The sequence below is a fragment of the Humulus lupulus genome, chromosome 1 (genome assembly GCF_963169125.1).
Source record: "Humulus lupulus chromosome 1, drHumLupu1.1, whole genome shotgun sequence".
In the NCBI taxonomy this organism is placed as follows: Eukaryota; Viridiplantae; Streptophyta; class Magnoliopsida; order Rosales; family Cannabaceae; genus Humulus; species Humulus lupulus.
This window is the reverse complement of record NC_084793.1, coordinates 196,390,618-196,462,706: the sequence shown is the minus strand read 5'-3', so window position 1 is coordinate 196,462,706 and position 72,089 is coordinate 196,390,618. Positions and strand designations below refer to the sequence as shown.

Here is a 72,089-nt window from a genome sequence, read left to right as displayed (position 1 = left end):
GAGCTCGTCACACTTCCCTTGTTTGAGAATTCATGACTGTGCTTATTTAAGGCCTTAGCGTCGCGCTTCTCCGGTGAGTTAGAAGCAACTGCTGCCGGTCTTGTGCCCTTTCCCATTTTTCAAAGGGCTTGGAAGCTTCGCCCGTAGTATGCATACTTTAATACCTCAGAAAGGAAACGAATCGGGCTTCAAAACGTAAGGGTCTAATTAGGTGAGTCAACCTCTCAATAAGAAATTCAGCAGCCATTTGCAAGCAGCTTTTTCTACCACCTGCCTAACCTAATTGAATGTAGTTGCCAGTGCTTGAGTCTTAGGAAAGGAAATTTGTGCTCAACTAAGTTTTAGAGGGGATCTAGTTGTTTTTTCTATTGATTTAGTCCCGCAATAGCAAGGATGGCAGCAGAGTTATAGTAAAAGAAGTTGCGGGACCCAGAGAGGGAGTGACTGAATGACCAGTGTATCGCAGACCAAGGGACTCATGGGTATGAGTCCCGAGGGACATTGCTAAGACTTGCACGCTTTACCTTATTATGATCGTTTAGAGGGCGATCGCAAAGTCACTGAATGAAGTCCTCCATTTCTTTCAGATGTGCTGACCCGCAGCGAGGCAGAGATGACTAAGTGACATATGGAATATGGCGATGATAACAGCATGTTGTAGAAGGAGATAACAGGTGGAGCCAACGACCCACTAAGACTAACTGAGCAAGTACAAGAAATAGGCCCCGCTAAGCTTTATTTAAGATAGAATGGGGGGGAATCGAAATATCCAAGAAAGACACAAGTGGTTGCCTTGGGGACAATATTTCACTTAACTGGGTAAGAATATGAACAAAACACGTGTATCCAAACACTCGCGCCTATTGGATGGTGCTGCCCAGGGAATTTGGCGATGAAAACAGCATGTCGTAGAAGGAGATAACAAATGGAGCCAACGAACAACTAAGACTAACTGAGCAAGTACGAGAAATTGGCCCCGCTGAGCTTTATTTAAGATAGAATGGGGGGAATCGAAATATCCAAGAAAGACACAAGTGGTTGCCTTGGGGACAATTTTTCACTTAACTGCGCAGGAATATGAACAAAACACGTGTATCCAAACACTCGCGCCTATTGGATGGTGCTGCCCAGGGAATATGGCGACGACAACAACATGTCGTAGAAGGAGATAACAGGTGGAGCCAACGATCCACTAAGACTAACGTATCTACAACTACATCCCTGAGCTGCAGTCAAACGGAGGTGTGAATGCAAGATGCCAGTGGAATGATCGGACGGATAGAGGCTAGGAGCTTCCCAAGCTCTATGTTGTTTGGGAACTCTGCAAGGGTCTTACCACCTTCTTGATTACCTCTGAAATTAATTTTAAAAATGACACTCTAACATCCTAATAACATCATGCTTCTTATAAGAAAAATAAATAAAAACCCAAAATCAATTATTATTTTACATTTCAAGTTATATATAATCATTTCACCTAAAATTATTTCTACTCCAAATTACCTGAATAATATATATTTAACAAAAATTCATATAAAAAATGTCATCTGCATGCATTTTATTCATTTTGTGCATGTTCTCAAAACCTTCAATGTGGTTCAACAATCATCTTGATGTACTCATTTGTATTACTCAACGTTCACAATACGTGTTATTATGTACTTTTAAAATATTACAAATCTCCTGCCCATAAATGTACGTGCGTTTAGACAATAATGACATCTCCATTGACACTACGGACCCACCACTTGCTGACTTAAATCTGAATACTGTCACATTTTTACTTTTAAACTTTAAATTTTTAATAAAATATAAAATAAAAAACTCAACCAGTCAACAAAACCTTCACCAGCCAGTTGCAACACAATTAAAAAATCAATAAGGTATGTAGGACGCACTCATTCTGTACAACAAATTGCATTTCATTTTTTTCAAGAACCGCACAAAATTGGTCACCCATAATTGTCTATTTGTATTATAAGATATCCACCTCATATCCTAATTATATTGTCTTTGGATCCACAACAAAATTATCTTAATATGTTCTCTTGTCAAAATGCAACAAAGCATATCTACTCTCCCTTCATACTTACTAGACATCAAATTAGATAAGTTCAATACTTAATAAAAAAAAGTTTACAATGTAAAGTTTCCCACTTGTATCAAAGTATTAATTATACGTTTACCCTACAATGTTATATAAATATATATATATATATATATATAAATGATTACACTTTTTACATTCAAATACTTCTTTTCTTTATTATATTTTTTTAAGGCATTCAAACTCATGGTACGCATGCTGAATGAATGCTTCGATACTGCTCCTTTCTGCTTACATCTTTTCTCCACCGGCTTTACAAAAGAAAACAAACATTTTTTTTCTTTTTTACTTTTCGAGTGTTGTGTTATCAGATTTAGTCATATATGAATATGTTACCAGCTGCACTTCAAATCTATGATATATACTGCTGTTTGAAATACGTAAGTGGAGACAATCCACTTTTGACCTACTTAAAAACAGGCACGAATTTTGGTAAGTTAATGCAACATAGCACTGACATTAAGAGGGAAAATTAAATTATTATCCCATTTTACTCCGTTTGTTGAGCTAGAAAGTGCTCTATTTTGACACAATTTGAGTATTTGCTCTTGCAACTTTTTCTTGTTAAAAAATAGAGAAAAATAAAATAAAATAGGGTATTGGGTTCCTTAACTTAAAAAAAATAATTTTTGTTTTTAAAAACTAAAACTATTTTTTAAAAATAAGTTTGGATGTTTAGCATTGTTTTTAGAAAATAATTTTTAAAAATAAAGTTACAAAAAATAAAAAAAACTTTTTTTTTCTCACATAATTTTTTTAATTACTATTATCTAACATTATTTATTGTCACATCATTTTCTCACTAATTAGTTTCTTTCACATCACTTTTTCTATCATCACTTTCTATTACTTTATTTTCTCTCTCATCACTTTCTATCTTCTTATATTTTATCTCTTCACTTTCTCTCTCGCTATTTTCTCTCTTGTCACTTTCTATTTTTTCATTTTCTCTTTCATCATTTTCTATCTCATTAATTTTCTTGCATCATTTATTATGTCATTATTTTCTCTTTCATCACTTACTATATCATCACTTTCTCTCTCATCACTTAATATATCATCATTTTTTCTCTCTTGTCATTTCCTCTCTCTCTCTACTCACTTTTCTATCTTCACTTTCTTTCTCATCACATTCTCACTCATTTTTTCTTGCATCAATCAATTTCTATTTCTTTAAATTTTTTCTCATTACTTTCTCACTCTTTATTTTTCATCATTTTTTCTTTCAAATTATTTTAACTTATTTATATTTTTTATAAATATATTTGTTAATTTTTTATTTAAAATTTTAAAAAAATAAAACTAAAAAATTATTTTTAAAAAACATTAATCCAACGCCTATTTTTTTTTTTTAAAACTAAAATTGTTTGCTATTCTTATTTCTTATAACAATATCATGAAAACAGACAAAACAATGCAAAACTGACCCAAAGTCACACTACTGTTTCTTTGACTTCTATTACTTTCATGGGGCCCGGCCTTATAGAAAAAGCAAAATCCCAGTTGTATATAACTATCCAATAAGACACAGACGAATATTCATGAGACTACTATGTCCCATCAATGTTTATTTCAAGACTGTAGTCAATGAAAATTAGATGCCTTTGCTGTGATACTTTTCTCCAGAAAATGCCATGTGCCTTCTTGGTAAACCAACTTCTTTTCAGCCAACTAGAGGTCATGCTAGTCCACGTGCTTTGCCTCCATGACCAAAATCTAAATTCATAGATTCTTTTTTCATTCTCTGAAAAATGATATTTATCGTCTCTCACTATGGCTGATGAGGATGGCACATTTTAATCCATAAAGTTTATACAGTGAATGTTTGGATTATATACTTTTGTGTGATTATTATTGTTATGTTTAGACTACTAAGTCAACACGACAATCTATACTCAAGTTTTAAGATTCAAAGATTTGTTTATTAATAACAACTAATTTTGGATGTAAGCCATCTTCATGTTTTTGTAATCCAAAGCAATTCAATTGTAAAGGATTTGATTAAATTTAAAAAATTAGAAATTAATTAGATTGAATCAACTAAAAAAATTGGATATCCAATTGACCACAGACCCAATCCAATTTTTATGTAAATATATAAAAAAATTATATATTATATAATATATAAAATATAAATATTTATTTATTGGTTGTATTGATTGAGATATTGTGGTTTTGGCCTCTAGACGCGACCCTGATCTTTGGGCAGTGTCGAGGCAGAGAACCGTTCTTCAAAATGGTTTCTTTTATTTTTTCACTTTGTCGTGCCCAGCCAAGACAGTTTCTTTTAGCTTGGTTCGACTTTGAAGCAGTGTTAGGAAGCATTGATGTAAAAAATTATATGAATATTTATTAAAAAAAAAAAGTAGTTGCTTCTTGTACCCAACTGGGTCTGCCAGTTAAGGTTCCTTGTCACAGGGAGTCTCATTAATCGTTATGTTGAAAGTTAGATATGCTGCCTGTATAATCTCACTTCTTTTATTTTCGAGTAAAACATAGTTTTTGAGAGTTTTTTATTAATTAAAGTAATTTGAGAGCCTTTAAAAGAGAAAAAATGACAAGTCAATTGAGAATTTTATCTTATTCATAACTTTCATAATTGGGAATTGTTGTGAAACAACAAACTATAGAACTAGATAAAACAGTAGAACAAAAACACAATAATTTACTTGGTTCAGCTCAATTAAGAGCCTACATCCAAGGGTCTGAACAACCACAATCACAACTAAAAAATTGATGTGGTACAACAGTTTTAAACTGTGTTAAGAACGCTCATACAACAGTTCTGATATTTTTGTCTCATGCTGCGTAGTGCATGTACTAGTAGGAGCAATAGTTCAAATAAAATTGTCGTCTCATGTACCACAAGGGACAACAGTTGTTGTGCAAATGTTATCTCCTGCAGTACATGATACAACAGTTTATGGACAACTATGGTAACATGACATAACAGTTTTTAAGCAAACGGGTCCAATCAGAATGCATACTCCTACACGGTTTGCATTGTTAACAATGTGAAGTTTTTGGTCTATAGTCGTGATGAAATACGTACCACTCAAAATAGTGGAGTTTCGGTGCCAGGAACCGATGGTTTCACTTTCTATGGCCAACTTGAGGAGATTGTAGAGCTATGTTATTCCCATGGTTACTTGGTAGTATTGTTTCGATGCAAATGGTTCAACACTGATGCAAGCAAGGGTCGAAATGTGACTGAGAATAATATAACTAGTATCAGGATTAATTCTGAATGGTACAAGAACAATCAGTTTATTCTTACCACTCAAGCAAAACAAGTTTTCTACTTGGAAGATCCTTCAAGAAACAAAAATTGAAAAGTAGTAGAAGAAGCCAATCATCGAAAGTTTTGGAATCATCCAAGTATCGCTGATTGATATTGCCCAATAAACTCCTAAGCGGTCGCAGTAGTAATCGGGCTATGATGTATCCACAGAGAGGCAAACACAACTAAAGATTTGATTAGTAAATAAATGATAAAAATAAAGTAGAATTGAATAAATAAATTTTGCGAAAGTAAAATGATAGTTTAGAGAAAATGATCAGATAAAGTGCATGGCAAGGTAAAGATGCAGTGCTGTATAACATATTCTAATATTGATATTAATTCAAAATACAGTTGCAATTCTACACCATTAATTACAACTGGAATATGTATATGATAAAAGCACAAATTAAATAATCTAAATTAAATTGAATCTAACTCCTAATTTCATAGCATAGCATATCATATTATATATCAAAGATCGACAAAATACCACTGGTAGAATGCAGTAAAAGACATACAATTTAACAAATATACTAAAATAAATTAACAGTCTAAGTTACATAAGAAAAGCATGATTGAACTTATGTAAAAGATGCTAAATAATTTTAGAAAAGAAATTAGAAGATGAGAAACAAAATAATTAATGAGATATGAAAATGAAGCATAAAAAGAATCAATATCAATATTGAGAATGAAAAGTACAACAACTACACTCTAACCTCACCAATATTTCTAAAATAATTCACTCATTTTTGTCACCTAAAACAAGCAAAATTAAACTAGAAATAAGAAAAGAAACAAAATACAAAGTGTCTTTTTCCACTCTCTAGTCTGATGATTTTTTCCTACATTTGGTTCTCTATTTATAGTGGGAATAGGACCCAAAATGTGTAAAATCGTGCACAAAAGAAATGAGAAAATGGCTCAAAAAGATGATGAAAATGGGAAGTGGCTGCTGGTGGAGTGGGGGACAAGGAGCCATGTGGCGCATTGTGGTTGGCTGGAAGGAAAGCTCGCATCAGACGTAGCAGGCGGAATGGCAGTGTTGTTGGGCACGTGGGGACAACTGGCTGGCAAGTGGGACCGTGGGGCAGGCGGCTTGTCAGACGGCGTCAGGCGCGACAGGCGACTTGGCTGTTGGCATGGCTCGACTCGGCTGAGTGGCTCAGAAGGACACAGCTGGGCTGCTGAAAGTTTGGGCTTGGGCTCGGCCTGGGCTTATTTGGGTCATTCCATCTTCAAAAATGTCATTTTCTTCAATTTTAATTCTTTTTTTCTTCTTTCTTTTTCTTTGTGTGAAAATACATTTTATTTCCTGAAAATTAAACACAAATTAAATTAAAATTAATATTTTCAAATATAAAATATATGATAATAAATCCATGAAAATATTAATTAAAACTTAATTCATTTTAAACTTTAAAACTAATAAAATGTTATTTTTGAGCTCTAATCACAACCCTCAACCAGCTTATTGCTAGTCTCTAGTAATTCAAGCGAAATAATAAATGTCAACATGATATATTTTAGGTCAAAAATTATAAAAGAACTTAAGTATTAACACAAAATGTTAGTAACAAGTCAACAAGAGTTATCGAAAATTACTTTGAATAAATCTAGAGTTGTGAGTGTTTGCACCAAACTTGAACCTTCTTACCGCAAACCATAGCACATAAAGCCTTCGAAATTATGCCAATTAAAAGTCTCAACTCCATTAACCTCTCATGTAATTGAAAATATATAAAGTTTAAGGGTTTCGCTCATGGGGTTGGAAAAGAAGTAAGCACTCGTCAAATGGGTATAGGAAATAAACTATTTGGACAACCACCATAAAGACTACCACAAAACCAGTTTTTTTGGATTTTTAGGTTAAATAGACAATCTTTACATTTATTCTATGAGCCATAAAATAAAACATGAAATTAATAAACACATTTTTTTTTTCTCTTGGACACAAGAGACAACATATTGAAAATGATAGAACTATTTCTCTTGTGTCTTCCTTTTTTTTCTATATATATATATATATATATATTTTTTTTCTTTTTTCATCTTTTTTTTTTCATGAAGAACATAATAAAAAACTATCTAATAAGATTTGTCTATAGAAAATATTATCCATAAAACATCATCAATTCATACCACAATACATTGTCCAAATAATTATAACCATTTCTAAGAATCAATAAAAATTTAAAAGTTATTTTCTCAAGTCTCACCTCTTACACAAAAGAATGAATTACTTAAACATGGAAAATTTCTAAGCAAATATGTGCTAACAACCATCGTACCACAATATATGGCATGTGTATTAGGTAACTCTAGAGAAACTCTTAGTAATACAGATAACAAACATTGACTCAAAAGTAACATTTTGCAAGAATAAATAAGTCATTTTCAAAAATTTGACCATGAAAATATTAGTATGACAAAAATCAACATGAACGTGCATGAATATGCTCACCACCCCCAACCAAAATCATACAATGTCCTCATTGTTTAAAAATATATACATGAAAGGCGTGAAATGAGAACATGTAAAGAGTGAGCTAATGCAAAATGATATGATATTGATTCTTAGAAAAAGAAAAATAAATGGCAAGACAAACTATCTTAATAAAATAAAAAAGAAAAATAAAACATACCAGAAATAAAGAAAGCAAGGAAAGATAGAACTTGATTAGTCTTGGCAAACCGGAGAAAAGTCTCCTCAAGTTGGTTCACCAACTCAATATTCTTGACTATCCAGTGTCAAAAATCAATTTTCTTTTATCCTGTGTCTCAAAAATGGAAGCATTAGTAACATTATCAGGATAAAGAAAATGTTCATTTTCAGTATCGTGGAGGAAATAGTGTGATTGATTCTTTGAGAAAAGTTTGTGAATTTCCTTCACAATAAGGTTTATCACATCAGTATGATAACACTTGTTTTCATTCGGAGTAGTTGGAAGAATTTCAGCATGAGAAATATTTTCACTCCGAATAGTAATGGCATCATCCTCATCAAATTTGTAGGAAATAGGATTAGAGATTGGTGTCATTGTTTCCTCATCTGATTGGAATTGACTGAAATAAGGTGAATTAACTTTGTCGGTCAATTCTGAAAATTAAGTCCGAATTTCTCTAAGTTCCTCCATCATGTGTTTAGTAATGTTGTTTATGTGTTCAGTAAAGTTTATTTGTTCCTCCATAATTTTGTATAATATTTCCTCTAAGGAATCCATATTAGTCCAGACATTATGTGGAGGTTCATGGTAAGAGTTAGAAAACTTTTGCTCAACATTCCTACTAGATGGTGCCAATTCCCAACCAATCGGTGCACGGCAGTTGTACTTAGACTTCCAAATTGAAGCAACGGGGTTTTTCCAGCTAAGATTACTGTTCTTGTAGTAAGAATAGTATTGAAAAGCTTCCTCCCTTTCTCTAACAGTTGAGTAATCTTGAGCGAAATGGTCGACTCTTTCACAGTCAAAATATGGTTCATCATACTCTACCCTTATGACCTTGTTACTTTCTCGACCATACTTACCTTTCAAGTTTTTGAATTCTCTAGTCAAGAATTATACTTCAGATTTAAGGTACTCTCTTTCGCTAAGTTGGTGGGCACCTCTAAAATTTCCAGTACCCTCAGTAGCACTAGAATTTGGATTTTTTTGAAGTGAAGAGAGATATATTGGATAATAGTACTCAAAACGTTGATGATCTTCTTCATTCATTTGTTAAATTTTTATTACTTTTTTTGTAAGTATTATAAGCGCAAGTGTGTAATAATGTAACAAGTATACACCAAAAATGTTCACAGGCCAATTGGGAAGGCTGCCAAGGTACCACTTTAGGCCCAAGAGCTTTTCTAGAACTCCCCGAGGTTCTTAGAAAATGTTAGAGGGTAACGCTAACATAGACCTTATTTAAGAACCAAGTTTTCTAAGACAGAACAAGTTTGGTGTTTTACTGATTTCCAAAATTACACAAATGTTCTCAATACTTTGTTTTGATACAAAATTATGATACAAAATTTTATGTTTTTTTTTCAAAAAAAAATCTAAATCTAGAAAATAAAATTCTAAACCTAAAGGTAAAATAAATAAATAAAAAAAATTAATAAATGAATAAATAAATAAAAATAACTAAAAATAACAATTACTAAAAAAATTAAAAGCGAAATTAAAACAAATTACACCATTTTTTTAATAAAAAATTAATTTAATATGCAAACCTTTAATTGTAGAATTACCTCCCCGGCAACGACGCCAAAAATTGATATCGCCCAATAAACTCCTAAGCGATCGCAGTAGTAATCGGGCTATGACGTATCCACAGAGAGGCAAACACAACTAAAGATTTGATTAGTAAATAAATGATAAAAATAAATTAGAATTGAATAAATAGATTTTGTGAAAGTAAAATGATAGTTTAGAGAAAATGATCAGATAAAGTGCATGGCAAGGTAGAGATGCAGTGATGTATAACATATTCTAATATTGATATTAATTCAAAATACAGTTGCAATTCTACACCATTAATTGCAACTGGAAGATGTATATGATAAAAGCACAAATTAAATAATCTAGATTAAATTGAATCTAACTCCTAATTTCATAGCATAGCATATTATATTATATATCAAAGATCGACAAAATACCACTGGTAGAATGCAGTAAAAGACATACAATTTAACAAATATACTAAAATAAATTAACAATCTAAGTTACATAAGAAAAGCATGACTGAACTTATGTAAAAGATGCTAAATAATTTAAGAAAAGAAATTAGAAGATGAGAAACAAAATAATTAATGAGATATGAAAATGAGGCATAAAAAGAATCAATATCAATATTGAGAATGAAAAGTACAACAACTACACTCTAACCTCACCAATATCTCTAAAATAATTCACTCATTTTTGTCACCTAAAACAAGCAAAATTAAACTAGAAATAAGAAAAGAAACAAAATACAAAGTGTCTTTTTCCACTCTCCAATCTGATGATTTTTTCCTACATTTGGTTCTCTATTTATAGTGGGAATAGGACCCAAAATGTGTAAAATCGTGCACAAAAGAAATGAGAAAATGACTCAAAAAGATGATGAAAATGGGAAGTGGCTGCTAGTGGAGTGGGGGACAAGGAGCCATGTGGCGCATTGTGGTTGGCTGGAAGGAAAGCTCACGTCAGACGTAGCAGGCAGAATGGCAGTGTTGTTGGGCGCGTGGGGACAGCTAGCTGGCAAGTGGGACCGTGGGGCAGGCGAATCGTCAGACGGCGTCAGGCGCGACAGACGACTTGGCTGCTGGCGTGGCTCGACTCGGCTCGACTACGTGGCTCAGAAGGACACGGCTGGGCTGCTGAAAGTTTGGGCCATTCCATCTTCAAAAATGCAATTTTCTTCATGATTTCTTCAATTTTAATTCTTTCTTTCTTCTTTCTTCTTTCTTTTTCTTTGTGTGAAAAATACATTCTATTTCTTGAAAATTAAACACAAATTAAATTAAAATTAATATTTTCAAATATAAAATATATGATAATAAATCCAAGAAAATATTAATTAAAACTTAATTCATTTTAAACTTTAAAACTAATAAAATGATATTTTTGAGCTCTAATCAGTGATGATAACGAGGTTGATGTCATGCATGATAACACTTCATCAAATTTTGTACTTACTGTGGAATTAGGAGAGTTGGAGATTATGTATTTGGATTGACCTGGTCACACCAGCATAATTGGGGAAACGTCTCGATCTGTTCCAGATGTGGATGATGATTTCATCAATGACGTTGATGATGAAAAAATTAGTGAAGATGATTTAGAAAGTACAGATGATGATGTAGGGATCGACATTGATGAGGAATAATATTTTCTTATGCATATTCATATTTGTATGTTTAATGTGTATGTTTCAATTTCAAGACTTTTCAATCAATATATGACTTTTCTCAACAATGTTTGTTTTTCAATAGTTTCAACTACATTACCGAAATTATTTAAGTTATGTAATTAACCTCCAACTATAACTGAATTTAAGTTAATAATTATTTAAACTGCAAATATATATTTGCTACTATTGCTCGTTCTCATGGCGGTGATGGAGCTGATCCTCCTCATCCTCCTCTAGATCCCACGCAAGTTCCTACTTCCTGTGAGACAGGTAATATACTATAATTAGTCTATCTGTTATCAATAAATGACAAATTGTTATTATTTTATTCAATTTAATAGTATTGTTTAATTAACATATACAGCGGCTGCTGCAAAAAGAAGAAGTCAGTCTCGATCCAAAAATTTGCAGCAGCTCGTCAACGGCAACAGAGGTTCGATGGCTCTACAATTTGATCTGAATGAGGGAACCTACAAAGCAATGGTGATTTTGGGACGTTGGTCATGAGACTTATTGGCAACCTTATTGGTCACCATATTCCGTTATATTATGACTCGTGGCAGAGTGTTCAGGATGAGCACGAGATTGGATTAATGCAAAAGCTTGAGATAAATTTATCTACTTATTCACATGTAATGTTTTTTTTTTATATAATTTAAAAAATCTCACCATTTTTTTTTAAGGAATTTTTAATTCTCCCCCAAGCTCTCCCTGAGTGGCGACTGATAGAGACTAGGATTGAGCGAGAGTTTTAGGATCGCTACAAAGATAGAAAATGTCGCAAGAAAAGACACTTCGATGAACATGGAGGGTATGATGATATCGAGACAACCAGAAAGAATCCACCGGAGGAAATGGACAACGAGAGTTGGCAGAAGTTGGTTGACCTTTTCACCACTCCACAGTTCATGGCACACTCAAAGGCAAAAGCTGCCAACAGAGCAAAACATAAGTATCCAAGTCTCCATGGATCGACTTCTTATGCTTCTGTTCAATTTAAGAAGGTAAATAAAAATGTATAGATAATTTGAAATATTTGAAGTTATATTAATAATAAATCAATATTTAACTGAGATTTTGTTCAATTTTATTTTCTAAAGATGAATCTTCAAACTAAGGAACTGCCCAGCATTATCGATACGTTCCATGATATGCACAATCATCTGACACGTGGATGGGTGAACACGAATGCTAAGGATGCATATGTAAATAAGTTTCTAAGTTTTGTATATATGTATATTATTCAATTATATTATGTATTAATTGTCTTGTTTCTAAACTGCAGGATGCCTTGCAGCAAGAAGTCCATACACAATCTCAATCTCAATCTGAAGCATGAAGTGCCATTGTCAATGAGACACAAGTCGTCTCAAAGGTATTTGGTCAACGTCGTGGCCACAACCGAGGTATTGGACGGAAGTTGAAGGGCACTAGTACCTTTGCCTCAAGCACCACCGAATCCTCTTCACAAACAGAGGCATCACCGTTTCTGTCCACCACAGTTGGCCCTCCAACGATACCACTTGAGGCTTTCTAGTCCATGATTCAACACTTCTGTCAAGCTTTTATGACCCAAAACAACTTCCAACAAATGCGACAATTTTTGCAAGCAACAAATCTGAACATCCTAGCTCCACAATTTTAGCCTGTCAACTTGGACATGAATATGATACAGTCCATGATGGCAAGCTTTCAACCACAACAACCACAGCAACCACAACCACCACAGCCACCGCCACAACCACCACAACAACCCAACGATAATGACTTTGGAATTGATTTTGATGACATTTAGTTTTATTATATTACTATTTTTAAATTATCAATATTTTGTGTTGTTTTTTTTTATTTTGGAGACAACACTACTTATGTTTTGTTATCTTACATTTTGGAGAATATGAATATTGTTAACTTGGTTTTATTATTTAATTAATAAATTGGTTTTATTATTTAATTAAATAAGTTGGTTTTATTTAATTATTTAATTAATATTTAATATTTTATTAAATAAAATTTAATTAATATAATTCATTAAATATTTTTTTAAAACAAATTGTATACCTAAAGCGACGACATGTCGTCACCGTAGGGTACACGCTGAACACGAAAATCTGAGTTTTTGTGACACTACAATGATGCCATGTCGTCGCTGAAGGCATATAAACCCACACACTCTTCAGTGACGACATGCCATCGCTATAGATGGAGCAGTCGACGGACCTACATCGACCACATGTTGTCGCTGTAGAAGTTTTAGAAATTCAAAATTTTCAAATTTTGCAATCACCTACAGCGACGACATGTCGTCGCAATATCCCAATCAAATCGGAAAAAGGATTTCCTACTGCGATGACTGCATTTTGTCGTCGTCGTAGATTGCTTGTAACGATCCAAAATCACTAATAAGGCTTAAGGGCCTTGATTAGCATGTTGTGAGGGCATAATTGGTATATGTGTGATTTAAATAGTTAAAATGCATGATTAATATGATTATATGATTATGTGATATGCAGGTTTATGAGTATTAGATATGCATGTGGGCCCTTTTTAGCTTATAAGGGCATATCTGTAATTGTGGCCTGTTGAGGGGATAAATGTGATTATATGTGATAAATTGTTGAGACCATATTATTATGAAGATATATTTGCAGCGTATGGCTCGAGACGGCCCTAGTGAGTGGATTAGCGAAATAGTCACAACGAGGATTAATATCCGGCTCGGGGAAAGCCTGGGGTATTTCTGGGAATTTAAAAAATATCTTGGGAATTATTAGATATTAAATAAATAATTTGTAATTAAGTGGATGGCATGATTAATTGGCAAATATCAGGAACATTTGATGAACTAGTGGGAACTGGGGGAAAATGACTATTTTTCCCTTTACTACCCTTAAAAGATTAGAAGGCTTGAGGGGTATAATGGTCCTTTGATAGGCAAGGGATATACTCAGTTAATACTTAGGATTAATTTAGAAAATGGCAGAAACTTCAGTACACTCCCTCATCTCTCTCACGGTTTCACTCTCTCATTGTGCTTTGAAGCTAGGGGAAAAACAGAAGGAAAGCTAGGGGGTTCAAGCTGGGAATTTAGGCTGGAAAACAGAGGAGAATTCAAGGATTAGGCTGGGTTTGGATTGGTTCAAGCTGAGGGGAAACTAAGTTAAAGACAATCAAAGTTACTAAGGAGTTGGGATCATCAATTCAGGTAAAACTCATGTTCCTCACCTTTGAATTCTAGTTATTTGGATGATGGATTGCTACTGAGTTGAGGTATAGATCTTAGTATTTATTGTTGTGGTTTTGTGTTTGAATTGAGTGATTAGAAGCCTTGAATTTGTAGCTAACTTGATTGTGGGTGGGGATGTTTGTTAGGTGAAATTCTGGGGAAATTATGGGGAGAGTTGGTTAGGAGGAGCATGAGAAAAACCTAGAATTTATGGGCTCGAATGGGGTGCACTGCGACCTAGCCCATGGGGGGTGTGGCGCGTGTGGCCTGTTGGCCTGGGTGTGCTCTCTGAGATGGGGGCGCACCGCGACCCACTAAGCCAAGTCACAGCCCACCTCCCATCTGACTTGGGTCTTTGCTCCATAACTTGGGGGCAAGTCGCGACCCATTAAGCCAGGTCGCGACCCGCCTAGGGATTTTAGCCTTAGAATGATTTCTAGAATTGGTAAGGCTCGGGGGTTCGAACCTAGGCATTGAGGACAATTTCTACTACCCGGTTTAGTAGAAATTGAGGTCTCGGAGGCTAGTTTCTGTCTCCTAAGTATTTATTTGGATTGGAAGTTAACAACTACCCATTGAACACTGTGACTAGGTTTATCGTCAAGGCTCAGGACTGAGGATCGTGCTCGGGACCATTCCATTATCTTCGTTCAGAATTAAAGGTAAGAAAACTGCACCCTTGAGTGGATGTAACGGGACTAAGTTTCCCAATACTTGAACATGTTTATTGTATAGCTAAATGAATGATTTGGCATATGAAAATGAATAGCCTAAGAGAGTCGGGGCAGATAATTTGTGCACAGGACGCGGCTCGGCCACTGTGAGCCGGGGTCAACTAGATATACACTAGACTCGACCTAAGTGAGCTGGAGTCGGTGGATTAAACAGAGGGTGCAGCCTAAGGGCGTCGACCCTGATTATTGCATGTTGATTGAGATGAATTATTGAGTATATGTATTTACTGTTGATAGTTTGATGTTATGGCTTACTGAATATCTGGTTATCTATCTTGCGATTGATTGATTATCAACATTGATTATGTTATACTGTTATGGTTTTCTTACTGGGCCTTGGCTCACGGGTGCTACGTGGTGCAGGTAAAGGCAAGGGTAAGCTGGACCAACCATGAGTTGGAGAGCTCTGGGGGCGAGATGTACATTGTCAGCTGCTCATCCACCACGGCCGGGGGAAAGAACAGGGACAGAAGCCTAAGACTTGTATTTTTCCATTAGAGTGGCTACTGATTGTATATAACTTTTCAGAGTTTGTAAATTGTCTTTTAGACCCTGTTTTTAGGATCCCATGTACCAAACATCTATTTTAATGAAAATTAACCATTTATGATCAAAATCTTTTAACCCCACCATGATTATGACTTTAGGATCACATTTTTATTAAAATGACTTGATTAACAAGTCTTGCACTATTTCAAATACACAGTGTAACATTCTTGGTTATCCAGGGCATTACAACTTGGTATCAGAGCGGTCTAGGTTTAAGGATTCCTGAAGACTGGGTGGACATGTACATTCACCGCTAAAGACATGCTCAACTCAGGGTTTGGTAATTGTATACATATGATTATATGCTTAAGTGCTTGAATGAAATATAAATGCTTTATTGCATGATTAATAGGGAGCATGAGAAACTGATAGGGCTTGGCCCTTGACTGTTGTGTGATGATAATGAGGCGTGCTTATTAGCATTGTTGTTGCATGTGCGTGAATATTTGAATGGTTGTTTGCATCTTGATTACTTGTGGTTGGTTGAGTTCCAACGGTGGACCATGGAAAGATTGTTACCCTGTCATCATTGTTTGACTGCCGAGTCATTGATTGTAGATAAACTTAGATAGCTATGCATCCAAGGCGATTGATACGACTAGCCGACATAGGGTCTAAGGCTAGAGATGATGACCAGGGCCAGAACCCTCTGCCAGTCCCTGAGAACTGGCAGCAAATACTTGCATACATGCAAGCCAGGTTACAGTGCCAAGAAGAGAAAATCCGTCTTCTAAGATAGCAGGCTCCATCAGGGAGTGTTGCACCTATTGTGCCACCTGTTGTGGTACCAGTTGTTCAGGCACCTGGGATTGGGAACAGGTGGGAGCCCTTGTTTGAGCGGTTCAGGATGCAGCATCCTCCAACCTTAGAGGGAGGACCAGATCCACTGAAGGTCGAATAGTGGATGAGTATGATCACTTCTATCTTGGATTTCATGAGGGTGGAAGGTAGTGACAGGGTGGCCTGTGCCACGTACATGCTTAGAGAAGATGCCTGTATTTGGTGGGAGATGGCATCATAGACCAGAGATGATTCTACTCTAAGTTAGGATGGGTTTAGAGACTTGTTCAACCAGAAGTACTATAACGTTGTCGTCAAGGCAGCGAAGGTGAATGAGTTTATGGGGTTGGTGCAGGGAAACATGACAGTTACAAAGTATGCCCTGAAGTTTGATAGGCTTGCAATGTTCGCACCAGACCTAGTGCCTACAGATGCAGCTAGGCAAGACAGATTTATTAGAGGGCTTAATGCTATGATAGCCCGAGATGTGATAATTACAACAGTACCTGGTAGGACGACTTATGCCCAGGCTATTGAGAAGGCTATTACTGCTGAGGAGGCGGAGATTAAGATTTGGAGGGAGAACGCTGCGAGACGGGAGGTTCATAGGGCTGTGCCTCCATATTCAGGGTCTAGTAGGGGCGGAGGCCCTAGTGATCTGAAGGGGAAGACCGCTGACACTTTGACCGCAGCTGGTCCTGGTAGGAGGGGTCGGGGTGCTCAGGGTGGCTGCTAGGGAGGTGGTGAGACATGGAGAAGCTACCCAGAGTGCACGAAGTGTAGAAGACGCCGTCCGGGCGAATGTCGGGCAAAGGCTTGTTATGTGAGCGGGGTGGTGGGACACCTCAAGAAAGACTACCCAACAATGAAGAAGGAGGAATCAAGGAAGGTGGACAGCTTGACTCCAGCTCGAGTGTTCACCTTGACGCAGGCAGAGGCCAAGGCTAGTCCCTCGGTAGTGACAGGTCAGCTTTCTAGCGCTGTCTCTCCTTTTACTCTATTTATTGACTCTGGTGCTACACATTCGTTTATTTCTAGTAAGGTAATTAATAGATTGTGTAGACCTAGTGAGTACTATACTACGGGGTTTAGGACTATACTACCTACATGGGATCTTGTGGTGTCTAGGAGATGGATTAGAGCACTACTAGTGATGGTTGATGGTAGGGAGCTATCAGTAGACTTGATTGAGTTAGGTATGGAGGATTTTGACATGATTCTTGGGATGGATTGGCTGGTGAAATATGGGGCTACCGTTGATTGCAGGAGGAAGATGGTGACTTTTGAGCCTAAGGGAGAGGATCCCTTTATTTTTGTGGGTGTGGTGCATGGACCCCGCATACCCATGATATCCACATTGAGAGCAAGAGACCTATTATAGGGAGGTTGTATAGGTTTCCTAGCTAGTGTGGTGGATACTACCAGAGTTTTGCCAGCAGTGCTGAGAGAGACCAGATTAGTACGTGAGTTCTTGGATGTGTTTCCTAAAGATTTACCAGAGCTGCCGCCACACGGGGAGATTTAGTTTGTCATCGAGTTAGTGCTGGGGAAAAAGCAATGTCGAGGGCACCATATAGGATGGCTCTGGTGGAACTGAGAGAATTGAAGATACAGTTGCAGGAACTTCTTGATTTGGGGTTTATCAGGCCTAGCTACTCGCCATGGGGTGCTCCGGTTTTGTTTGTAAAGAAGAAGGACGGGACTCTGAGTATGTGCATGGACTATAGGGAGTTGCACAAGTTAACCATCAAGAATAAAAACCCCTTACCAAGGATCGATGACTTGTTTGATCAGCTGCAGGGAAAGACGGTGTTCTCGAAGATTGATCTTCGATCTGGTTATCACCAGCTGAGGATCAAGGACGAGGATATACCGAAGACGACCTTCCGAACGAGGTATGGGCATTATGAGTTCCTGGTCATGTCGTTTGGTTTGACCAGTGCCCCAGCAACATTTATGGACTTGATGAACAGGGTGTTCAAGGACTTCTTGGATCAGTTTGTGATTGTCTTCATCGATGACATCCTAGTGTACTCCAGTTCAGAGACAGAGCGTGAACAACATCTCTGTCAGGTCTTGCAAAGATTGAGAGAGCACCGGTTGTACGCCAAGTTTAAGAAGTGTGAGTTTTTGCTACCAGAAGTGACATTCCTTGGACATATTGTTGGTGAGGATGGGATTAAGGTGGAAGCAATGAGAGATTGGCCAAGGCCAAGGAATGCTTCAGAGGTTAGGAGTTTCCTCGGGTTAGCAAGTTATTACAGGCAGTTTGTGGAAGGATTTTCAAAGATTGCTGCACCGATGACAGAATTGACACGGAAGAATCTGAAGTTTGTCTGGTCAGATAAGTGTGAGAACAACTTTCAAGAATTGAAGCAATGATTTATTACGGCACCTGTGTTGAGTCTTCCTTCGAAGGAAGGAAAGTTTGTGGTATATTTTGATGCATCAAGACTGGGATTGGGATGTGTGTTGACGCAGAATGAAAAGGTTATCGCTTATGCATCACGACAGCTGAAGGAGTATGAGCAGCGGTACCCTACCCATGATCTGGAGTTGGCAGCGGTGGTATTCGCACTAAAAGTGTGGCGACATTATCTGTATGGAGAGAAGTGCGAGGTATACACCAATCATAAGAGTTTGAAGTACTTCTTCACCCAGAAGGATTTGAACATGAGGCTGAGGCGTTGGCTTGAGTTGGTAAAGGATTATGATTGTGATATCCTTTACCACCCAGGGAAAGCCAATGTAGTGGCAAATGCGTTAAGCTGAAGGGGCCCAGAACAGCTGTTTAGCGCTACACAAATATTGAGAGAATTCGCAAAGAAGATGTCCAGAGAGAGGATAGAATTGGTTGTGGGCCGGTTGGCCAATATTACTTTACAGCCAATCCTTCTGGAGAGGATAAAAGAGGATCAGTTGGTGGATGCACAGTTTCAAGAAGTTAGAGGGAATATCTTAGCTGGAGTAGTTAAGGACTATTCTATTTCAGAGACTGGGTTATTACGGTGTAAGGGTCGGATCTGTGTACCAAATGATATGGGAATTAGACAAGAGATACTCAATGAATCCCATACTACGCTGTACTCACTCCATCCAGGCACCATGAAGATGTAGCAGGATATGCGGACATTGTATGGGTGGCCTGGGATGAAGAAGGATGTGGTGGGGTACGTGGCTAGGTGTTTGACCTGTCAGCAGGTGAACGCTGAGCATCAGCGGCCAGCGGGGTTGCTACAGCCTTTGGTATTCCCAAGTGGAAATGGGAGGAAATTATGATGAATTTTGTGGGAGGTTTACCCAGGACAGTGGGGTTGCATGACTTGGTGTATCTGTCCACTATCACCCACACCGAGTCAGCTCACTTTTTGCAAGTGAAGACAACTTATACTGTGGATCAGTATGCGAAGCTGTATGTGAGAGAGATTGTATGTCTCCATGGGGTTCCCAAGTCTAAAGTATCAGACCGGGATCCTATCTTTACCTCCAAGTATTGGGATGGATCACAGAAGACTATGGGGACTTAATTGAAGTTCAGTACGACCTTTCATCCTCAGGCTGATGGACAGTCTGAGAGGATGATACAAGTATTGGAGGACATGCTTAAGGCATGTTTGATAGACTTCGAGGGGTCTTAGAATAAGTATCTCTGGTTGATTGAGTTTTTGTATAACAACAGTTATCAATCAACGATTGTAGTAGCTCCATATAAGATGTTATATGGGAGGAGGTGTAGATCGCCCATTCATTGGGATGAGATGGGTAAGATGAAATATTTGGGACCAGACATGGTTCAGAAGACTAATGAAGCTATCGAGAAGATTCGAGTCTGAATGCTCGCTTCGCAGAGCAGACAGAAAAGCTACGCTGATCCTAAGCGTAGGGACGTGGAGTTCCAGGTAGGGGACCAAGTGTTTCTGCGAGTCTCACCACTGTGAGGGGTAAGAAGGTTTGGGAAAAAGGGCAAGTTGGGCCCTAGATTCATCGGACCTTTTGAGATCCTGGAGAGGATCGGGCAGGTGGCCTATAGATTGGCATTGCCACCGTCGTTGTCGAGAGTTCATAATGTATTCCATATTTCGATGCTTCGGAAGTACATCTCAGATACGACTCATCTGTTGAAGTATGAGGACTTAGAATTGTAGACAGATTTGTCTTATAAGGAATGACCAGTTCAGGTCTTAGACAAAAAATACAAGGTTCTATGGAGCAAAATGTTTCCTCTAATCAAAGTATTGTAGAGGAATAGAAAAGACGAGGAAGCGACCTGGGAGCTTGAGTTAGTGATGTGGGATCAGTATCCCGAGTTATTCAGGTAAATTTCGAGGATGAAATTCTCAATAGGAGGGGATAGTTGTAACGACCCAAAATCACTAATAAGGCTTAAGGACCTTGATTAGCATGCCGGGAGGGCATAATTCGTATATGTGTGATTTAAATGGTTAAAATGCATGATTAATATGATTATATGATAATGTGATATGCATGTTTATGAGTAATAGATATGCATGTGGGCCATTTTTAGCTTATCAGGGCATATCTGTAATTTTGGCCTGTTGAGGGCATAAATGTGATTATATGTGATAAATTGTTGAGACCACATTATTAAGTGGATATATTTGCAGCGTATGGCTCGAGACGGTCCTAGTGAGTGGATTAGCGAAATAGTCACAGCGGGGATTAATATCTGGCTCGGGGAAAGCCTGGGAGTATTTCTAGGAATTTAGAAAATATCTTGGGAATTATTAGATAATGAATAAATAATTGGTAATTAAGTGGATGAAGGGATTAATTGGAAAATATCAAGAACATTTGAGGAACTAGGAGAAATGACTATTTTACCCTTTAATACCCTTATAAGATTAGAAAGCTTGAGGGATATAATGGTCCTTTGATAGGCAAGGAATATACTCAGTATTTACTTAGGATTAATTTAGAAAGTGGCAGAAACTTCAGTATACTCCCTCATCTCTCTCACATTTTCACTCTCTCATTGTTCCTTGAAGCTAGGGGAAAAACAGAAGGAAAGCTAGGGGGTTCAAGCGGGGAATTTAGGCTGGAAAACAGAGGAGAATTCAATGATTAGGCTGGGTTTGGATTGGTTCAAGCTGAGGGGAAACTAAGTTAAAGATAGTCAAGGTTACTAAGGAGTTAGGATCATCAATTCAGGTAAAACTCATGTTCCTCACCTTTGAATTCTAGTTTTTTGGATGATGGATTGCTACTGAGTTGAGGTATAGATATTAGTATGTATTGTTGTGATTTTGTGTTTGAATTGGGTGATTAGAAGCCTTAAATTCGTAGCTAACTTGATTGTGGATGGAGAGGTTTGTTATGTGAAATTCTGGGGAGAGTTGGCTGGGAGGAGCATGAGAAAAACCCATAATTTATGGGCTCGAAAGGGGCGCGCCGCGATCTAGCCCTGGGGCGCCACGGTGCGTGTGGCTTGTTGGCCTGGGTGTGCTCTTTGAGATGGGGGCGCGCCGCGACCCACTAAGCCAAGTCGCGACCCGCCTCCCTTTTCACTTGGGTCCTTGCTCTCCGACTTGGGGGCAAGTCGCGACCCACTAAACCAGGTCGCAACCCGCCTAGAGATTTTAGCCTAAGAATGGTTTCTAGAATTGGTAAGGCTCGGGGGTTCTAACCTAGGAGCTTGGGACAATTTCTACTACCCGGTTTAGTAGAAATTGAGGTCTTGGAAGCTAGTTTATGTCTTCTAAGTATTTATTTGGATTGGAAGTTAATAATTACCCATTGGCACTGTGACTAGGTTTATCGCCAAGGCTCGAGACTGAGGATCGTGCTTGGGACCATTCCATTATCTCCATTCGGAATTAAAGGTAAGAAAATTGCACCCCTGAGTGGTTGTAACGGGACTAAGTTTCCCGATACTTGAACATGTTTATTGTATAGCTAAATGAATGATTTGGCATATGAAAATGAACAACCTAAGAGAGCTGGGGGCAGATAATTTGTGCACAGGACGCGGCTCGGCCACTGTGAGCCGAGGTCAGCTAGATATACACTGGACTCGACCTAATCGAGCCGGATTCGGTGGATTAAATAGAGGGTGCGACCTAAGAACGTCGACCCTGATTATTGCATGTTGACTGAGATGAATTGTTGAGTATATATGTTTACTGTTGATAGTTTGATGCTATGGCTTACTGAATATCTGGTTATCTGTCTTGCAATTGATTGATTATCACCATTGATTATGCTATACTGTTATGGTTTTCTTGTTGGGCCTTGGCTCATGGGTGCAATGTGGTGCAGGTAAAGGCAAGGGTTTGCTGGACCAACCATGAGTTGGAGCGCTCTAGGGGAGAGATGTACATTGTCAGCTGCTCATCCACCACGGCCGAGGGAAAGTACAGGGACAGAAGCCTAAAACTTGTATTTTTCCATTAGATTTGCCACTTATTGTATATAACTTTTGAGAGTTTGTAAATTGTCTTTTAAACCCTGTTTTTGGGATCCCATGTACCAAACATCTATTTTAATGAAAATTAATCGTTTATGATCAAAATCTTTTAACCTTAACCTGATTATGACTTTTGGATCACATTTTTATTCAAATGACTTGATTAGCAAGTCTTGCACTATTTCTAATACACAGTGTAACAGTCTTTGTTATCCAGGGCATTACATTGCTACACATACGGACCTACAGCGACACCTTTTTGGCGACGACATGTCGTCACTGTATACCTTCAGCGACGATTTCTTGATCTACAGCGATGACAAAATTTGTTTTGTCGCTGTAGAATCTTTTTCTTGTAGTGTCACAATCAACAAATCCACCTTGATTTAGTCACTTAAGAGATAAGAAATTTAGTTGTTCAAACATGAGCCTACAATCTCTAACAACAATCACCACAGTTAATCAAGCTTAGGCAATGCCTAAACTTGTTAACTGTTACACTCTTAGTAAAAAAATCTGTTGCATTTTCTTCTTTATTGACCTTATTTGCTAGCATCTGTTTCTATGAAAAAATATCTCGAATAAAATGAAATTTTATGTCAATATATTTTGACCTTTCATGCAGCATAGGGTTCTTGATTAATTGTAGAGCGCTTTAATTGTCATAGTAGACTGTTATATTTTCTAAATCTAGACCAAATTCATTAGTTAGTTCCTTCAGCCAAAGTTCTTCATTAAAAGCTTCAACAGCTGCCATTTATTCAACCTCTGTAGTGGACAAAGCTACCACTTTTTTAAGATTAGACTTCCAGCTAACACAACTCCCAAGAACCTTGAAAACAAAACCTATCAAAGACCTTCTAGTGTCAATGTTTGCACCATAATCAAAGTCAAAATAACCCACTACAATTTCTTGATCATCACTATAACTTCCATAGATTAGACCCTAATTCAAAGAGCCCTTTATATACCTCAAAATCCATTTCAAAGAAACCCAATGATCTTTACCAGGATTAGCCATAAACCTGCTCACAATGCTCATGGCATGACCTAAATTTAGTCGTGTGCAAGCCATTGTATACATTAGGCATCAAACCACATTAGTGTAAGGTAATTTGGCCATATACACCTTTTCTTCATCGGTCTTTGGAGCTTGTGGTTGAGAAAGTTTGAAATGGTTAGCAAGAGGTGTTGTCACTTGTTTAGATTTATCCAAAGAAAATCTAACTAACACCTTTTTGAGGTATTCTCTTTGGGTTAGCTTGATCACATTTGGTCTCTTCCTCACGATCTCAATTCCTAGTATCTTACTAGCTGGCCCCAAGTCTTTCATTTCAAATTCACCATTCAACTTAGCCTTAAGCTTATCTATTTCAGATATACTCTTACCAACAATTAGCATATCATCCACATAGAGTAGCAAGAACAGTTGCTTATCATTATAATAAACACATGGATCATAAGAGCTTTTCACAAAATTGATACAAGTGATAAACTCATCAAATCTAATGTTCCATTATCTAGGGGCCTGTTTTAAACCATAGAGAGAACTTCTAAGAAGACAAACCTGATTTGAGTTTCCATTGTCAAAACCTTTTGGTTGCCTCATGAATATCTTCTCATCAAGTTTTCCATGCAAAAATACAGTCTTCACATCCATTACTTAGCAGCCTTTGCCATTATAACTCGGATTGAAGTTTGTTTCACCACATGAGAGAATATCTCATTGAAATCCAATCCTTCCCTTTGTGTGAAACTCTTTGCAACCCTTGCTTTGTATCTCTCTTTCTCAACACCTGATATTCATTCTTTTTTCTTGAAAATATATTTGCAATCTACCTTCTTTTCTTTCTCAACAATCTTTCAGGTATTATTCTTCATAAGGGGCTTCATCTCATCTTCCATTGCAAGCCTCCATTATGTGCCTTCTTTACTATTTATTGCCTCACTGAAAGTTGTAGGTTCTGAGTTGTCAATCTCTTCGGCTGCAGCAAGTGCATATGCTATGAAATCTGCATAGCCAAATTTATCAGGTGCTCTAACATCTCTTCTATCTCTATCTCTAGCCAATTGATAATTGCTTGGATCAATTTGAGTGCTGGTAGAACTCTCATTTGTTTCAGGTCTTGTGAAAGCTTCACTTGTTTGAGTTTCATTGAGTTTTTCCACCTCAATCCTGGTAGTATTCTTGTCTCGAGTTTCAGTAGTCTCCTTCATCTTCCTCATAGGCATTTCCTCTTTCCAAACCACAACATCTCTGCTTATTATGCACTTTTTGAAACCAGGTTCAAGACAACTTATAGCCTTTCACTCTATCGGGATAACCAAGAAACAAGCATTTAACTGATCTTGGTTGCAACTTATCTTGCCTAATGCGAGCATACGTTGTGTAGCCAGAAACCTTGAAGTGATCATAGATTGGCATTCTGTTAGTCCAAATTTATTGTGGTGTTTTGAAGTTGAGTGCAACTGAGGGACACCTGTTTATTAGATAGCTTGCAGTCTTGAAATTCCTTTCAAGGCCAGCTTCTTTTAACATACACCTCACTCTTTCTAGAAGAGTTTTGTTCATTCTTTCTGCTAACCTGTTCTGTTGAGGTGTCTTTCTAACTGTGTGGTGTCTTAATATTCCTTCTTTTGTACAGAAATCATCAAATTCCTTTTAGCAAAAATCCAATCCATTATCAGTTCGAAGCTTCTTTACTTTTCTGCATTCTTAAAGCTTTCAAAAGCTTGATCCTTTGACTTGAGTAAGATCACCCATACTATCCTAGAAAAGTCATCCATTATGCTTATGAAGTAATTAGCTCCTCCTAGAGTTTGAACCTTTGATGGTCCCCAAAGATCCGAGTGTAGATAGTCTAAAGGCCCTTTTGTGATGTGTTTGCCAGTATCAAATTTAACTCTCCAGCTCTTTCCATAGACACACTCCTCACAAAATTGTAATTTCTCATCAATCTTCCCATTGAGCGGACCTTGTTTTTTAAATTTTGAGATTCCTCTTTCACTAACATGTCCCAGTCTAAAGTGCCATAACCTTGTCATGTCAACATCTCTATGTGATGCAACAACAGACATTCTTGTAATAGAGACCATTCTTATAAGTTCCTTTCAAGTAATAGAGACCATCCTTGTAAGTTCCTTTCATAACAACAAGAGCACCCTTCATGACTTTGAGTGAAGTCTCATCAATTTTAACAGCACAACCTCCTGATGCAAAAGTACTAATTGACAAAAAATTTATTCTAAGATCAGGAACATACCTTACCTTCCGAATAATTCTTTGAATACCATCATGCATTTTGATGATTACAGATCCAATCCCTTCAACTTTGCAAGCTTTGTTGTCACCAAGCAATACAGTTCCACCTGCTATCTCTTAAAACTACAAAACAAACTCTTGTTCGAACACATGTGAAAAGAACAACCCGAATCCACTATCCGATCTTCACCTGAATCTGAGTTTGATACTACCAAAACATCAGCTGAGTCATATCCTTCATTATATGAGACAAGAATGGCTTCTCCTTTATCACTTCTTTTATCTCGATTGTTCTTGTTCTTTAGAAAATAACAATCGTTCTTGTTGTGTCCTTTTTCTTATAGTAATTGCAAATCTTTCCTGGTTTGAACTTGGATTTTGACCTGTGAGTACTCTGACTTCTATAACCATTCGAGTTCCTATAATTCTTGGAGCTCCTCTTCTCATTTCTTCCTCTGACTATAAGACCTTCTCCACTGAAATCTCCTTTGTCTTCTGCCTTCTTCTAAATCTCTTTGGAATTCAGAAGTGCCTTAACCTCAGACATAGTTAAAGTGTTGTTTCCATAGAGTATTGTATCAACGAAATGTTCATATGATTTAGGCAAAGAACTGAGTAAAATGATATCTTGATCTTCTTCATCTACTTTCACCCCAATGTTGTTGAGTTCCAGAATTATTCTATTAAAATCATCAAGATGTTTCCTAAGCTCTTTTTCATCTTCCATTCGCAGTGTGTATAGTTTCCTCTAGAGATACAATTTATTGGCCAACGATTTCTTGAGATAAATGGTTGGCAATTTCTTCCACAAACCAATTGCAGTATCCTCATCTAACACTTCTCTCAGTACTTCATCCCCAAGACTCAACAAGATAGCACTATGTGATTTTGTCTCGGTTTCCTTCTTGACCTTCTCATCTTTTGGAGCTTTCAACAATTTTTCATCAATGGCGTATGAGATACCCTGATGAATAAGCAAAGCTTTCATTTTGATCGTCCACAGACCAAAATCATTTTCTCCAGTGAACTTATCCACTTCAAACTTAGCAGATCCTATTCTTGCACCGATTCTTGAATTCCCAAGATTACCACCAAACTAATTATTGATCCCTCCAGTGAAACCTTGGTCTCTGGTACCACTTTTTGTGAAATAACAAACAATAGGAGTAGATAAAATAATAAAACAAAAATACAAGAATTTACTTAGTTCAGCTCAATTAAGAGCCTACATCCAATGGTCCCAACAACCACAATAATGGCTTACTTTATTGATCAATAGAGTATTACAATACAAAGATCTTTACACCAATGAGACTTGTCTCAATTCACTCTTGATTACACCAAACTAGTTCATCTCAATCTCTCTGTTACAAAACTCTCTCACAAAACTCTATCAGTACCCGAGCCCCTTTACAAAGCCAATATATATAGGCATAAGTCTCCAACTAACTTAACTAAAGATGACAGGTAAGATGCCACATAAGTCAGCTCTCTTAAGTGGTTGAATCATAATCGACAGGAATCAATTTAGTAAATGTTTTGGAAACAATTGTATGAATCATTAAGAAAAGAAGTTGAGAATTGTAATGGATCTTCAAGTTTAGTACAAAGAACAAAGAAATATAGACATATCATTTGTGTTCTTTTGTAATTTGGCCTTGATTTCTTTGTGCGGTGTATGCTCTTGGATTGTTTGAGATTGAGACTTTTATCTTAAAAGATTAGCCTATTGAGTGGAAAGGCTCAATATTCCTTTTCCTATAAACTCATTTTTATTTGTTGTTTTGCCAATATAAAGATTTTTTCGTATACTCAACTGTCTTAGCTCGGTGCTTACAGTGGAGTCCGGTTATTTTTGTGTGTTGAATTAGCAAACCAACTAGTGTTTGCATTAATCAATTTGCAATGCTAACTGATGGGACAGGGCTTATTGTACGTGTGGCTCTTAGTAGACTATTCAATTCCTTCTTTTGACATATGATGGAACAGCCAGCACACTAATTCTGTAGTTACCACAAGGATTTGGGATACCATTTATATGCACATTTGACTGGAGGGTACAAAGTGGTCCAAATGGTACTGTTAATTAAGAAAGTATAATAATGATAATTGAGTGTCAAGTTATATGTCAATTTTAACCACTTAAGATGAACGTATCATTTATCTACTTGTTATCAAGCCAAAAAAATACTTAAGCTTCAATTGGTTATAGTAGACTTGGGGCGTACGAGGGAAATTTAATTTGGTGTCTTATAATTTCATGCTTTAAAAGCACCAATAGTAAGAACTTTCATTTCATGACGTTGAGATAAGATATAGTGAATTTGTGTTCTCACTACAAAACATAGAAGAAAGCAAAAGTTTACACATGTAATACTATTAATTGATGGGATTTCTTTGGGGACAACTGTTCATTTAAATCAATTTACTATGGCCACTTATGAGCTGGTTTCGCACGAATGGCAAAAACCTGCCATGCGGGATTTTGAGAGAGTAACCAAATTTTCACTTGTTGAAACCAAACAGACAGCTTTATACACCTATACAGATCCTACATTATTTAAGAGAAGAGAATTTTAACCTGATAGTGTATATTTTTATATATGGAACCCACAGAGAGAAATTAGACATGGTTTGGATCTTCAATCCACTTAGATCTAAGAAGCCTGAGTAGCATTCTTGCCTTGGTTTTGGTTCTTCCACTACACTGGCTTTGAAGAAGTAACAATAACTGAGTCAAAACTCCATCTCCAATGGCTTCTTCCCTTGCCTGCAAAGAACCATAGCATACTGCCATGAGTGATCCGACGGCATTTTCACTCCCCTCATGATTGGAAACCCTGAAAATTTTCTTGACGAGAGTGGTGATCCCATTGGGGTTACTCACGAGTGCCTCTTTTGCACTGTCAAGTGCTAAAAGCTTCTCAAGAATGGCCATAGCCAATGGTTCAAAGCTTTTACTTTCCCTCCTTTCACTGCTAGAAATGTACGATACTAGTCCGTCTACAACGCCTTCGGTGATCAAAGTTTCTTGATTCAGTTCGGGGGAAGATAGTAATGTCCACAAGGCTTTAATTCCTGCATCTGAAGCTTCACAATTCTGGTGTACTAATTGAACCATCTCATGCAAGAGCTCTCTCTTTTTCCCAAGCATGGAGCGAAGTTCATTAGTCTCTGAAGAAGCTGAGGTGGTCTCTATCAATTGACAAATATTCATCTTCACCAACGAACTACCATGCTTGAACAAAAATAAGAAAGATTCAAATTTGGATTCTTGTAGAAGAATATTAAGAGACTCCAATTCACAAAAGGGCAGCAGTTTCAAAACACACAACAATGCTTGTTCTACGAACTTGGCATACTCTTCTGATATCTTGGCCTCAACTCTACCAAAAGCTAGCTCTAGCAGAAAAGGCAAGAAGCCTAACTGGATCAAACAAGATCTGGACGATGATTCTTGGGACAAAACTCGAATGTTTTCAAGCAATTGAAGCTTTGTTTCAAAGGTGGTGTCATGAGATTCCAAGCTGTGTTTGATTGCAGCCACAGAATCAATTATTACCAGGTCTTCATGATCAAATTGGTGTCCCATTTGAAGCCAACGATCGATCAAATGGCGAAGCGTGTGGTTTGGAACCATGGTTGGATCATGAAGCTTCTGCATTGTGACTGGACAAGTCAGATTGCCTGCAGCCAGCCATTTTTCTATGCTTGATCTATCATAAGTTTGACCTGTGGAAAGAGTGACTGGATCTTTGAACAATTCTAGAGTGATTGGACATCTGAACAAGTGAGGAACAGTCATTTCAGCCTCTTTCATGGAAGAAAACCAAGAAATAGAGACTGAAAAGAAGCAACAAAAGTTTTGTTCTTTGTATGAATATACAAATTTGGCTGAACCAAAGAAGAGTGAAGACTAAAAATATCCCACAAATAGTATATAAGATGCTGAAAGACTGAATATTTTACTACAATGCAACATGTGGGCAGATCTCTTTAGGTATAAATTACAATAAAAGGCAAAGGTTTTGTGAAATTAGAATATGATATTTCATAAATCAGACTTGTTGAAAAGACTCAGGAGCCAACTAAAACATGTGCTTTATATATAATAAGAGTTAAGAGAGAGTATGAGGAGAGTTTGTAATGCAAGAAAGGAAAAGTGTAAAGGTCAGGATTTAAAGAGCATACTCTAAAGAGATGGGGGGGGGGGGGGGGGGGGGGGTGAGAGAGTTTTGGTGAAGACTAAGTTGCAAATTTCTCTGGCAGACAACCCATGGTAGAGTGTGTGTGTGAGAGAGAGAGAGAGAGAGAAAAGAGGCAAAAGTGCAATCTTAGTTGGAGAAATAATCAGAAGAGAACATCAAACATAGAAACACTAGAGAGAGCCAAAATGACCTTATCCTAGCTAGTGATGGGGAAGGAGTAAGAGAGGTTGAAACTAGTAGTAATATAGAATAATGTTTTGTGAAATGGTCCCCACCTCACCTCACCTCACCTCTCTCTTTCTTTGTGTGTGTTTATTAATCCAGTCAAACTGACCCACCATAGAAAAATACTTATTGTTAATGTCTTTGAAGTTTGAATCCACCCAACATTTGTTTAAAACAAATTAAATTGGGAGAGAGAGAAAGAGAGTAATGGTGGTCACAGATCTCATGAGAATAGTTTTTTTTTTTTTTTTTTTTTGAGGGATACTCATGAGAATAGTTAGAAATATATATATAAAAAAAATATTATGGGACTCCATTATTGGTGGGATCAAATCAATGTAACACCCCCATCCCTGATGTGTTAATAATGATAGAATATGGCAAATAAGTTGCTTTTACCAATGATACTTTGGTTTTTTCATTTTTAATTTTTCTCAACTCATGTTATTTTGGTTGGCCAAGATTTATAAAATAAAATCAAATGGCAAAGTTTTTTTTTTTTTTTGGATCTATTACATACTACTGGGTTTATTAAATAAAATATGTACATTGCGATTAATCAACTTTAACTCTTTCTCCTGGTCTTTTCCTTTGAATATGATACTCAATTTTTTAATTTTATTTTTATGTCATCATAGAAAATAACAATAATATTTATTTAGTGGGTAAGAAATGGAACTGTAAAACCTTTTACATTTGAGAAAATGTAACATACAATCACCACTAATAAGTTGAACTATCTTTATCCCATTTCCCAAACTTTTTTAGATGTATAATATGAATAACCATGATAACTAATAGAAAGATTATTCAGTCTTAATTGAATATATACACAATTCATTTTTATTTATTTTACATTACCAGTTAGTCAGCAAATTGATATTCTTGAAGCATATGTTTGAAATTTCTAATAACTTGCAAAAAAAAATAATAATAAATAACAAATTTCCATATTCCTCCCACTAACTTAGTCCAAATTTATCCTCAAATATTCAATTCAAAAGATTCTTTTTTTTTTTGTTCAAAGTTATATTCATGACTGTTTTTTCTTTTACTTGTAAAAGTTAAAGCAGTTAAAATAGAATACGTGAAGCCATAAGGTAACAAACATGTGCAGTGGAAGCATCAAAGGATAGAATAGAATCCATGTATGCATCTACTGACTCTGTGCTTTGACTTTTGACTGGCCAAACTTTAGACATAATAGTCAATTTATAACAGCTGATGAGGCCATCATTTCTCATATATTATCCCATCCTCTTGATCTTTATCAAATGCTCATATAGACTTTTGCACATAAAGTCGCTTTGAGCCACTATATAAATATATATATATATATTTATTATTAGAGAAATTCTTTACTCCCTCCCTCAACTTAGGCCTTCACGTGGGAACCATTTTTTTGGCAAAGTGTTACCTGTTGGGTGGTGTTGAAATTTTTATTTTCTTGGTGTTCACTTCCTATAACTGGTTGTCTGGTTGAATTTATTTTTGGTGATGTAGCTTTAAAAAGTGAGGACATAATTGTAATTGTATGTCCGATAATATGTATAATTTAAGACTTTATAATAAATTTATATTGAAGTTAGCACTTATTTATGATATTGGGCACGTAAGATTTTGGTTGGTGCTAAGTAATTATTAATGATTTGTTACGGAACACTATTAGGGTAGTATCTAACAAAAACTAATACATATTTTTATTGTTTTATGTGTAAGAAATGAATTAAGTTTCTGGACTAATTTGATTTTTGTTTTATTTTTTTAATGTTAGGATAATTGAATTACCATTAATTATGTATGAAAATATATACTATATACATGGTTTGAGAATATATTATGTTGTATAATGAGTCATATGAATTATGTATTCTAATTTTTTAAGTAGTGTTAAAAATTTTTAGATCATATAGAATGTTTAGCATTAATTATTTTTGGTAAAATATTTGATACTAAGATTAATTGGATTTAAAAAAACAAACACACAAATAATTTTTTTTATAGATTGTAGAATGCTTAGAATTAATTAATTTTGCAAATATATTGGACAATAAAATTAATTAGATGTTTCTTTAAGACTTTTTTTTTTTTATAAATGGTAGAATTTTTAGCATTAATTAATTTTTTCAATATATTTGATAATAAGATTAATAGATGTTTTATATATATATATATAAATAGATGGTAGAATGTTTAGTATTTGATTATTTTTGTCACTATATTTAACAATAAGATTAATTAGATTAAAAAAAAAACCTTTTACAAGTTTAGCATTAATTAATGTTTTCCAATATATATGTGACAATAAGATTAATTAGATGTTTATTTAACAAAAAAAATTTATAAATAGCATAATATTTAGCATTAATTAATTTTGTCAATATATATTATGTATTTGACAATTAGATTAAAAATAAATAAATAGGTAGTAGAATGTTTAGTATTAATCATTTTTGCCAATATATTTTACCATCAGATTAACTAGATAACTAAATATTTAACATTAAATATTTTTGCTAATGTTTTTGACACAATTGTTTGTACAAATAAATAAGTCAAATTTTTGTATTTTTATATTTTTTTTAATCAAAGTCTTCGTATACTGTTGATTCATAATGTTTAAGATATAATTTTAATTTAGCGAAACACAAATTATGTTTGATTAATATATATTTGTAGTAATTATTATAATACATGCATATAATTTAATTAGTAAAAAAGGATAAAATTAATTGTTTAGGTCTTATTATCATCTTATTGTCATTGAAAATTATATATGTCAAAGGCTTAAAAGAGTAGTATTTAGAAAATTATATATGGAATTTTTATATTACACTACTAACTCTACAAATAGAATTATTTTATCACATTTTAATGTCAAAAAATAAATTACTTATTGAGTTTTTAATTAATTTATTATGTTTTGAAGTAAATTTGAATTAATTAGCATTATTTTATTTGTATAGAATTTGTGTGTTTTTACACATATTTTGTTTAAATTTGTTGTATTTTAATTATTGGTAAATTTTGTGTTTAATTTCTAATCTATTTCCCTAATTTTAAATGTGTTTATTTGGACAAGAAATAAAACTTAGATATTGGTTTAGAAATTATAAACAAAAGAAGTGTAACAAAAAGTATTAAAAGCAAAAATGTTACTGGTTGTTAGGGGCTACCAAAAGGTATATAAGTATTTTAAGGCATTCTCATCCAAATATATAAATCCAACCATCTAAACACATAATAAAATGAACTTAAGGGTTCAAAATTAATGGACTAAGTCTTTCAAATTAAAGCGAGGGATGGAAGAAATTCCCTTATTATTATTATTATACTACGTACCCTCTATATCTTATTTAACTCATTGTTAATTTTATACTATCTATTTTGGTTACCATTCTATGCTAGATTTAACGTTTGTGCAAAATTTATCCTCTTTCTAGGGCAAACATCACCATAATTTTTCATCAAAGCATAGAATAGAATCCATATATCCATCTACTGCCTCTTTTTTCTTCTTAAATTTACTATTCAAGTTTTTAAAAAATATATAAAAAAATTTAGTTAAAAATTGAAAATAAAAAATTAATAATTTTGTTAGGTTTTTTTCCCTTTTACTCTTAAGATTTTAGTTAATTGAAAGAATGATAATATTATTTAAAAATTTCCAAACAACTTTCTAGAAAATCAACTATTTTCAAGTGTCTAATTATTATTATCACAATTAATTAAAAACCTAGGGAAAAAAAGGAGAAAACTATTAATATTTTAAAATTTAAGATTTTTTATTAATTAAAAGTATTAAATTTTGATTTTTTTAATATATATTATATTATTATGTAATTAAAATAAACGTATTTTGTTAATATAAAAAATAAATGTGATTAAAACTATGCTCAAGATATGTTTTCACACTGATTTATAAAATAAATGGTAGTTTTTAGTATTAATTAATAAACTAGAGGGTGTAAGCTTGTATTGTATATTAAAGAAAACAAAAGAATACTAAAATCGTATATTCTTATAAGAATTCTCACAAACAATTATAAACTTATAATTGACCCTTCAAAGATAAAACGATACAGTTATTCATTCTAGAACTACTTAAGCTAGCACCAATATATAGTTGGGCGTATGATCTTATGTTTTTTTTTTTTTTGGTGCCCCCTCAAAAATAAAAATAAAGAAGACTTCTAGAAAGAAATAAAAAATGTAATAAGCTAAATGGTAACACTATTGCTCAATACTATACAATAGTGGCCAAAGTATCACGTCTATAATCACTTATTACGTAATTTGTTTCAAAACACGCTCTTTGTAATTGCCATTGAATGTGGGTTGTGTCATCTTGCATACCTATAACAAAAAAAAGTAGGGTTAATTTTGCTTTTTCTTTTTTCGAAAAAAATATAATATAAAATAAGACTATGTAAAGCATATGACCAAAAGTGCTAAATTAGGAAGAAAAAACTACCTGCTTTTATTTTATTTATATATTTTTCATCTCAAACCCATTAATTATATATACATCTCTTTCAACTGAGTAGGCAAGAAGACAAAAAACAAATGATGCCCTCTAAGACGGGTAAGTTTGGCCAAAAGAAATAATAATAAGATTTAGATGTTTCGGAGAGAGAAAGCCAAGCAATATATAGACAAAGCAAACCCCATTAAAAAAAAAAAAAAAAAAAAGAAGAAGAAGAAGGAATAGTTTGAAGAAAATAAGGACTTTTGAATGCTATCTTGTCTGCCATTTGAACGTATCGAATTCCATAAGAACTATAATAGATAAATCATAATTGATTTATGAAATGGTTATTCTAATAGCATTTGGTCAATAAAAAATTATGAGGAAAAAATCAAAGTAAGAATTTGCATAGTAGCTAAAAGCCACACGCAATCTCTTCAACTTTATGTCTATATTTATGGATTAATATATTTTTTTTAGCATATATTTATGGATTAATATTAATTGAATGAAGAACCATAATATTATTAAATATTTTAAAACTTGCCTTGGATTGTGCAATGAAAGTGATATTTATCTACTCTAATCTAAATATTTAATCGTCACCAATATTACATTGATTATTTCTCTTTGAATTACTTATTTATAATTTGAGAGAAGACTGCTAGTTTAGAACTACTCATATACTATATTGGGTGTTAACACTATAATTGAATTCCTTAAAATTTATTGTTTGAAAGTGTTTTGGAGTTTTATTTTACTTAATTCAAGTGTGTTTTGTAGTTTTGAGAGTCATTAGAACAAGTAAAGGGATGCAAGAAGAAATGAGAAATATAATGTACAAGCAGCAGTTAGTGTCGCAACAACCAGACTTAGTGTCGCGATACTAAGTGAAAATTCAGAAAATGAAATTTGCTTTGTTTGCTTATTCTTCGTGCAAATTTCGAGATAGACTATAAGGGGCTTTAAGGAGCGCGAATTTTGGCAGATTTTTAGGGAGAGAGATATAAATTCAAAAAGGCTAGAGTGAGAAGGAGACAGATGAGAATCAAGAATTGAAGATTAGATGAGTTTATTTCCAAGAGTTTTCATCTCTTGTATTATTTTCCTCTTGCTTTTCCTTGTAAACCCCATGATGCTGAATTTAATTATGATATTTTATGTTGTTTACACTAGTCTTACCATGAGCTAGTTTCTTATTCTAAGATTGCAATTGGAACTTGATATGTAGCTTGAATTTGTTTTTTGATCTTAATTCTGAATTCAATATTAAGTTGTTCATTCTTAATGTTTTTGATTAATTGATCACTAATTAGATTGATTAGGGAACCTTAAGGAACTTGGGAAAGAGAAATTTGTGTTTGACCATGAATAGAATAATGTATGATCACTGAGTAAATATATGTGAGTTTCACATAGGATAGGAAAATACCACTGGGGCATATATAATTGTTAAATATGAACATGTGCTTAATGAATTTTTTGCTAATTTGATTATCATAGGAAGATAGATAATTGATTAGATAAGATAAGATATTTTTGTATGACCATCTAGAGAGAGGCTTGTGAATATTTGTGGATTCTTTGTTAACATCATGTATTGATTGATAGAATTAAGTGAGAATAAATATATTCAAATGAAATATTGAGGAAAAATTGTAATCCTAGGTTTCTCTAAAATTTGATCAATTATTATTTTTGAATTGCTTACTTTGATTTTCTTCAATTTTTAGTTCTATTATTGTTTGGATAAAAACAAGAAGATATAATTTTGAAATTTTGTATTTTAATATTACCAAATGATTTTTTTAAAAAAAACTTCATTAAATGCGGAATACTAATTAAGTTGTTCAGGCTGATTCTAGTTTTGTTAACACTACTTATGCAACTGTTAAACAGAAACAGAAAATAGGTAAAAATTCAACACACGAGAATTTTTACGTGGTTCAGAAATCATTTCAAATAACCTACATCCACGGGGTCATGCCTGGAAAATAAACCAATTAGTAAAGAAATAATGTGTACACAAGTATTGACTTAGATAATGTAAGAATCCCTCTTAGCTATTGCCACAATCTTGTTGTATTCTTTTCTACGAATCTGATTTTGATGAAATGATCACTACAACAAAATAGGCATTTAATGGCTATATGAGGGAGACATTGTAGATATTTAATGTCTCCCCCTATGAGAGACGTTGTTGCAGGAGCCATCTAATGTGGCCCTATGACGTCTCCCATGGGGAGACTTTGTAGACATCCAACGTCTCCCCCTGGGAGACGTCATAGGGTGTACGTATATGACCTATGACGTCTCCCAGGGGGAGACGTTGGATGTCTACAAAGTCTCCCCATGGGAGACGTCATAGGTACCTACAACGTCTCCCATGGGGAGACTTTGTAGATATCCAATGTCTCCCCCTGGGAGACATCATAGGTCCTACACGTACACCCTATGATGTCTCCCATAGGGAGACTTTGTAGACATTCAATGACTCATATAACGAGTCATCATTGGTTTTTGTATTTTTTTTAAATTAAATAATTATTTAAGTATATTAATTAATAGAATTAAATATTATTTTTTTTTGAAATAGAATTAAATATTTTAATTAAAAAATCTAAATTATATGCAAATTTAAAATTTGAATTTTCATTAATAAAACTGAAATATGTATCTAATATGTTTTTGCTAGCTAAATATACAAAATTGTAATATTTGTTGTTAAACATACAAAATTAACAAATATTACACTAGCTAGCTAGACATATAGTAAGAAAGAAAAAGTAAAAGTAAAAAAAAACCTAATATGTGGGACGATGACTTTGAATTATCGGTAGCATATGGTTCGCCCAGTGTTGTCGCATTTCATTAATCTGTGCTGGTGTATATGGCGTAGTGTTTAGCTACAAAAAATACAAAGTAAAATATATTAGTTAATCATTATTTGATTATATATACTTTAATAATAAATAAATTGTTAACTTTGTATAAATTTATATGCATACCTCTTTCTTCAAGTAACGTCCAGGTCGTGAATGTTCAATGTAATCCTTGAACATTCTCATCACGTAATATCCACATGCTACATTGTCTGGTTGGTGCGGACACTAATATTTAAATAAAATATCAAGCAATTAATATAAAAAATATTAGTAAAATTCAAGTATAAATTTTTAAAATAATTAAAGTCGTAGTTACTTACTTTCGGTTGCACAATTTCTATATTATTTGGAATCTCGGGAGGTTTTGGTAGACTGTTCAGAAAAGGGTTGAAAGCATTGACTATTACTGCCACAATTTCTTCACGGTTTTCCAGTTCTGAGTTCACCGGATCACAACAACAAACGTAATATGCATATGGGGCCAATATAATCAACATCCAATGATCACTGCACAAGAAAAACAATACTTGGTATAAGTCTCCAACGCAAATGTTATAAGGACTAAGTATCTGGCAGTAACAAATTTTTGAACTTACCCATGGTTCCAGGGGACAATCATAAGTTGCTCACTTGATCTTAATTGACAACAGCGCTTGAACAGACCTTGAACACACTCTTCAAATGAACTTCCTTTAATGGCTACAACATTAGGATTGACAAATAAAAACTTATTTTGGCGCCCTTGTTCTACCAAAAAATTGTATAACAACCTATTAAAAAAAGAGTAGTGGTCAAAAATATAATTTAGGAAATTTGTTGTTAAAATAAATCAAATAAGAAAGGTTAAGTAAAAAACTTGTGAGATACCTCATGTAGCAAACGACAACTCCTTGTCCAATCTTTTCCATTCGAATAAATTGAAGTATGTCCTCTTTACATATGTAAAGACTTGAAATATCCTGACCGAATACATCCTCATCTATGCCTGGATTGACACAGTCATCGTCATTCCAACGAGATATAATATTGTATATCTGTTCCAAAGGATTGGTGTCTTGTGTCAGAGGATCACTCAAACGTTGTATTCTTTCTCGGGGTCATTGTGTTGAAGGAGCAATTGGTCGCTCTGATATGTTATTACTTCTAGAACAAGTCTGTAAAATAATATTAATAATTATAAAATTTACAAACAAATTGAAATATATAATAACAAATATGATTATATAAACATGATACATCACCTGTTCATGTATATCATCAGATACGATGACCTTTAGCTCGAACACGCCCTCGTGGCTCGGGGGTGCCCAATGCCCTCGTCAACACATCATCAGGGCCTTGGGGTTCCCATTGACCCTTCTCAATGAGTTTTCGATAATAAGCCTTGTTGACGCGGTTCTTCGCCAACAGGTAATTAAGAGAATGAGAGAAAAGGATTAGTGCTAAATGTGAACCGAAATAGATATATGATCTTAGAGGACAAAAGGGGTGACTCAAGACACGGTTTTTAAGTGGTTCGAAGGTTAAAATCCTTCTACTCCACTAGTCAATATTATTGATCTATACTGAGTATTCGGTTACAAAGTATTTCTTACAAGAGATTATTTTTCCAACCCCTATCAACTCCCAAGGTCTCCATATTTATAGGAGAAGGCACCTGGAAGTTGGTAGGGAAGTCATCCCGTGACCTTCTTACTTGTCGTATCAATTCTGTGACATTCATGATTAATTCCTAAACCTGACACATAAGTGTGGTCAAATCAGTAGGTAAGGAAGTAATGGGCCGCACGGCCCAACCCAATCGTGGGTGTCTGAATCACGCACGTTCCTGCTGCGTGTCCGAGAAGTCAGGGGGATATCAGACACGTGATGCCTAATATATGCACGTTTACCTTGCGTGTGTTTACTTCTCAAGGGGTCATAGCTCCATATCCAGCTCGTACCGCGAGCTGCATACTAGACCCGACCTTCGGCCTTCAGGGGGCCTGCTCCAGTCTTGGACAATGGAGGCGAGCCCTTTGGGCTTCCTCGAGCTAACGACAGAAGCTCCGGTCTTAGGGGAGTTCATGAGATAACTACGATTAGTCAGCAGCTCGGCTTGCTAATCATCCCGCGTGAAAACCAGGGCGTACAAGCCTGTAAAATAAAAGTAATTTATTTAAGTTAGTTATATTAAAATAAATAGATTATATAAGTTCAATATATATATATATAAAAACTTACAATATTTTTTTGAACCTCAGCTGCCTCTCCAATAAGTTCTCCTTCTTTATTCTTCGGTCGGCCCATCGTCCATAGAGAGTCATTAAATGTCAATTTTGTTGTAGTGGCTGATTCTCTTGAACTCCCTTCAAAGAATAGCGAGTGCTCACTTCCTCCCGAAGTGAGACTTAGAGAGAATTCTCTCCCGAAGATCCTTATGAACAGGTTTACAATAGACTCTACTTGTTTACAAGGGACTAGAAAGATATCTACAAGTACACTCAGCACTCTCACAAAGATTAAGGTAAACAAACTTAGTCTCTACAAAGAATCACTCTTCCAAATAACAACAAAATGTTTGCAAATTTCCAAGTAGAAGAGATAAAATTTCTAAAGGCTTTGGCAAGATATTTATAAGTGAAGAAATCGTTCAATGTCAGTTTTCTCTAGGATCTTGTAATCAATTTGCAAATTTCTTTGATTTAGAAAATTTGTCAGTCAGATTAATTCTGTGTCGACAGAAAATGAATTAAATTGTTGAGTCAGCAACGACATCATACTTATTTGGCAGAACGAACTTGATCATTTCTTTTTTACCATGTTCATTTTCGAAAAACTCATTGTTCCTAAATAAATATTATACCTGAAAATATTCTCACAAGATAATTTTAATACATTATTTTACCAATAAAGATTAATTGTGATAAATATCGTAAAAATGTTGTATTCACACTAAAATATATTTTCACAATAAAACTAACTGAATCATGTGACAATTAATTAATGATATGCTACTGATTTTTCTCAATATACTTAAAATATTTTGTTTAAAATAAAGTTAGCGAATAAAGGTTTTTACAAATTTTAGTACTCAATAAAGTATAGTGATAAATTCTCTTTGGGATCGACACTCTACTTACACTTTATTACTTATGCGATAGTGTGCACTTGTGTTGTTTAAAATTTACACAACAAGTTAAAGAATAGATTAGCTTCATTAGCTACCTAATACACAATTAGCCAAGTCATTATGTATAGATTGTTCTAGACTCTGTTATATGCCAGGTTGTTATATTGTAACTTGTGCATCATTCCTTTTGTAGCAAACCAGCTACGTGGCAGCTTGTGAATATACTATTCCTGGTGTATACTGTTTTATTGAGGCTATATGTAACGCCCTGGTTACCCAAGAATAGTTACGGTGAACCAGAAATTTGACTCGCTACCCGGGTCCTTTGGTTAAAAATGTGCATCTAAGTGTTATTAATAGGCTAAGGTGGAAAACCAATCAAAAGGAAAGGATATATTTTATTTAATACATAAAACTGTTCTTGGGCCCATAAAAACATTTACAAGTTATTTACAACTCAAAATGGTCATTACTGTTTTCAAATTTACAAACCCGCCGACCTAAGCCGCAAAAATATGGTAAATCCCCTAGTTCCTCTGAGAACTCCTTGCCCTTGGTGGTCAAGCGGCTGCATATGTACACATCACCACCTAAGCTCTCCACTCAAGGCTAGGTGAGCTTTTCTTTCCATTTACCTGCACCACATAGCACCCATGATCCAAGGCCCAGCAAGAAAACACAATATAGCATGAATATAATATCAACAATGATCATAATAATCATTCAGGACTTTCAGCCCAAATAGAGGAGTGACAATTGGAAAAGTCACTAAAGTGGGTTCCGTTCCCATCAGCCATGTGACGATAGGGTCACCGGGGCTTAACAAATAAGTGAACCTTTCACTAGCTTAAGCAGGATAGGTGCATGATGACTAGTCACCAACATAACCTTCCCCATGACTATAGAGTCATAACCATGGAATACTGTTCCCTAGCCATGTGACAACCAGTAACCTAAGCCTTAGGCCCTGGCTCTGAGTAACTAGCTTAGACTAGTCAAGCGCTTATAAGTTTCATCGACCTTAGGGTCGGTCCAACATTAATGTTTTAGAGTCATTCAACGCTGATATCGATTGGATCTAATCTTCAATCGGCTCTGCGTTCAGGACACTTATGCCATTTCTAACTCTCAGATCAGTAATATGCAACCAGTGCCATCCCTGACTAATCAGTGCCATACACAAGTAAACAATATCCGCTAGCATTTAATATGCAATCAATGTACATATTTATCAACCAACATGCCTCAACAACAATCATGTATGTCATATACACAGGGTGCAGTTTTCTTACCTCTGGTTCGAGTGAGAAATAGAACAAGAACTACTCCTGAGAACGATCGACATTTTGGTTCCTTAGCGGTTACCTGATCATAACCAATTATAAGCTCCATTAATGAAAATCAACAATGAAAGGGTCTTAACCTAAATCCCACTCTCGGGACCTCGAAACATGTCCACACGGTGAGTAGATTCGATCCTGGGCCTTAAAGATTGAAACTCCGAGCCAAAAACCCTTAAAAATACTCAAAACAGGATTTTGGAGGAACAGAGTAGCGCTACAACACTGCTCAATAGCGCCCCAGCGCTATACTCAGAACCCCCAACCGCCCAACAAAAGTCTTGTGTAGCGCTATAGTGCCCTCTGATGGGCGTTGTAGCACTACTCCCAGAACAGTTCTCCCCTGAAACCTCCTTCTTTGACTCCTTCAATTCCAACTCGATTCCAATGCTTCCAAACCTCATTTTTGGTGCCAAATGAACCCAAAAACCATCCTCACATACCCCAAGCATCACAACCACAATAACCCTAGCCAAAACTCCCAACAAAACCAAGCATCCAACCTAGAAATCCCAACTGAAAACCAGAGCTAAAATAGAGAAAACCAGGGAATTTATTGGCTAGAAACTTACCTCAAGCTCAGATTATGATGCTCTTCAATGGTAGAACACACTCCCAAACTCCCAAGACTTACTTCCCAAGCTTGAATCCTCAAATTAGGCTAAAAAATCACAAAAAAAATAGAAGGAAAATAGGTACGGGAGAAGCTTCAAACTATGCTCTGTTTTCCTCTTCTTTCTACAGCCTTAAATGGGTTATATCTATACTAGGGGTGAAAAGACCAAAATACCCCTAGGTCTAATAAGGGTTTCTAAAGGCTCCCAAGGGAAAAATTGGTATTTCCCACCTATCTCGTTAATCATAATTAACGATCTCCAATTCCTGTTATTCTCGATATTCTCAAACAACAATATTTCATATTCTGTTACCCTTTAATTCTCGGAAATGCTCTAATCATTAAAATCACCCCGAGACTCATCCCGAGCCCCGAACTTAAACTTGTTATGACTAGACCGCTAATTAATATTCCAAGATCGTCTCATGCTGAATAGCTCGAACAAACCCACATTATAATGTGGTCCCAACAATAGGTCACCGACATGCATACAAATATACAATTACACCCTCAACGGGCCAAATTACCAAAACACCCCTATAATGAAATGTGGACCCACATGCATGCATTTAACATCATATTATAATATAATTCACATAAACATGCATATTATAATTTAATGGCATAATTAAACAGTTATAGCCCTCCCAGCCTACTAATCCAGCCATTAAACCCATTAGGGATTTCAGGGCATTACACTATATATTCAACACACAGAACCGGTCTCCAATTGAGATGGAACAATTTTTCTAACAAATCTTTTGATTTCTAAACTTGGTATCAGAGCAATCGTTAGGCACACGCCATGGCGGACTCAATCTCAGCTCCACAGACGATGGAAAGCACTGGAGCAACGCCCACACCGGTGACTCCCACCTCTGCAATAGCCGCACCTCCATCGACGACATTGATGCCGACTACTGCAACGAATCTGATTCCAACAGCAACCCCTTTCAGCACATTGAGCCACCCTTTTGCGATGAAGCTCGACATAAATAACTACCCACTATGGAAAACAATGGTGACCACCATCACCCGAGGGCATCGACTGGAAGGGTACATCAATGGTCTAAAATCGTGCCTCCCAGAATTTTTGAACTCAGGTACTCCCAAAGCTCCTAATATACCTATAACCTTGAATCCTTACTATGAAACTTGGTTAGTGCATGACCAGCTCTTGATGAGGTGGCTTTACGGCTCAATGAATGAAGCAATCACCTCAGAACTAATGGGATCGAAGACCTCCCAAGCTCTCTGGACTGCTTTAGAGCAGCTGTATGGAACTTACTCTCAGGAAAACACTAATGAACTTATTCAGATCACCAAAAAGGGCTCAACGAGCATGGCAGATTACCTGAGATAAAAGAGAATCTGGGCTGACACTCTTGCGATGGTAGGAGACCCATATCCTGAACATTATCTGGTTGCTAACATTTTGTCCGGGCTGGATAATACAGATTACTTGCAAATCATTGTACAGATTGAGGCAAGACCCAACATCACTTGGCAAGAGCTGCATAATTTACTTCTCAGGTTTGATAGCAGGCTGGATCGACTCAACAACACTGGTTCTACTCCCAAACAGGTCTCACTAGGTGGACCATCTGTGAACTTTGCTCAAAAATCCTTAAACAACTTTGGGTCCCAACGATCCTACCCAAATGCTTCATTTGGTCGAGGTCACTCCAACTACTCGGGGCATTCACGAGGTGGTGGCAATCACTTTAGAGGCAGAGGTGGTCATGGAAATGGCTCCAAACCGACTTTTCAAATCTATGGAAGATATGGTCACTTAGCAACCCACTGTTACAGTCACTACGATGAGTCTTTTACGGGTCAGCAACAAGGCAAGGAGCACGACCAAGACAAGCTATTAACAGCTATGATTGCAACACCAGAAGTGCTCAATGATGAAAGCTGGTATGCCGATAGTGGTGTAAGTAATCACCTGACCTCAGAAGGAGATAAGATGACTGGAAAAATTGATTATGGTGGTAAGGAAAAGATAACTATTGGTGATGGTCATCAGTTGCATATTTCTCATATTGGTACTAGTGCTCTAAAAACTCATTCTCATGTATCACTGATATTAAATGATCTGTTATATGTGCCACAGATTACTAAAAACTTGATAAGTGTATCCAAGCTAATAGCTGATAATAATGTCTCTGTTGAATTCTTTTGTGACTCATGTTGTGTGAAGGATCGAGCAACAAGGACAGTGGTACTTCGAGGGGAACTTAAAGATGGATTGTATCGGCTGGACACCACTCTTCTACCTCAGTCAAGTTCAACTCAAATAGCAGCTAAAGGAATGTTATTCTTTGGTGTTGCAACAAAGGAAAAGCCAAATAAAGGTGTTTTGAGTGGGTCAATAGTTGATGTTTGGCATAGGAAACTAGGACATCCCTCTGTTAATGTACTGAAACAGATTTTGAAAATGTCTAATGTAAAAACTGGAATGAATGAGAATCTTCAATTTTGTGATGCTTGTCAATATGGAAAATCTCACTCTTTGCCCTTTAAGATTTCAATGAGTAGAGCTACTACAGTGCTAGATTTAATTCACACTGACCTTTGGGGACCAGCCCCTATAACCTCACACATAAACTCGAGATATTACATCCATTTCCTTGATGATTACAGCAAGCATTTCTGGTTCTTCCCTTTAAAATCTAAATCTGATGCATTGACAGCCTTTATACAGTTCAAGGCTTTAGTCAAGAATCATTTTAGCAAGACAATCAAGACATTAAGGTCTGACATGGGAGGAGAATTTCAGGCATTCACTAAGTTACTTCATAGGAATGGCGTTGAGTTCCAACATCCATGCCCACACACTTCAGCTCATAATGGACGAGCAGAGAGAAAACATCGGCATATTGTCGAAACTGGGCTGACACTACTCGCTCAAGCACACATGCCTCTGAAATATTGGACAGATGCATTCCAAACAGCAACCTACTTGATTAACAGAATGCTAACACCTGTGCTGCAAGGAAAGTCACCATTTGAGGTCTTAAATAACAAGATGCCTGACTACAAAGAGCTGAAGGTCTTCGGAGCTGCTTGCTTTCCCTGTCTTCGAGCATACCAGCCACACAAGTTCAGTTTTCGCACTATCAAATGTGTAAACTTGGGGTACAGTGAAGCTTACAAAGGATATAAATGCCTCAGCCCTCATGGGCGAATATATATTTCCAGGAATGTAATATTTAATGAAAGTGAATTTCCTTTCATGGCAAGTTTTCTAAATAATTATGCAGCAGAAAGAGAAGTGGAAATGCCAATACCTCAGTCATGGTTTACACTACCTGTAAGCATACAGTCAATAATAGATTGTGCACCATTCAGTCAAATGTCTTCTCAAGATGATCAAGGAGACCAAATGTCAGCTGCTAAATCTATGCATAGTAGACAAGAAAACATCTTAAACAGCTCTACAGGCACACCTACAATGGTTGTACCTGATATATCTCTAGAAGAAGGATACATTGGAGGTCGAACATCACCATCTAAAGAAGGCTTTGGAACATCAGAAGAAATTCAGGTACCACGGACAGATTATGAGGATGAATCTACAACCCAAGCCAGCAACATCAACCAACATAATGAGCATCACATGGTCACTAGATCAAAAGTTGGAATATTTAAGTCAAAGGCATACACAAGCAGTGTTCAACTTGAAGAATCATAGACAGAACCTTTTTCCGCAGCTGAAGCCTTAGAACATGAAGGCTGGAAGACAGCAATGAAGGAAGAGTTTATGGCACTTAAAGGAAATGACACATAGGAGTTAGTTCCATCATCTGATAACTACAATATAGTGGGAAGCAAATGGGTATTCAAGAGAAAATATAACTCAGATGGCATATTTCAGCGCTATAAAGCGAGGTTAGTGGCCAAGGGGTTTCATCAAAGACCAGGAGTAGGCTTCAGTGAGACTTTTAGCCCCGTAATCAAAGCATCGACAGTAAGAGTGGTGCTAACCATTGCAGCAAGTCAAGGTTGGATGTCACACAACTTGACATCAATAATGCATTCTTAAATGGAACTATAGAAGAAGATGTATATATGCTTCAGCCTCAAGGTTTTGAAGACTCAACAAAAACTCACCATGTATGCAAACTAAAGAAGTCAATCTATGGGCTAAGACAAGCTCCAAGATCATGGTATGATAGACTAAAGAAAATTTTACTGGATTGGAAGTTTGAAGGGTCCAAGGCAGATACTTCACTGTTTATGCTAAAAACAGTTGAGTATGTGATCATTGCCCTTATCTATGTGGATGATATAATAGTGACAGGAAACAAACCAGGTGAGGTGAGGAAGTTTATTGATAAACTGAATGTTGAGTTCACATTAAAAGACTTGGGACCTTTCCATTACTTCCTTGGAATAGAAGTTCATCGAGATGATACTGGTTTCTATCTCTCTCAAGGGTGTTACATATCTAAGTTGCTTCAAAAGGTGAATATGGCTAACATCAATCCATACCCTACACCCATGACAGCTAGTAGGCCGTTGTCCATTCATGAAGGAGTCTTGCTTGAAAATCCCACAACTTATAGAAGTGTCATCGGGGCATTACAATATCTAAATCATACCAGACCAGACATATCCTTTTCAGTCAATAGGCTGAGTCAATTTCTCAAGGCACCCACAACAGTTCACTGGAGCGCAGTTAAGAGAGTTCTAAGATATTTGAAGGGGACAATGCATCATGGTCTACTCTCACCTAGTCATCAATTAACATTGACAGGTTTCTCAGATGCTGACTGGGCATGTTGTCCAGATGACAGAAGACCAGTGGGAGGCTACTGTGTATTCCTTGGTGAAACTCTAATATCTCGGTCATCAAAGAAACAGACAGTTGTAGCAAAGGTCGAGTACTGAATCTGAATATAGAGCATTGGCACAACTAGGAGCTGAACTTTCCTGGCTTCAAGAACTGCTGCATGAAATGAGATTTAAATTGCCATCTGTGCCAATTATCTGGTGTGACAATATGGGAACCAGTGCCTTAGCATCCAATCCAGTCTATCATGCTAGAACAAAGCATATAGAAATTGATATACACTTCATTAGAGACAAAATCATGCAGAAACAATTGGAGATACGCTATGTGCCTTCTCATGACCAAATAGCAGATTGCTTGACAAAAGGACTCAACCACACCAGGTTCAGATTTCTTGTTGACAAGCTCGGAGTGACACCATCACCCTTTCGCTTAAGGGGCGAAGTTAAAGAATAGATTAGCTTCATTAGCTACCTAATACACAATTAGCCAAGTCATTATGTATAGATTGTTCTAGACTTTGTTATATGCCAGGTTGTTATATTGTAACTTGTGCATCATTCCTTTTGTAACAAACCAACTACGTGGCAGCTTATGAATATGCTATTCTTGGTGTATACTGTTTTATTGAGGCTATATATTCAATACACAGAACCAGTCTCCAATTGAGCTGGAACAATTTTTCTAACAAATCTTTTGATTTCTAAACTTGGTATCAGAGCAATCGTTAGGCACACGCCATGGCAGACTCAATCTTAGCTCCACAGACGATGGAAAGCACTGGAGCGATGCCCACACCGGCGACTCCCACCTTTGCAACAACCGCACCTCCATCGACGACATTGATAAATTTTCTTTGGGATTGACACTCTACTTACACTTTATTACTTATTGCGATAGTGTGCACTTGTGTTGTTTAAAATTTACACAACAAGTTAAAGAATAGAGTAGCTTCATTAGCTACCTAATACGCAATTAGCCAAGTCATTATGTATAGATTGTTCTAGACTCTTTTATATGCCAGGTTGTTATATTGTAATTTGTGCATCATTTCTTTTGTAACAAACCTGCTACGTGGCAGCTTGTGAATATGTTATTCCTGGTGTATACTGTTTTATTGAGGCTATATATTCAATACTCAGAACCAGTCTCCAATTGAGCTGGAACAATTTTCTAACGGATCTTTTGATTTCTAAACTCAACATACTCCAATAATAATAATAATAATAAAAATCAATGTTATAATGGATCGACAATACGTATCACTTAGAAATTTTTCTATTTATACTATATAATTTCTAATACTTTATCAATCAAATAAGGTTAGCTAATCAAGTGTTCCATAAATGCATGTATGAATCTATGATATGAGTGTGTATATCTTGGACTAGGATTTAAATTAATTATGATGTTTTCTCATTCTCTTAAAACATAAACCAAAAAAGAAAGATAAATATTATTTGGTGATATATTATAAGATATTGATTCAGTTTACGGCTTTGGGGTCCATTGTTGTAATGATGGTTAAGTTAATTTGCCATTATACATGTGAAAAAGGGGCCCATGAGTTGGTGGATTTTGAACTATAATCATAAGCACACGTGTTGGAACAAACTCAAGAAATTATGGCACAACATGTATTATGCTGAAAATTTGTGCTTAATAAAACTTTGCTTTCTAAGCCAAATCAGGAGAGAGAGAGAGAAGTCATCCGGTATTCTTATTGTTAATTTAGTTGGAAAAAGGTTTATATTATATTTTATAATAGACATGTATGATGAATCCCTTTTTGTACTTTGCTTCTTTTTCTATTTATATATATTATTATTATTTACTTTTATTTTCATATTTGAGAGCTATCAAATCGTCTATTTGCAATGGAGAAAGTAATATATAAGAAGAGCAACGTGGAGCTAAATCTTTTTGTGTGAATGAATTAAGAAAACATATATATATATATCAATTCTTAAGCACTATCGCTAGGACTCTTAATATTTCTTAACCCGTGAATAGCTTTCGGTGCAATTTTTTTATGACCGTGTATATTGTAGCTATTTAGAGCATCCTGTAAATTTTCAGAAAATTCCGAATAGTTTACGATACCGAAAACTAAATTCAAACATGTTGTTGTACGCGTGACTAATTTTTTTTATGTGCGTAGAAAACAACATGTTTGAACCTAGTTTTCGGTACTGTAAACTATTCGGAATTTTCTGAAAATTTGCAGGATGCTCTAAATAGCTACAATATACACGGTCATAAAAAAAATATCGCCGAAAACTGTTCATAGGTAGAGAAATACTGAGAGCTCCACCAGTAGGGCTTAAAGTGAAGCCCCCATAAAAAAATTGTCTTATATATATATATATTCTATGTTAGTTTCAAATTCAATCATTAATTTATTTTTATTATTCTTTAATTATCATATAAATTTGAAATAAATAAACAATACTATAAAAATAAATAAAATATGTTTAATATAATGTATGACATAAATGTATTAAAAAATTATGGCAAAACATTGTGTGTAATTTTAATAAAATTCGATTCTTTTTTTTTTCTTCAATATATAATAGAATGAATTACAATTCTATAGTATATATAAATATTTATATCAATAATATCTACATATATGTCATATAAACACACTATGGACATATATATATTTATATGCCCATATGATATATATATTACAATAACATTTTAAAAGAAATTAATAATAGAATAAAATAAGGATAAAAAAAATCACAGTGTAGAGTAGTACACATGTATCAACTATTTTTAGTTTCTAATGTAACTCGCATTGTCCTTTGGTGAATTTGATGAAGAAAAAGAGTTTCAATCACTTGATAAAAAATAAATTATCACACAAATTTATAAGATAAAAAAAATGATATGTATGGCTTTATTATTTTTAAATAAATATGATTATTTATTTAAATTATCATAAAATATCTTAAAAATATCATATTTTAATTAATTAATTTTTTTTAAGTTTATGTTTGTTTTAGCTTTTCAATTTAGTAGCGGCAACAAGAGATTATATTTTATATGTTTAATATAATATTAATATTATACATGAATTTTAAATTTAAGTTTGTTGTTAGTTTTTTTTTTTTTTTTTTTAAAGAAGTTTGTTTCTAGTTGATAGTAGATTGTATTATGTTATATGTTTGATATGATATTATTCTAATACATGAAGTTTAAGTTTAAGTATAATTAAATTTTATTTAAGTTATAAAACGTATGATTTTTAAATAATTGTCATTGTAAAATATTTCAAAAATATCTTATTTTAAATTGTTTAATTATTTAATTTGATTTAAGTTTAAATCATGTTTACAATCTACCGTTAAATATAATAATATTTAGTTATATATAAGAATATGTCATTAAAGTTAACAAAAAAAATAAAAAACTGTTAAAACCAAAAATTTATGTTATCTACACATTTATTATATATACTAGGTAAAATCAATGTGCAATGTATATTTATTTAGTTTTAAAGTTCTAAACATGCTTATTCAAACATGTATTTATTTTTATTATATTTTTTTAATTATCATATAAATTTTAAATAAATAAACAATATCATAAAAATAAATAAAAGATGTTTAATATATAATAGAATGAATTACAGTTCTATAGTATATACAAATATTTATATCAATAATTTGTAATAATTTGTACATATATGACATCTAAACACAACATTGACATAAATATATATTTACACATGACATATATATATAAATTACAATAATATTAAAAAAGAAATTAATAATAGAATAAAATAAGAATAGAAAAGTCATAGTGTATCAACTATTTTTAGTTTCTAATGTATCTCTTAATGTATTTTGTTGAATTTGATAAAGAAAAAAAACTCCAATTACTTGATAAAAAAAACTATCACAGAAATTGATATGTATGACATTATTATTTTAAATAAATATGATTTAATTATTTAAATTATCATAAACTATCTTCAAAATATCTTATTTTAATTAATTAATTTATTTTTGGTCTAGTTTTTGAATTTGACAATGACAACAAGAGATTATATATTATATGTTTAATATAATATAAATATTATATGTGATTTTAAATTTAAGTTTGTTGTTATTTTTTTTAAAAGAAGTTTGTTGCTAGTTGATAGTAGATTACATTACATTATATTATATGTTTAATATGATATTATTCTAATACGTGAAGTTTAAGTTTAATTAAATTTTATTTAAGTTATAAAATGTATTGTTTTATTATTTGTAAATAATTATCATCGTAAAATATCTCAAAAATATCATATTTTAATTTGTTTAATTATTTATCTATTTAAGTTTAAGTCATGTTTACAATCCACTGTTAAATATAATAATATTCTTAACAGAAAATAAAATAAAAAATTGTTAAAACAAAGAATTTATGTTATCTATACATTTTCTATATAGAAGAGATATATACTAGGTAAAAATAACGTGCAATCACGTTTGCTTAGTTTTAAACTTATAAACATGCTTATTCAAACATGTATTTATTTGTACTATTTTTTAATTATCATATACATTTTAAATAAATAAACAATGTCATAAAAATAAATAAAAATGTGTTTAATATACTGTATGACATAAATGTATTAAAAAAATTAGGGCAAAACATTGTCTATAATTTTAATAAAAACCAGTTCACTATTTTTTCTTCTTCAATATATAATAGAATGAATTATAGTTCTACAATATATATATATATGCATAAATATTTATATCAATAATCTCTACATATATGACATCTAAAATACAACATTGACATATATATATTTACATGACTACATGACATATATAAATTACAATAATATTTAAAAAGAAATTAATAATAGAATAAAATAAGAATAGAAAAGTCATAGTGTAGAGTAGTATACATGCATCAACTATTTTTAGTTTCTAATGTAACTCACAATGTCTTTTGGTGAATTTAATAAAGAAAAAAAGCTCCAATCACTTAATAAAAAATAAATTATCACACAAATTTATAAGATAATAAAATGATATGTATGACTTTATTATTTTTAAATAAATATAATTTAATTATTTAAATTATCATAAATATCTTAAAAATATACTATTTTAATTATTTAATTTTTGTTTAAGTTTATGTTCGTTCTAGTTTTTGAATTTGACACTGACAACAAGAGATTATATATTATATGTTTTAATATAATATTACAATTATACATGGATTTTAAATTTAAGTTTGTTGCTAGTCTTTTTTTAAAAAAAAAAGAAGTTTTTTTTCTAGTTGATAGTAGATTATATTATGTTATATGTTTACTATGATATTATTCTAATACGTGGAGTTGAAGTTTAAGTTTAATTAAATTTTATTTAAGTTATAAAACATATAGTTTTATTATTTTAAAATAATTGTCATTGTAAAATATCTTATTTTAATTTGTTTAATTGTTTATTTATTTAATTTAATTTGAGTTTAAATCATATTTACAATGTACTGTTAAATATAAGAATATTTTGTTAAAGTTAAGGAAAAAAATAAAAAACTGTTAAAATCAAGAATTTCCGTTATATGCACACTTATTGTTGGGCCCAAAATATTCGGCCCAAAGTTTTTTCCTCATTTACCGAATATTCAAAACAGATCGTTTTGCCCTGCAGAAGCTCCGAAGGCAGAAGCTACGAGTCAGAGGTAGTCAGCGCCTTTGACCTCCAAATACATAATTTGAAATCAATGTATTTTGGAGGGAAATTTGGTTATCTTTCCTCCACCAATCAAGGGTTTGCTTGAACCAACTAACTACTTTACATTTTTGTTCTATAAATATGAGATTCTTATTCAAACAAAGGGATTGAATTTTTTACTAACTTAGGCATCGGAGTGTCTTTGTTGCAGGTATCCCCGATGAGTCAAAGGCGATCTTCATCACCGGAACAGTTTCGGAGCATCATCTACCGTTGGTTCATACCTCCAAATATAGAAAGACAAATTTGTTGCTTCAACAATTGGCGCTGTCTGTGGGAATCGAACGTTTCCGCCTTAGCCACATCGTCGAATCAAGAAACCAAGAACTCTTCTTTTGCAACCAAGATCCTCTCAAACCTTGGAGCCATGCTGCCAAAGGGCAATGGAGTGTCGAGTCCAGTCACCCAGGTCGTCCCACCAGCGAACGTGAACGACCAGATCGACAGGATATGTCGCCTATTGGAAGCCAGCCAGCAGAGATCCGACGAAGCAATTAAAACGTTGACCGAGGCTCAGGCTAGGCTCGAAGCAGAGATCGCTGAGTTGCGCAAATCCGCCGACGCCACACGCAGCACCCAAGGAAACAACAATCTCGACTCAGGTAGACTCGAAGTTCCAGTCGACCACATCAGTTCCCCTCAACGAACCATGCAACTCGGCAGCGAAGGATCCCAGGGTCCCCCACCACCCTTCCCAACCCATCTTCGTCTTGGGGCCGAAGAACGACGAGCTCCGCTCTGTGACACACATGTGCGCACCGGAACAGAGCCCACCCGGTCAACTCAGCTGGCCGCTGAGATCAGGCCCCAACAGATCACACAACGAGCCGCGCACGACTCACCAGCTGAGGAACGTACCCCCTCCATCCGGTTCTTAGACAATTGGAAAGAAGAGATGATGAGGGAAATGATACAGAAGTTCTCAGATGGGAGGTCCGTTCATGAACCGAGCACATGGATCTGTTATCAAGAACCATTGAGAAGTATACCTTCTCAGAGTGGATTCAGAACGAGCCTAAACCCCGAGACTTCGTAATCCCATCTCTGCCCGCGTTTAATGGAAAGGGAGACCCGTTAAACCACCTGTTTCAATTCCAGCAGAAAATGGCACTAGAAGCCAACAACAAAGCCATTCAATGCAAGGTCTTTTCCACAACTTTCTCTGGGCCAGCTCTGCTGTGGTTCAGACAATTAAAGCCTGGATCCGTCAACAATTTTAGTGACCTCCGACGAACTTTTCTCCAACAATATAGTGCGAATCGTGAGGCACCAAGAACAATGGCAGAGCTCTATCGGATCGAGCAAGGGGAAAATGAACATCCGAAGTCGTATCTACAACGTTTCATTGATCTCGTGCATCAGATCCACGACGTCGACCTAGTTACCGCAGCCAATCTCTTCGTCAAAAGCTTGCAAGTGGGATCTCTCTTGCACAAAAATCTCACCATGACACCAACTTATGACATGGCTGAGATCCAGATCCGAGCCGAGGGCGTCTTCAGAGTCCTAGAATTTCGAGAGCGTGCACAGAAGAAATCTGCACTTATCTCCGCTCCACCAGCAAATAACCCTCCACCACTTGCTAGAGATGACAAGAGGAAGAGGCAACAGACGGACCACGCAAAGGAAGGGAAGAGGCCAAGACAGAACCGAGAGTCACCGTGGCACCCTTCCTTCGAATACTCCATTCCACAGGAAATCATTTATGAAGAAAATAAAGACAGACCTATCTGGCATGAGCCGTATAAGATTACCACTCCTCCAGACAGAAGAGATAAAAATAGATACTACCTCTTCCATAAAGATCCCAGTCATACGGTCGCTGAATGCCACAACTTGAACAATCAGATCTAGGCCCTCATGAGAAGTGGGAGGCTAACCCAGTACATTAAGGAGGCAGGCAGACTCGGCACCTCTTTCGCCATCTGACCTGGCTTTTGCAACTGGAGTAGGTTCTGTCACCTTCTGTTCAGAAGTCTCAGCCACATCACCTTCTTCTGCTGCTTCCCCGTTAGCATTATAAATCGACCCCAACGCGTCGCCTTTCAACTTCAGCTTCTCCAGATGATGCGCTGGATAGGTGAACTGCAGATCCTCGAGTTCATTTAGATGCTCGTCGACATTGTACTCTCCTACTTTCACATCGACGCTTTTACAATACATCTCGAGTTTCACCCATTTATCCTCTGGGGTCTGCTTCTTATTACGCAGTGCCAGATCAAGGTATTTCGCAGTATCCACCTCAGCTATCCTGACGAACTTCTGTTCGGTGATCTCACGATCTTGGATGCGCTGCCTCGTGGCTTCCACTGCCGCCTCTTCTGCCCTCTACAAAAATAAAACCATCATGTCATCAACACATGCGACATATAAACCCACTATCTTGCCAATACATTAATGACTATAGAAATAACACATACCTTAGCCATCTCCTTCAATTGCTTCTCGATTTTGACGACCACTTCCTCTTTTTCCTTCAGCTTCTTCTCTAACTGGAGTTCCACCTCCAGCCTTTGCTTCCTGGCATCTGCCACGCTCATTTCCAGCACCTCTGACTTTTGTTGTAGCTCTTTCTTTTCTCTCTCCAAAATCTCTTTATCTGTCTGCAACAACACTATATCCTCATGAAGGTCATTTATCATGCTGTTGAGCTTCCCCATTCGGGCTTCGTGTTGAGCGCAGACTTGGTTTTTCTCCATCCACTTATTGGTCATCACCACCAGATCAGCTTTCAGTTTGTCTCGCTCCACCTCGAGTCCAACAATACCTACTAGCTTCTCCTCTGTGGCAGCCACCTTCTCTTTAGCCTCTGCCAGCTCTGTTTCTAACTTCTTGATGGCTTCCATGAGCACATTTCTATTCGCTTCGGCCATCATTCTCCCCGCCTGCTCCTCTTCCAACTTCACCGCCTGTTCCGCCAGTTTAGAGCTGTTTTGCATAGCCGCTGCATGCTCCCGCCTCGCAGCAGAGGCACATACGTAGCTCTGTAAAACATCAATTACACTCATCAAAAATCACACTACACACGTATCACACGATACTCGCTCTGTTATGTAATAATAAATCATGCTAGTTTTCAACCAACTTACCATCTAAATATGGTCTGACACTTGTTGCAGCAAGTCCCCTTGCCCACTCAGTGATCCAATAGCTTTTGCAGGAAGATGAGGTCTGCTTATGCATAGCATCTCCTCCATCACCTCTGTAGATGTAGAAGGACTATATTTGGACACGACTCCCGCTCTGTCATTTGCTTCTCCCCCTGCTAATGCAACAATAGAAGCAACGGGGGCAACCGGCTCCCCACCTTCTGCTAATGTTGACACCATAACACTGTCAGAAGTCAATGCAATTTTTCCCACTCCAGAAAGATATGGCATGGAAGGGCGTACAAGTAAACCATCGTCTTCACCCAAGTCACTTGGCAGGTACACCGGCATCTGCACTGCAGAAGACGTTAGCTTCTCTAGAAAAGCACTAGGAGACTCAAAAGTACTTGTACCCTTCGTAGATATAATGATAACCTCTCCTGGGTGGGACTCAGAAGCCACAGGTGGCGATGCGGAAACGACAACATTAAAAGTATGAACACCTGCAACTTCGGCAGCCCCCGATTCCTGACATACGGGGAGAGTCTCAGAAGTGACGGTTGGGCCTGCCTCAACTGGCTGGGAAGGAGTGGTCACGGTCTCAAAACCACCTCCGAAAGCATCCTATAGAAGTCGGTTCTTATGAGAGGCAGAAGAAGGGCGTCTCCCCTCTGATCCATGCTTACGGCCAGCGTCAGAACCCCTAGCCAAAGCAGAAGCAGAGGGTAATGCCTCTGACGACTTCATACAGACGCCAGGGGACTTTGCCTCTACTGGTAGGCCACCTTGCGCACCATCTATAGTCGCCGCCTCTGATGGTTTGGCTAGTGTAGGAGATACTACCGTAGCATGTGCTGCTCCTTCTGGACATGCCTTCAAGGAGGACCCAGCTACATGCGAAGAAGAAGACGATCCAGGTAAAGATCCAACGGGGGCAGACCCTCGAGGTTTCTTGCACAATGTTAGAGCCTGGCCAGTTGGTAACTTCCCTGGAGTAAGCTTGGGGATTGCAAGGGGAGAACCCTTAGCAGCAGAGGCAGATCCCTTTGGGATCTGAAGCTTGGACGAAATACACTTCCCATCGTCCGAATCTTCGTCAGAGGATTCTTCGCATGTCTTTCTCTTCCCTAAGGCATCCTTAGGCAGAGGCACCTGTTGAAGAGGCTGGATTTGGAGAGCATCAGAAGGTGTAGAGGATCGCACGTGTATACGGGAAGATCTGCGTGCCAAAGCAGACTTATCAGGAGATGATTCTGCAGCAAGAGCTGAGCCAGAGCCCTCTTTCTTTTTATTTTATGGGATCCCTAGGCGCTTGGCACATGCGGCAAAGGTCTCAGAGCTTGCCCTTTCACACTCGGTCTTCGATAGTGACATAGTTGAAGAAGCAGGGGGAGACTTCTTCAAAAAGGCTCCCAGCTGCTTCGTACATGTAGCTATAATTTTGCCTAGGGACATGTCGCCCTTCTGCGATCTGACCCGCACGGCCTCGGGATCGACTCGATGCATGAAGCAGAGCCGGGTCATAATTTGCATACAGTAGGGGTTCATCACACCTCTGATTGTAATGCCCCAAATTTCCTAATAAGATTTAGGACCTTGATTAGGAGGCCGGGAGGGCCATAATTGAATTATGATACTATTTAATGATTATATGTATGTTTACGTGAATTATATTATTATATGATGGTGGATGCATGCATATGGGAGAATTTATTGTTGTGAGGGTATTTTGGTAATTTGGCCACTGTGGGCGTAATTGTATATCTTGGGTGCACGATTGTGATTAATTAATATAGCCACATTATAAGGTGGATTGGTTCGAGCTTATCGACATGAGACGATCATGGGGTGTAAGTGTTTGGTCTAGTCATAACGGGATTAAGTCCGGGGCTCGGGGTGAGTCTCGGGGTGAATTTAATGATTAGAGCATTACCGGGAATTAAAGGGTAATGGGATATGATTAATTGGTATTTGGGAATATTGAGAATAGTGGGAATTGGAGAGCGTTAATTATAATTAACGAGATAGGCGGGAAAAGACGGTTTTACACTCGGAAGCTTTTAGAGGGGTTTATTTGGCCTAAGGGCACTATGGTCTTTTGACCCTAAGGATTTATATCAGCTTATAAGTGTTAGAAAGCTGAGGAAATACAGGGGAAAAACAGAGCTTCTTTCCTTTCTCTCCCGATAGAATTTCTTCCTCTTTTCTCTTTGGATTTTCAAGCTTAGTTTGAGGAATTAAGCCAAGGAACCAAGCTTAGCCGAGCTAGGGTTATGCTCCACCATTGAAGAGGGTGTGTTGCTGAAATTGAGGTGAGTTTCTAGCCACTAGAACTCTTAATTTTGCTCTGTTTTCTAAGTTAAGTTTCAGCTGGTGTTTGGGTTGGAAACTTGGGAATTGGTTGGAGTTTTGGCTAGGGTTCTTGGGGTTGTGGCCCCTAGGACATGTGGTGATGGTATTTGGGTTCATTTGGGAGTTAATTTGATGTTTGGAAGCTTTTGGATTGGGTTAGAAATGGTAGAATCAAAAGAGGGAAAATTTGGGAATTGGCTGGCTGAAGGTAGCGCTACAGCGCCCAGTGTAGGGCGCTACAGCGCTACCTGCAGAGAGGTTGGGCGGTTTGTGATTCTGCCTTGAGCGCTGGGGCGCTAGAAGGGAAGCGCTGTAGCGCTACCCTGTTCCTCCAGAACCCTGTTTTGGGTGTTTTTAAGGGCTTTTGGCTTGGGGTTTCAATCCTTAAGGCCTGGGATCGAATCTACTCACCGTGAGGGCATGTTTCGAGGTCCCGAGAGTGGAGTTTGGGTTAAGACCCAATCTTTGGTAATTTTCATTAATTGGAGATTGTTTTGGTTGTGACTAGGTGACCGTTAAAGGATTAAGGATCGATTGTTCTCAGGGGTCGTTCTTGTTCTAATTCTCACTCGAACCGGAGGTAAGAGAACTGCACCCTGTGTATATGAGACATGCATGGCTATTATTGGTGTATGTCGGTTGATTATTATATATGACATGCATGTTTATTATGATGCATGTTGGTTGGTTAATGAGTATGACATGCGTGGTTACTATTGATGCATGTCGGTTGATTATTGTGTATGACATGCATGGCTATTTTTGATGCATGTTGGTTGACTATTAAACGTGACATGCATGGCTGTTATTGGAGCATGTTGGATTGCTGGATATATTGCATATGATGCATGAGAGACATGTGATTAGGACATGCTTTGTATACTGGGTATGATATTGTTCAGAGCTTGAGCCTCTGTGGTTGTGCATGGTCCTAATTGTACTGGTATCTGTTTAGTAAGTATGCTAAATACCTTGTTTATGGATATTGAACATGTGGTATACGGTTGGTGGCATGACTTGCTTGTGTATGGCACTGACTAGTCAGGGACCGACTCTAAAGTCGAGAATCACGCATTGAATGGCTCTATGGCATTAATGCTAGACCGACCCTAGGGTCGAAGAACTTATAAGCGCTTGCCTGGTCTACGACCAGATGACTATAGCCAAGGTACATGACCCCGGTGACCGTTTGTCACATGGCTAAGGGACGTTGTCCATAGTTTCGACTCTAGAGTCGTGAGGAAGGTTATGTTGGTGACTAATCACCTTGCACCTGTCCTAATCAAACTTAAGAAGGAATCACTTATCGGTTAAGACCTGGTGACCCTATCGTCACATGGCTAGAAGGAGCGAGGCTCATTATTGTGACTTTTGGCTATTGTCACCTATTTTCTTGGACTGACAGTCCTGAATGGTTATTATGATCGTTGTTGATATTATATCACGCTTTATTGTGTTTTCTTGCTGGGCTTTGGCTCACGGGTGCTACGTGGTGCAGGTAAAGGCAAGAGGAAGCTGGACCATCCTTGAGTTGAAGAGCTTAGGCGATGATGTGTACATATGCAGTTGCTCATCCGCCACGGCCGAGGTTTAAAGTGGAACTAGGGTTGAACCCTGTTTTGCCGCTTAGAACGGCCTGTTGTAAATATTTTCTGTAATAAACTCTGAAATTATATTTTCGGGATCCCAATGTATATACTAAACGTTCTAGTGAAGCGTTATCTCCTAACCAAAGTATTAATCCCTAAACTGCTAACCATACCTAGATCACGACTTTGGCCATATGACTCGATTAGCGAGTTTAGCACTGTTTACAAGGCACACCGTAACGGTCCCTGGAGTTTGGGGCGTTACACTGATGCTAATGACATTCTCTTTGAACTCATGCAGAAGCCCCTTCTCTGTCAACATGCTCTGTCGTTCAGGACTCATGTTAACCTGAGGCCATGAAAAATCTAATACGAGGAAGTAAAACAGTAATACGCAGAGTCAGATTAATAGGCAATCATCCAGATATGATTAACTCACACTAAAAGCAATAAGGAACAAAATAAAAACATAACTCACCTTTTATGAACACCTTGGCCAAAGGAAAAATTTCTTGAGGCATAAATTCAGGATACCACGCTCCACCAACGACGAAGAAGTATTTATCCCAATTTCGGTGGGAGTTGTCAAAATCAGTAAAAATCGTCCGATCCTTTTTGGGAGAGAGATAGAAGGTCTTCTAGGGTTTTCCCTCTATTGCCTTGTTCGTCGACTTAGTAAAGCATGCATATATGTCATCCGACTGAATGTCGACGTTCCTGAGAGTTCCTATCATCTGAGCGCCAACTATGGATTGGATAGCGTTCGGAAGGAATTGGGAAATGTGAGCTCCAGAGTTCGAAATTACTTGCACTAATAGAGTAGGAAGAGGGAAACGAAGCCATTCGATGTGTCTCAGAATCATGACAATTTCGGTGGGTTTGACTACATCCTTGAATCGCCATTCCCGAAGTTCAGCATCCGAAAGCATCCACACCGTGACATTGTCAGGAATATCGAACGATTTGCGTATGCGTTCATACGCATTTTTGTATCCATCGCGATCCATGGGTTCAGGAGATGAGCGTGAAGACATGATCGAGAAGATTGAGATGATCGCTGTAAGAGTAGAAGGATGGTTATCTTTAGGGTTTCTTCCCTCAGAGTTCTTTTCTGGAAAGTTTAGAGTAAAGTTTGAAAAATCTGGAATGAGAATTATTTTGAATTAGAACTAGTTAAATGAGAAGTAAAATTTTGAATCGAGTGCTTCACTCGGTAATTGTGTTTGCATTAAATTTCAAATGTAGCTTGTCAGGAGATTGGATGATCATGTACCTACGAACCGCCTCGATCTATGGAGAATGCCAGCTTTGGGCGAAATTTTTGGCATTGAAGAGTCGACCCAAGGTTCGAGTAAATAAGCATGCCTCGTCCATTCGAAGCTTGGGCCAGGGGGCATCTGTTGGGCCCAAAATATTCGGCCCAAAGTTCTTTCCTCATTTATCGAATATTCAAAACGGATCGTTTTGGCCTGCAAAAAGCTCCGAAGGCAGAAGCTACGGGTCAGAGGCAGTCAGCACCTCTGACCTCCGAATACATAATTTGAAATCAACGTATTTTGGAGGGAAATTCGGTTAACTTTCCTCCACCAATCAAGGGTTTGCTTGAACCAACTAACCACTTTACATTTTCATTCTATACATATGAGATTCTTATTCAAATAAAGGGATCGAATTTTTTACTGACTTAGGAATTGGAGTGTCTTTCTTGCAGGTATCACCGACGAGTCAAAGGAGATCTTCATCACCGAAACAGTGTCGGAGCATCATCTACCGTTGGTTCATACCTCCAAATATAGAAAGACAAATTTGTTGCTTCAACACTTATTATATAGAAAAGATATATATAACAATAAGGGTTTGAGTATAGTGAGCTAGCTAATACAACACTATTTATATAATTATAAAATAAAACAAATCAAAATTAATGAAGTGTACTAAGCACCACAATAGTTGTGTACGATAAATATGATTGTAGTAGTAGCAGTAGCAGTAGCAGTAGCAGTAGTAGCAGTAGCAGTAGCAGTAGCAGTAGCAGTAGCAGTAGCAGTAGCAGTAGCAGTAGTAGCAGTAGTAGCAGTAGCAGTAGTAGTAGTAGCAGTAGTAGTAGTAGTAGTAGCAGTAGTAGTAGTAGTAGTAGCAGTAGCAGTAGCAGTAGCAGTAGTAGGAGTAGCAGTAGCAGTAGCAGTAGCAGTAGCAGTAGTAGCAGTAGCAGTAGTAGGAGTAGCAGTAGCAGTAGCAGTAGTAGCAATAGCAGTAGTAGGAGTAGCAGGAGTAGCAGTAGCAGGAGTAGGAGTAGCAGTAGTAGGAGTAGCAGTAGCAGTAGCAGCAGTAGCAGTAGCAGCAGTAGCAGTAGCAGGAGTAGCAGTAGCAGTAGCAGGAGTAGCAGTAGCAGTAGCAGGAGTAGCAGTAGTAGCAGGAGTAGCAGTAGTAGCAGTAGTAGCAGCAGCAGTAGTAGTAGTAGCAGTATGAGTAGCAGTAGTAGTAGGAGTAGCAGGAGTAGCAGCAGCAGTAGTAGTAGTAGCAGTATGAGTAGCAGTAGTAGTAGGAGTAGCAGGAGTAGTAGTAGCAGTAGTAGCAGTAGTAGTAGCAGTAGGAGTAGCAGTAGCAGTAGGAGTAGCAGCAGCAGCAGCAGTAGTAGTAGTAGGAGTCTAATTGACCGGTTCGAAAGTTTTTGAAGGGAAATAATGGTGTAACTTCTTGTTCATGTGCTATATTATTTTACTCGGTACAAGTAATATACAATGCGCATTTGTTTAATTTTATTTAGAAAATATATTAATTTATTTTTATTATGTTTCTTTCATTGTCATTTAAACTTTAAATAAATAAATAATTACTTATATGCAGCATAAATACCTAAGTTCATGTATGTGTTGCACTTAAATACCTAAATGATTTTTTTGACGGCATAAATACCCAACATTTATTTTTTGTTGCAACCGTTATTTTTTCCTGTTAACTGACAAATACCAAACTTTTTAAATATGAATATTGACAACATAAATACCTAAATTTATGTAACTGTTGCACTTAAATTCCTAGCTTTTAATTTTTATAGCATAAATAATAAAAATAAAGTTTAGTTTTAAAAAAGAAAATATTTATTATTTATGCTACAAAAATTAAAAGTTAGGTATTTAAGTGCAACAATTACATAAACATTTTCATTTTATTTTCCGAGATTTTTACCCGATTAGGGTTTTTGTGTCGGTCCAAGGCTGAAAGTCTTTTCTTGACTTTTAATCACAAACTTCATAATTTGGCTAGCAATAACTCATGGAAATAAATTCCAAACAAAATATAATATTATATAAAACAATATTCTTAACTCGGGGAAAAAATATCCCGATCCGAGTCGTTTAAAGGTACCTGAAACACATGGTGTTACAATACCTACAATTTATAGAGGCTTCGTCCTCAAAACTTAAAACAAATGAGGATACATCTCACTTATCTTGTCTTTTGTTTCCCAGGTTGCCTTTTCAATGCCATGGTTACACCACTGCATCTTTACCAACAACATAATCTTGTTCCTTAACACTTTGTCATTTCAATCTAGAATCATCACTGGCTTCACCTCATAGACGAGTTGAGGATCAATGCTCAGTTGCTCATAGCTGAGTACATGCGAGGGATCGCACACGTATTTTCTCAACAATGATACATGAAACACGTCATTCACCTTAGATAGGGCGGGCGGAAGAGCTAAACGACATGCTACTTCCCCGATCCTCTCTATGATTTTGAAAGGTCCAACGAACCTTGGGCTAAGATTTCCCTTCTTCTCGAACCGCATAGCCCCTCGTAGTGGAGCTACCTTTAGCAGCACATTATCGCCAACCTCAAACACTAGGGGTCTCATGCATCGGTCGGCATATTTACATTGTCAATCAACCAAAGTTTGCAAGTGTTGCCTTATCTGTCAGATGTCCTCGGTAATTTGATCAAGCTCATCTGATCCGAGAAACTTTCTTTCACCATTCTCGTGCCAATGAATTGGTGATCGACATTTCCTTCCGTACAAAGCCTCATACGGAGCCATCTTGGTGGAATCATGATAACTATTATTGTAAGCGAACTCTATCAGTGGAAGCTTCTCATTCCATGACCCTTGAAAGTAGAGCACGCATGTTCTTAGCATATCTTCCAGGGTCTAAATTGTTCGTTCGATTTGACCGTCTGTTTGTAGGTGGAAAGAAGTGCTGAACTTCAATTTAGTACCCAACCTCGTTTGAATTCTACCCGAGAATGCCGAGGTAAAACGTCCATCTCAATCTAATACGATGGAGTTGGGTACACCATGCACTCTCATTATTTCTGCAATGTCAATATCTACTAACTTATGTGCCCCATAAGTTACCTTGATCAGCAAGAAATGAGCAGACTTAGTCAGCCTATCTACGATAACCCAAATGGCATCATGCCCCTTATGAGTGGTTGGTAGACCTATGACAAAGTACATAGTGACCATCTCCCACTTCTATTTCGGAATTTCTAAGGGCTTCAACAATCCGGTTGGCCGTTGATGCTCGACCTTTGTCTGTTGACAAGTCAAGCAGTGTGCCACATATTCTGTCGTCTCCTTTTTCATCCCAGGCCACCAAAATTACTTCTTCAAGTCTTGGTACATTTTTGTGATACCCGGATGCATGGCATAAGGAGCATTATGTCCCTAGAAAAAGATCTGCTTCTTGATCTCGTCATCTTCCGGAACACATATTCTACCTTTGAACCCCAAATACTCCATCTTCAGAGATATGAAATCCTGGTCGCCCTTCATTCCTCACTTCGTACATCAGTCTTTGTACCCAAGGATCGACTAACTGCCCCCCTTTTATAGCTTTCATAATGGTAGGCTCGATAGAGAGGTTAGTCAATTGACCAACTATTATCTCTAAATCCAAGGTTGCAAGGTCGGCACGTAACTACGGTGAAATATCTTTCACTGTCATCGCGTAAGCACTTGGTTGTTGACTCAATGCATCTGCCACCTTGTTTGCTTTTCCCGGGTGGTACAAAATGTCGTAGTCGTAGTCGTTTAAAAATTCCAACCATCGACACTGTCTCAAATTCAATTCCTTCTGAGTGAAGAAATACTTTAGGTTTTTGTGATCAGTTTAGAAGTCACACTGTATCCTGTACAGGTAGTGCCTCCAAATTTTCAGGGCGAAAACAACCACTGCCAGCTCCAGGTCATGAGTTGGATAGTTATTCTCGTAATTTTTTAGCTGTCAAGAAGCATAAGAAATTACTTTTATGTGTTGCATCAGCACTGCTCCCAACCCTCGCCTTGAGGTATCGCTATAAATAGTATATCCCTATGTGCCATTAGGGATTGTCAGCACCGGGGCAGTCATCAATCTCATTTTCAGCTCCTGAAAATTGTAACGACCCAAATTTTCTAATCTGGCTTAGGGCCTAGATTAGTGTGCCTGGAGGGCAATAAATGATTTAATATGCTTATATATGGATTTATGTGAATATATGATAATGATGCATGTTTAGTTGAGTTAAATGTGCATGTGGGCCCCATCTGGATATTAGGGGCATAAATGTGATAAATGTTATATATATGTGATATGTTTGTGCAGCACGATCCGAGACAGAGATGAGGGAGCGGTACCCCGAGTTGTTCAGGTAATTTCGAGGAGGAAATTTCTGTAAGGAGGGGATAGTTGTAACAACCCAAATTTGCTAATCGGGCTTAGGGCCTTGATTAGTGTGCCTAGAGGGCAATAAATGATTTAATATGCTTATATGTGGATTTATGTGAATATATGATAATGATGCATGTTTAGTTGAGTTAAATGTGCATGTGGGCCCCGTCTGAATATTAGGGGCATAAATGTGATAAATGTTATATATATGTGATATGTCTGTGCAGCACGATCCGAGACAGTCCTGGGAAGCGGTTAGCCAGAGAGTCACAACGGGGTTGAGATTCCGACTCGGGGCGAGTCGAGGGGTAATTTGGGTACTGTTAGGAAAAATAATATTGCCTCAATGGAAATGGTAAGATAATATTACAACTCTAGACAATATATTACAAATAAATATTGATTGATTAAAAGTGTTACAACTCTATGACAAAAGGTACATGTAAATATAGAGAAAGAGGTAGAAGATGATAGAAATAGAAAATACAACTCTAAGACAAAATATACAAATAAACTAGAAGTAGTATAATGAAAAGATATAGATGAGATTACAACTCTAAAACAAAAGATACATGTAAAAGAGTGAATAATAGAAGAAAAGAAAGGCAATATAATAAAAGAACAAGAATAAGAACAATGAACAAAGAACTCTCACTCACACAACCAAAGTGAAGAGTATTGGGGATCACCAACTTGAACAAGGTTTGAAACCTTTGTCCAAAAGTTTATTTCCCCCTAACTCAAGCACTAAGGGATCTCTCACAGATTTTGGAAATGCTTTCTGGAATAATCAAGCCTCAAGGTGTTTCTAGCCAAGTGCTCTAGTGGATAGAAATGGTGTGTCTTACAAGTGAGCATTAGGCTCCTATTTATAGAGTTTAGAGACACCCTTTGAATTTCAAATTCCACCAACCCCCATGGCTGTTACCAATGATAAATTGGGTGTTTTATGGAATTAAAATAGAGATTTGGGAGTTACTTGGCTGTTGGAAACGTTCAAAATTGGATAAAAACCGACTTAGTATGAATCTGTCAGCCACTAGCGCCGCGGCGCTAGTTTCAAGCGCCGCGGCCCTTGGTCAGTTTCAGCAACCAATTTTTTGAGTTTTTTCCAAAACGTTCCAATTTATTCCCACTTGATTTTGTAACTTCCATACACAATATGGGAGTTAAAATCACATCTCTATCAGCCATTTCTCATATGGCTTTATGAAATCCAATCTCAAATGTGTAACATATAATATACACATTATTGGGTAATATTTGGGAGTTACAAATTTGTGATGAATTTGTAACACCAAATATGTTACATGTTTGGATTTTTCACATATATCCAAATAATGTAACTCTCTATTATATGTTACAATATGTGACACTCTATGTCACATTTATTTAATCTAAAACATTATATTATAAAATAATATAATATTACATTATATTATAAAATAATATAACATTCCCCCACTAGATTAAATAGTCATCTATTGTAACACTTATTTAATCAATCATTATATTTAAAATATAACATATCCCCCACTTGATTAAATAAGAACTCTCTCTTATAGGAGTCATTGCATTGATGCATAAAGTAAAGTGTTTTTCAACTTGAACTTTACTATAGTGTAATTATCACAAAATTTGTCGAAAATTTGGTTGCACTAGGCATTGAACCATCTTTTCATGATGAAAAATCGGTGATAATACACACACCTTTGTGATGTTCACTTGAGACCTCTATGTCTCGCTTTGCACCGTTAATGGCCATGTGCACTTTCCATTCATGGACGTTCTTGAGAATACTCCCAATTCTCATGAGAGGCGGCACCACCCCTAGGTCCATATAGGTAGAATTCTTACAGTATTTTGTTACCAAAAATACTTGTCTTTACAAGACTGAATTCTATTAAAAAACCTTTCGGTTTTAACCCTCCATTTGGTAACACACAAGTACTCAATATCTCAGATGGGACTTGTTTTGAGTACAACTAATATTCACTTGATTGACTTGTTCTTACCTATTGAACCTAACACTAGTTGAGTAACTAGTGTTAAGATAGGTTGCCATCAATCGTGAATCTCTTTAGGGAGTTTAAGTCCCATCCCTCGAGATGATGCAGCCACTAAATCCCTCGTTAGTGGCTTAGTGAAAGGATCCGCCAGATTTTCACTTGTTCTCACATAGGATATTGAGATGACTCCTCTTTGAATCAATTCTCTTACATATCCATGTCTTAGACTAATATGTCTAGACTTCCCATTATACACTCCACTGTATGCTCTAGCCAATGTTGCTTGGCTATCACAATGTATCGATATAGTAGATACATTATCTTTGATTATGGGAATCTCTATCAACAGATCCCTTAACCATTCGGCCTCTTTGCCAGTAGCAGCTAGAGCTATGAACTCCGCTTCCATAGTGGAATGAGATATACAGGTTTGTTTCTTGGAACCCCAAGAAATTGCACCTCCACCAAGTGTAAATACCCAACCAGTTGTGGAAAAGTTGTCCCCAATATTGGATATCCAACTTGCATCTGTATATCCTTCTAATATCGAAGGAAATTTGGAGTAGTGAAGGCTTAGTCCTTTGGTTTTCTTGAGATAACCAAGGACTCTTCCAATTGCCTTCCAGTGATCCACACTTGGATTACTTGTAAACCTACTAAGTTTACTTACCGCAAATGCTATATCAGGTCTAGTACACTGGGCAGCGTACATTAGACTCCCTATAGCACTAGCGTACTCCAATTGAGCCACCGCTCTTCCTTCATTCTTCTCTAGTTTTACACTATGATCGAATGGAGTATTGGCATCTTTAACCTTGAGATGGTTAAATTTGTTCAATACTTTCTCAACGTAGTGGGCTTGCCCTAGCGCAAAACCTCCACTATGTTTCTTTACTTTGATACCGAGTATGGTATCAACTTCTCCAAGATCTTTCATCATGAAGGTTGATGATAGAAACCTCTTCGTTTCTTCTATCCCTTTCATGCTATTACTTAGAATAAGCATGTCATCCACATATAAGCAAACAATGATCACATATCCCTTACAAGTTTTGGAATACAAACACTTGTCTCCATTGTTATGTCTAAACCCATTAGACATGATGGCTTGATCAAATTTCTCATGCCATTGCTTAGGAGCTTGTTTCAATCCATATAAGGATTTTACAAGTCTACAAACTTTATGTTCATATTTTGGTAGGACAAACCCTTCGGGTTGTTCCATATAGACCTCCTCATTGAGGTCACCATTAAGGAATGCCGTTTTGACATCCATTTGATGAACATACAAGTTGTGTATAGAAGCTAAAGCGATCAAAATTCTTATAGAAGTTGTTCTTGCAACAGGCGCATAGGTATCGAAATAATCGATACCCTCTTTTTGCCTAAACCCTTTAGCTACTAATCTAGCTTTAAAGGTTTGGATAGTGCCATCAGTGTGGTATTTTCTCCTAAATACCCACTTACACCCAATTGGCTTAGACCCCGGTGGGAGGTCTACCAATTCCCAAGTGTTATTGGAAAGAATGGAATCCATCTCATCATTGATGGCTTCTTTCCAAAATGCACTATCTCTTGATTGCATAGCTTCTCTATAAGTCTTAGGATCATCCTCAACGAGAAGTACAATAGGAATTTTCCTAATAACTTCCTCTCTATTTCCTTCTACCATGTAGAATGAAATTCGTTGAGAATCTATCTCATCCACTACTAGACTTTTATGATTTTTTAAGCCTTTGACTTCTTCTAGGTTCAAAGGGTTGCTTTACATCCTTTTGAGAATTCTCCTCTTGAGAATCAACTTTGGATGTAGAAACTTGAGAATTGTTCTCATATAACAAATTCTCCTTTAGAGATGTTGAAGCTTGAGAATTGTTGTCACATAACATATTCTCAAAGAATTCAACTTCTATAGATTCAATCACAATATTAGACTCTAAGTCTAGTAGCCTATAAGCTTTACTATTGTTGGCATAACCAACAAAAGCACACTTTATGGCTCTTGAACCTAACTTTGTTCTATTAGGTTCGGTTTTCTTGCAATATGCAAGACACCCCCACACTTTGAAGTACCCTATGTTGGGTTTTCTTCCTTTCCATAACTCATATGGAGATATCTCATTTTTCTTCATCGGTATTCGATTAAGAATGTGACAAGCGGTTAAAAGCGCTTCACCCCATAAGTTGAAGTTCAACTTAGAAAACACCAACATAGAATTTATCATTTCTAGATAAGTCCTATTTTTCCTTTCGGCAACACCATTGTGTTGTGGTGTATAAGGTGCAGTGCACTCATGAATTATACCATTTTCTTCACAAAATGTATTGAATTCATTAGAAAAGTACTCTCCTCCTCTATCACTTCTTAGCACCTTAATCTTTTTATTTAGTTGGTTTTCAACTTCTAATTTATACAATTTAAAAGTATCAAAAGTCTCATCTTTATGCTTTAAAAGAAACACATAGGTATATCTACTAAAATCATCTATAAAAGTAAGAAAATACCTTTTACCACCTCTAGTTAAAACACTATTTAATTCACAAAGATCACTATGGATTAAATCTAGTAAATTAGATGATCTTTCTACACTAGGAAATGGTTTCTTAATCATTTTTGCCTTAACACATGTTTCACATTTACCATAGTTTTTAATATTGCATGCAATCATATCACATTTTACTACTCTTTTCATGGTTGAAAAACCTATATGCGATAGTCTAAGATGCCACAAAAATAAAGAATCATACTCAACAATATAGGCGGAATTAACATTTTTATTGATAACATTGAAAGTTACATCATTGGTGCACAATTTAACCATACCCTCACAAGAGTACCCCTTTCCCAAAAATACATTTGATTTGGTAAGTATAAGTTTACCGGACTCAAAAACGGCTTTAATGCCGGGCTTGCCAAGCAAATCACCACTTACCAAGTTTCTACTTATTTCGGGAACATAAAGTACATTCACTAATGTAACTTTCTTGCCGGAGGTGAAGTAGACATCAATAGTACCTTTGCCAAGTACCTTGGATTTGCCCTCATTGCCCATTTGTATCTCATGGTTGCCCTTTGACTCTTCAAAGGTCTTGAACAATGATTTGTCATAGGTGACATGGACGGTGGCACATGTGTCATACCACCACCCTTTCACCTTGCCTTGGACCGCATTCACCTCACTAAGGGTAGCAACTATGCTTTCCTCTTGAGTTGCGTTCACCTTAGGTCCTTGTTGGTCTTTTCTATGTCTACACTCTCTAGCATAGTGACCCTTTTTCCCACACACAAAGCAAGGACCTTTCTCGCCCTTAAACTTGTTTGGGTTGGTTTTTGGACCCAAAGGTTTCTCATTACCCTTTTTCCCTTTGTTTTTGGGATGTTTTGGTTGTGACACCGCATTTGCTTTGGAAGTCTCTCCATTAGACCCCTCCACAAGTTTATCTCTACATATCGATTCCTCTTCGATTCGAATATGCTTTTGGATCTCCTCCAAAGAATAATCCTCATTTTTATGAAGGATTCTTTTCCTATAGCTCTTCCAAGTTGGTGGTAATTTAGCCACTATAGCACCAACTTGAAAGGCCTCGGGAAGCTCAATCTTTAACACTTTCAATTTATTAACAATAATTTGCAATTCATGAATTTGAGGAAGAATAGGTTTATCACCAAAAAATTTGAAATCGAAGTATTGAGATATCAAAAACTTTTTGGTACCTTCCTCTTCCGCCTTAAACTTTTTCTCAAGTGC

At 36.3% G+C, this 72,089-nt stretch overlaps 2 protein-coding genes across 2 annotated transcripts; one reads left to right on the top strand and one right to left on the bottom strand.

Moving 5' to 3' along the window:
• Nucleotides 1-28,603: 28,603 nt before the first annotated feature.
• On the bottom strand, nucleotides 28,604-30,712 carry LOC133802158 (U-box domain-containing protein 26-like). Its single transcript, XM_062240433.1, has one exon. It carries the CDS (start codon nucleotides 30,060-30,062, stop codon nucleotides 28,866-28,868), a length of 1,197 nt encoding a protein of 398 aa, XP_062096417.1. The 5' UTR covers nucleotides 30,063-30,712; the 3' UTR covers nucleotides 28,604-28,865.
• Nucleotides 30,713-54,748: 24,036 nt separating this feature from the next.
• On the top strand, nucleotides 54,749-55,498 carry LOC133826327 (uncharacterized). Its single transcript, XM_062258796.1, has one exon. The coding sequence runs from the start codon at nucleotides 54,749-54,751 to the stop codon at nucleotides 55,496-55,498; it is 750 nt and encodes a 249-aa protein (XP_062114780.1).
• The last annotated feature ends 16,591 nt before the right edge of the window (nucleotides 55,499-72,089 follow it).

Coding starts and splice junctions, on each gene's coding strand:
- LOC133802158 (XM_062240433.1), bottom strand. CDS start 30,062: ATGAAAGAGGCTGAAATGACTGTTCCTCACTTGTTCAGATGTCCAATC.
- LOC133826327 (XM_062258796.1), top strand. CDS start 54,749: ATGGCACTAGAAGCCAACAACAAAGCCATTCAATGCAAGGTCTTTTCC.